This window comes from Gossypium arboreum, chromosome 5 (assembly GCF_025698485.1).
Source record: "Gossypium arboreum isolate Shixiya-1 chromosome 5, ASM2569848v2, whole genome shotgun sequence".
NCBI lineage: Eukaryota > Viridiplantae > Streptophyta > Magnoliopsida > Malvales > Malvaceae > Gossypium > Gossypium arboreum.
The window spans coordinates 82,388,086-82,454,456 of record NC_069074.1 but is presented as its reverse complement, the minus strand read 5'-3'; the positions used below and the strand labels follow the sequence as shown (position 1 = coordinate 82,454,456).

The window sequence follows — 66,371 nt, the reverse complement described above, 5'->3', positions numbered from 1 at the left end:
TATGAAGTTTTATTAAAAGAAAAAGGGGTGAAAAGAATAAAGTTTTGTCCATCTTTTTTCATCATAGCTGAAAGTTAGAGAAGAGAAAGGAGAGGAGAAAGCTCTTGAGTGTTCGGTCACTTGGGGAAGAAAATTGAAGGTAAGTTCATGGTAGTTGGCTTCTATCTTGATGTTCATGAGTTCTTCTTGATTCTACCTTAACTCTTGAAGCATATTTTGGTTTTTAGTTGTGTTGTGACCATTTAGTCATGAATTAAAATGAAGGAAATGGTTGTTGTTTCATGTTCTTTTGATGAAAAAAATGGAAGATAGGTAAAGTTGAGCCAAACAAATGAGCATGCATGTGCCTTAGATGTTAAAGGGAAAAATCAGCTAACATGTTGTGCTTTAAAATGATGAAATGGAGATTATTCTTAAGTAAAATCATAGATATGTGATGATTGATTGGTGATATACATGTTTAAATAACATGCATGCAAGTTATGTGTGAAATAGTGAATTTGGTAATAAATCTGCTTGGGACAGCAGCAGTAATGTGACTTTGGAAAATCACCATAAATTGTGGGAGATGAATTAGAAGCTGAATAAATTATGTAATTAAATCTTAATAAGTCTAGTTTCAAATGAAATAAACGAGAACATATTTTGAATTTTTTACAATGAGAAATTTGATTCGTAATGAAGAGTGGTCAGATTAGTCAAACAGTGAAACATGGGAAACTTTAAGAAAAATCTGGTATTTATTGGCCAAACCAAAAATTCTAAAAATTTTATGGATAGAAAATATATGAGTCTATTTTCAGGGAAAATTAATGGCACTTGATTTGGAGTTTCGTAGCTCCAGTTATAAATAATTTAGTGACTGTTGCTCAGGAAGACAGCTTGCAGTGAAATTATGATTATGTGGTAAACATTGACAAAAATTTGTTAATGAGTTGCTTATTGTTTTCTTATAAGCTTACTATGATCCGTAGGTGTGGTTGGCCGAATATTGTAAGGGGTTAATCGTAGTTTGTATTTGAATAGTTTGATTAACGTGTTAGTAATCCAATTGTAGGCAGTTCGTGTGTCGATCTCGTCAGCATATCGTTGCAAACAGGTGTGTAACTAACACCCTCTTTCTTAGTCTGGATCGGCAAAAGTCGAAAACCCGAAATGCCGAAAACCGGTATTTTGTAGATTTACGATGCGAGTGTGCGATTGCTCGTGAGGTAAATCGATTAATGTTTTTGGTAAGCTGCAAAATTTGGGCTGCAAAGTGCATAATTTCTGTGCCCTCGATATTTTTGGGCTTAATGGGCCAAAATTGGAATGATGGGCCAACGGGCCCAATTCGGTAAGAACCCTCGGTACGTGATTCTGTTAGTACGTGAAAAGTAGGAATATGCATGAAAAACCCTAAAATAAATAAATTACTGAAATACCTTTAAAAGTGGAAAATTTACGCTTTACCCCTAGTAGATAAATTACCAAATACCCCTAGGGTTAAATTGACCTAAATGCATGTTTGATCGTTGTTATTTACTACATGCCATGTTGTTATTATCGATGCATGGGATTGGGATATTGACGGAGGAAGTACTTGAAAGTGGCTTGTCCACGATTGGAGGCTTTGCCTCAATTTATTGATAAGCGAGCAGCAAGGTCGCAACTATGGAGTGTTAAATGGGTGGGTTGAGCTATTCCCCACATGGAGTGTATGGGTGGTACGGTGGAGTGTAGTGGTTGGTGGGTTGAGTAGTCTCCCAAATGGGCTTGCATATGTTTACTGATGTTGCATGTATTTTGAAATGGGCCTATGAGCCATACTGTTATTTGAATAAGGGGCTAAGGCCCAGTTTATTGTAATCTGAAAAGGGCTCTGGTCCAGTACCAGTGTTACCTGAATGGGCTTAGGCCCAATAGGCTTGAGCTGACTTGGGCTTTGAATGGGTTAATTTACACACTGAGTTTCCCCAAACTCACCCCTTTTATTTTCATCCACACAAGTAATCCCCAAAATAGTGGGCTTGGAGCTGTGAGGGAATTCGGAGGGGCCACCCGTTCTGAAAGTTTGATTTTCTTCTGGTGAACTGGACATCCTTTTATTTACGTTTGAAGTTGTGGGTTTTTAAATGTAATAAGGCCACTTAATTATTTTTGATGGTTTTAATATGTATTACTAAAATAGGTATTACTTATTTTAACTGTTGAAATTGGATAGCTTTAGGGCGCGTTTTCAAAAACAACAGTTGATTTCAAAATAACACGACAACAAGCAAAGCTTCCGCAATGAAAGTATTTTCCAAAATTAATCACTTTTCCTAAAAATAACTTAATCAAATCGGTTTCCTAAAAATATCCATGACGTTAAGGTGTGGCAATGGCGGTATGCATGTCTAGGATTGGATCCGAAGAGAGCTTGGTACTTAAGCAGTCCGATGGACTCACCACCTCTTTTCGGTTTCCTACGGTGTCTGACTTCCATTCACTTTAACCCTTAATGAATTAATCTTTTGAACATCAAGTACGATTTTCGGACTTAGAATGGAAATTTTTTTACGTTTTGATGTGGCATGCCGGATCCGGCCATAACTTCTGGGCCAGGTTTGGGATGCTACATTTAGTGGTATCAAAGCCTAGGTTGCAACAACTCTACTGTGGAATGGGTTTACAAAAACAAATATTTTCAAAACGAAAATTTTATAAAGAATGCGAAAACTCGATTTTCAAAATTTAGATATTTAGAAGGTGACATTCGAATCTCGGCTCAAGTCGTAAGTATTACTCGAACTTCTCGAATATTTTTTCAATTATCTGTTCGTACTAAAATCCTCGCTAGGATACTCTAGATAGGATGATCTCGAAACCATAGGAAAATCTAATAAGAGATGAAATCGTAGCTAGACTTGATTCTCTGAAAACAAACTTTGAATTACTGTTTGATTCATAAAACATCTGTAATAAACACTGGAATATTGAATTGATGCATAAAAATTCATAATCAAGATAAATCGATATGAGTACGAGAGCTACTCGGGGAAGAGGTCGTGGTCGAGGCCGAGGTAGAACTCAAGCTGGAACTTCGTCTTCTGAACACATACCCACTGGAGTAGCACAACCACCACCGATGGATGAGAATGGGCCGTATAATAAGGCCACCGAGGATGATGCCCTATCACAGGCAATGCTTCGTGTTCTGGAAAGGGTTGCCGGAGCAAGTTCGGGCAACGAAATTCAGGGATCTATTTCTAAATGACTTCAGGACTAACGGAACGGAGATCTTTAAGGGCGTGTCTGGAGTAGCCCCAAATGTGGCTGAGTACTGGCTGGAAGCCACGGAGCGGATTATAGACAACTTGGACTACTCTGAGGAGATTGTGAGTGGGGTATCTGTACTAAGTCCTTTGGGTCACTCGGTTAGGGTAGACAAACTGTATAGGAATGTACCCTTAGAAACTCAAGGCAAGGTTTTTCGTGGAGATCTGATGGAGTTACCATTCGGAGAGTTTGACCTCATTCTGGGAATGGATTGACTTGTTAAGCATAAGGCGACTCTGGATTGTGCTGCTAAACGAATGGTGTTAAGAACTACAAAGGATAAGGAGGTTATGGTGATAGGTGAGAGAAGGGATTATTTGTCCAATGTGGTGTCGGTATTAAAAGCCGAAAAGTGGATTCGGAAAGGTTGTGAGGCCTAATTGGTATTTGTAAGTTAGTCGGAAGAGGAGGGACTGACAGTGGATAAGGTTAGGATAGTAAAGGAGTTCCAAGATGTTTTTCCGGAGGAGCTTCCAAGATTGCCTCCGAATCGAGAAGTTGAGTTTGGAATAGACTTGTTGCCTGGAATAGCGCCTGTGTCTATCGCACCGTATAGGATGGCACCGAAGGAGTTAGTAGAGTTAAATGCTCAAATTCAAGAGTTATTGGATAGGGGCTTTATTAGGCCAAGCGTGTCTTCATGGGGAGCACCGGTACTATTCGTGAAAAAGAAGGATAGTACGATGCGGATGTACATTGATTATTGCCAGTTGAACAAACTGACGATTAAAAATAAGTATCCACTGCCAAGGATTGACGATCTATTCGACCAGCTTAGAGGAGCTTCTGTATTTTCCAAGATCGACCTTCGATCTGGATATCATCAGTTAAGGGTCAAGGAAGCAGATATCCATAAGACGGCATTCAAGACTCGGTACGGTCATTACGAGTTTTTGGTTATGCCATTTAGACTGACGAACGCTCCTGCAGCATTTATGAATCTGATGAATCGGGTGTTCCAACCATTCTTGGATCGATTCGTAGTCGTCTTCATTGATGATATCCTGGTATATTTTGAAACTGAAGTGAAACATGATGAGCATCTCCGTATAGTGCTGTGAGTGTTAAGGGAGAAGGAACTCTTCGTGAAGTTCAGCAAGTGTGAATTTTGGTTGAGGGAGGTAACCTTCTTAGAACATGCAGTCTCTGCTAAGGGGATTAAGGTAGACCCTCGGAAAATTGAAGGGATTTTGGAGTGGAAGCCGCCTAGGTCAGTGTCGGAAATACGGAGTTTCCTAGGACTGGCAGGATACTACAGAAGGATTGTGGAAGGTTTTTCTGTGATGCCAGCACCTCTGACAAAACACATAAGGAAGGGAGTACCGTTTTGTATGGACTAAGAAACAGCAGGAAGCTTTTGAGAAGTTGAAGAAAGTTCTGACTGAAGCACCTGTGTTAATTCAACCGGAGTCTGGGAAGGATTTTACTGTGTATAGTGACGCATCACACGTGGCTTTGGGCTGCGTGTTAATGCAAGAGGGTAAGGTGGTTGCATATGCATCACAATAGCTTAAGCCTCATGAGGGAAACTATTTAACTCATGATTTAGAGTTGGCAGCAGTGATATTTGCACTTAAGATTTGGAGACATCACTTGTACGGAGAAAGGTGTATTATATACACTGACCATAAGAGTCTTAAACAAATTAAAAAACTTAAAAAGTACGTGATTGCAGAGGCATGAAAAAGCGGAGGGGCTAAAAATGCAATTAGCCCCTCCAATGAAAAACATGCGGATCCTTGGAGCGCGTCGGGTCAACAAACGGGCTAGGCCAAAACGACGTCGTTTTGGGGTTTAGTGGCCAACCCTAAAACGACGTCGTTTTGGGGGGCTATAAAAGGCCCTTTTTCTTCAAAAAAATTCATTTTGCAAAGTGAAAGAAAAAAAAAGGGAGAGGGGAGGGGTTTCTCTATGGACCAGGTCCAGCTCCGGCCAGGAGGGTCGCCGCTGCCGTCGCTTCGGCCGCTGTCTCCGCCGGCCACCGTCCACGATGGCCGAAAAAGGTAATTTTTTTTAGTTTAATAATATAATATATATGTATATAGATATATATTAGAATATAAAAGAAGGAAGAAAAAGAAAAAAAAAAGAGAAAAAAAAACAGATTCAGTAAAAGAAAAGAAATTTAATCACCTCTTTTTTATTTCGGTCTTGATTCGAACGATCTATGGTACTGATCTATTGTTCTTTTTTTTTTAAACTAATGTATGTCTTAAAACTTGCCGACCTTTTTACATTTATTTTGATGGCTTTTATAGCCTTTACAACTTGGTTTTCTATTAGTTTCTGTCTTTTCGTGTGTTTCTCTTGCAGGAGCAGTTGAACGGTGCTGCAGAGTTGGTAGCCGGTGTAAGGGGGCTGACGTCGGTGGCGTGGTGTCAAAGGGTGGTTGCGGCGCAAGTGGGAAGGTGGCTAGGGTTTTTTTTTGTTCTGAATTGCTTTGTGTTTTTTCTTTTGGGCTAGGGTTTAGGTTTAAATTGGGTTTGGGCTTGTTTAATTAATGTTGGGTTTGGGGTTGGTTTGTAATGGGTTATTAGGCTAATTTGGGCTCCTACAGCTACCCCTCTTTGCTCATTGTCGTACAATGAGAATAGAGCAAAGACTTTCAAGAAAGACCAAATTTGCCCGGCCTTGTTGAGTCTTGACTTGCTTTGGAGCTCCTCTTTCCCAAATAGTCTCATTCTAATCCACCGCATCTCGTAGTTTTGGTTCAATCTACTGCATCTTCTGACATATGCCCTGTAGCTTCAATCTATTCAAATGTAACTTCAAGGATATGAGATCTGTGGCTTCAATCTACTTCACTGTAACTTCAGTAAGATAAGATCTATAGCTTCAATCTGCTCTTCTATCGTTTCAGTGAGATGAGGTTTGTGGTCTTCTCTTTTGTAACTTTAGAAAGGCAAGATCTAATATCCTCGATTAGCTCCACTGCAACTTCAGGGAGACAAAATCTGGTGTCTTCAATCAGCTCTAATCTTTATTCTTTACTTGGCCTGTGATCTTGAGCTGAACTCATTTCTCGCAATATGAATTGACTCTTAAAAAAATAGACATTAAAAACAGAAATTGGAAATAGCTCAGCACGTGAGCCCATGCTCAACTCACCTCTCGCAATATGAGTTGATTTTTAAAAAATGGAATTTGAAAAAAACAGAAATTGAAAACTCCTCAGCATATGAGCCGAGGCTCAACTCACTTCTCGCAATATGAGTTGATTTTTGACAAACAGTAATTGAAAATACCTCAGCGTGCCCCGAGGGTCAACTCACCTCTCACAATATGAGTTGATTTTTTGAAAAGCAGAAATTGAAAAACAGAAATTGAAATTACCTCAGTGTGTCCTGAGGCTCAACTCACTTCTCGTAATATGAGTTGATTTTTGAAACATAAACTGAAAATACCTCAACGTGTCTTGAGGCTTAACTCACCTCTCGCAATATGAGTTGATTTTTGACAAATAGAAATTGAAATTACCTCAGTGTGTCCTGAGGATCAACTCACCTTTCGCAATATGAGTTGATTTTTTTTGAAAGACAGAAATTGAAAATACCTCAACGTCTCTTGAGGCTCAACCCATTTCTCGCAATATGAGTTGAATTTTGAAAATAGAAATAAAAACATCAAAATACTAAATCCTGTTATCTGGTGGAATTCAGGTGTCTTTTCCTTTGATTCAGTACAACTATCATCACATCCTCTTGCTCTACTGGAGTACTTGTATATGTCATGCATGATGTCATCATGATATGCACATGTTTGTCTTAAATGCCTTTATGCCTACATGATTTTGCTATGCGCCTTAGGCATGTTTGTCGTATGTCCTTTTTCGTCACGATTTTTATGATCTGCATTCATTGCTTCGAATCTTGACTTTCTCTTCAGGCCCTGTACCCGTCCTCATGCTTCACGAATAATCTGCGTTTCTCAGATATCACTCTTTTGCCCCTGGTTGAACTTTGTCCTTGCTCTGAGGCTCTTGTACTTATCAAATTCTTATCCGGGTAATGCTTAACATTTCTTTGGTTCAGAGTATGTTATTCCACTATTTATCATTTAAATAAACCACGTAATGGGATGCATGAGAACGGTCAGGTAGGGACAAAAGGATACCTCACATTTATTTATTTCAAATGTAGCAAACAAAGAAGGTTAATCAATGATAGTAAAAAAGTGTCATATAGAGAAAAGAGATCGCATTCAACAAATACAAATGCTCTAGATATTCAACGCATGAACTCTTCCCCGTTCCTCAATCCAGAATCTTTTCGAGCATGGCTTCTTACGTAAAAGATTTCGAGCTTTCAGAAATACTTCGAATATCGTAGTCTTGCAATGTGACCCACCGTTCAAAAAGCCTTGCTTTTTAAGCCAATGCTTGCTTTATTAGAACGCCCTTTCGGGTTTTCATCCTAATCTTTTGTGTTAATCAAGACGCCCTTTTCGGGTTTTCACCTTGATCCCGTTTTTTTAAGATGCCCTTTTTCGGGTTTTCATCTTGATTTCCTTTTTTCAAGCATAATATTTCTTCACAGCATCTAAATTTATTAGATTCGGTAACTCCTTCCCATCCATCTCAGTAAGAATCAAAGCTCTACCCGATAATGCATTCTTTACGACGTATGGACCTTCCCAATTTGGTGCCCATTTTCCTCGCAAGTCTTTTTGTATTGGGCGAATCTTTCTTAGCACGAGTTCTCCTTCGTGGAATTCTCTTGGCTGTGCTTTCTTGTCATGGGCCGCGATCATTCTCTTTTGGTACATCTGTCCGCGACAAATTGCCTTTAGACTTTTTTCTTCGATGAGGTTTAACTGGTCATATCGAGCTCGAACCCATTCTACTTCTTCTAGTTTCGATTCCATTAAGACTCGTAGAGAGGGGATCTCAACCTCGATAAGTAGCACCGCTTCCATTCCATAGACCAGAGAGAAAGGAGTTGCTCTCGTAGATGTCCGCACAGATGTGCGATATGCGTGCAAAGCAAATGCTAGCTTCTCGTGCCAATCTTCATATGTCTCGGTCATTTTCCTAATAATCTTCTTAATATTCTTATTGGCTGCTTCAACCGCTCCATTCATTTTTGGGTGATAGGGTGATGAGTTATGATACTTTATTTAAAATTGTTCACACACCTCCTTCATCATCTTGTTGTTCAGATTCATGGCGTTATCTGAAATAATTCTTTCAGGCAAACCATATCGACAAATGATTTCCTTTTTCAAAAGCCTACAAACTACAGTCTTCATCACATTGGCAAATGAAGCGGCTTCTATCCATTTTGTGAAGTAGTCAATGACCACAAAAATGAATCGGTGTCCATTAGAAGCTTTTGGGGAAATTGGCCCTACAACATCCATGCCCTACATAGAAAAGGGCCACGGAGAAGTCAAAACATGAAGGGGCGAAGGGGCTACATGAATTTTATCACCATAAATTTGACATTTATGACATTTTCGTGCAAAACTAATGCAGTCACTTTCCATCGTCAGCCAATAATAACCGAGTCTCATAATTTTCCTGGCCATAGTGAAACCATTGGCATGTGTCAAAAAAATTCCCTCATGGACATCTTCAAGTATTTTTTTGGCTTCAACAGCATCTATGCATCTCAGGAGCACTTGATCTTTTTCTCTTTTGTATAGGATGTCCCATCGAGAACAAAACCCGTTGCCATTCTTTTGTTTGTTCTTTTCCGTTCTCATTTGCTTGTTCGGGATACTTTTGATTCTTGATATATTCTAAGATATCATGAAACCATGGCCGTCCATCTGGCTCTTTTTCAATGCTGAAACAATGTGCAGGGACTTCATATATGCTCATTTGAAGAGGCATTATTTTTGTTTCTCTGTTTGCTTTGAACATTGAAGCCAAAGTGGCCAGGGCATCAGCTAACTGGTTTTCTTCTCGTGGGAAGTAATTAAAAGTTCTTTGAATTCTTTAATCAACACTGCCACAAGATCACTGTATTTGACTAATTTTGAATCCCTCACTTCCAAATCTCTACGGATTTGGTAAATCACCAATGTTGAGTCTCCGTATACCTCTAAAGTTTGGATGTTTCTTTCAATTGCTGCACAAAGTCCCATGATACAGGCCTCATATTCCGCTATGTTATTGGTACAGAAGAAATTCAGCCTGGCAGTGAACGGGTAATGGTTCCCTTCTGGTGATACTAAGACTGCTCCAATCCTATGCCCTAATACATTCGATGCACCATCAAAGCTCATCTTCCATGACTTTTCTTTTGATAACTCACATTCTTTTTCTGTAATGCACATCAAGTCTTTATCTGGGAAATCAAATCTCAATGGCTTGTATTCCTCTGTTGTTTGAGTTGCTAAGAAGTCAGCTATTGCGCTCCCTTTTATCGACTTTTGGCTCACATAGACGATGCCGTATTCTGATAGTAAGATCTGTCATCGTGCCATTCTTCCTGAGAGTGCAGGTGATTCCATCATGTACTTTATTGGGTCCAACTTTAAAATTAGCCATGTCGTATGATACAGAATATATTGCCTGAGTCTCCAAGCTACCCAAACTAGAGCGCAACAGTATTTTTCTATGGAAAAATACTTTGCCTCATATTCAGTGAACTTTTTGCTGAGGTAGTAGATCGTCTTTTCTTTCTTTCTTGACTCGTCATGTTGCCCCAGTACGCAACCCATTGAATTTTCGAACACTGTCAGATACAAAATTAATGGTCTGCCTGGAATTGGTGGTACTAGTACCGGGGGATTAGAAAAATACTCTTTATCTTATCAAAAAGCCTCTTGGCATTCCTCGTTCCATTCTCCAGGATTATGTTTTCGGAGGAGTCGAAAAATTGGGTCGCACTGGTTAGTGAGTTGAGCAATGAACTGACCGATGTAGTTCAACCTTCCTAAAAATCCTCTGACTTCTTTTTGCGTGTGCGGAGGTGGTAACTCTTGAATGGCTTTTATTTTATCTGGATCAACCTCGATACCTCTTTCACTGACAATGAAGCCTAGCAACTTTCCTGACGTAACCCCAAACATACATTTGGCTGGATTAAGCTTTAGTTGAAACTTTCTCAGCCTTTCGAACAACTTCTTGAGGTTCACTACATGCTCTTCTTCCCCTCGGGATTTAGCAATCATATCGTCGACGTAGACCTCTATTTCTTTATGCATCATGTCATAGAATAACGTCACCATAGCCCTCTGATATGTTGCCCCAACATTCTTTAATCCGAACGGCATTACCTTGTAGTAGAATGTTCCCCATATTGTTATGAAAGTAGTTTTCTCCATATCCTCGGGGGCCATCTTGATCTGATTATACCCTGAGAATCCATCCATGAAAGAAAACAATGACTACTTTGCTGTGTTATCCACCAATGTATCAATGTGTGGCAAGGGAAAATTATCTTTAGGACTTGCTCGATTCAGGTCACGATAATCTAAGCACATTCGTACTTTACCGTCTTTCTTTGGTACCGGGACTATGTTGGCCACCCACTCTGGATATTTGGAGTCTTGTAGGAAGCCAGCATCAAATTGCTTCTTGACTTCCTCTTTTATTTTCAACAATATCTCAGGTCTCATTCGTCTTAGGTTTTGTTGAATGGGTTTGATTCTAGCTTTAATGGGAGCTTATGGACCACTACATCTTCATCCAATCCTGGCATGTCCTGATATGACCATGCGAATACATCTTTGTACTCGAGGAGCAAAGCAATCAAATTATGCCTGGTGCCCCCTGAAATGGAGGTCCCAATCTTCACCTCTTGCTTCCTTTCTTCAGTTTCGAAATTTATTGTTTCAACAGATTCTTGATGAGGCAAAATCTTTTTATGCTCTTGTTCCACCATTCTTAACAAGTCAGGAGACGAGACATAGTCTTCAGCATTTTCTTCGGCTTCGAATTCTCCTAAACAAACAGCCTTCTCAAAATCGATTTCAAGACTCGTAACAGGTTTGTTCATGCCGTTGATATTTGAGCACCTGAAAGTTGAATGGAAAAGGAAACTATAGAGGGGCATCCAAGTATTGGAACCAACAAGTGAAATGTTATAGCATGGTATGAGGAAAATATAAGGATAGGCTATGAAATGAGAAAATGATTATGAAATTAGTGATAATGCAAAAGATCATGACAAAATGCATCTTCATTGATGTTCATTTAAATGATAAAGAGCAAATCATAAGCTCTTACAAAAGAATCCCTCTATTACTTAGGGGCACACAAAAAAAATAGTGTTAATATTGGGCATTACTCTGGAGAAGATTTAGAAACTACAAGGAGCTCCACAGCAGTCCAATTGGTCAAAACAAATCCAGGAGGACAAGGGCGTATCGTTGAAACATCCTTAATTACATCACTTCCTTTATCAATGACATTTATACTGACATTCTGAAGACCCCATTCAATAATTGACAGTGTGCTTCGTGGATTGTCTTGCTCGGGGTATATCATTCATGTAGATGTAAATGTTTTTGACAAAGGAGGGTACGTTATGGGCTCACATTCTATTTCTTGGCCTAAGGTTCTTGCGATCCTTCTTTCTTGATCTTTCTTCCATTGTTTTCTTCTTTGATGTATGTCCGGCTGGAACCCCAAACCATATCGGGCCTTGTGGTGTACTGGCTTTAGAGCCTGACTATTCCTTGCAGATATCTCCCTAAACCTTTTCTCGCTCGAGCTTCCCTTCCTATAGTCAATTTGACACCCATTCTGGTATTTCTTGATAGTTTTGGCACGAGAATTCTGTTTCCCTCAGCGACGAATGTGGCATTGACAAATTCAAGGGATCGGAAGGAACATTCCACTGCATCTTTGCTTACTTCAAGGTATGGTGCATCAGCCGAGATAGATACGACAATGTCTTCTTCTCCCTCGATGGTGACCAAACAGTCCTCCATGATAAACTTCACCTTTTGATGGAGGGATGATGAGACTGCTCCAACAGAATGGATCCAAGGTCTTCCCAAGAGACAATTGTATGATGGTGTAATATCAATGACTTGAAATTCAACATCGTATATGTTGGGACCCACTTCTAGAGGGATCTCGATTTTTCCCATAACTTCTCGTCTTGTTCCATCGAATGCCCTTACTGTAAAATGGCAAGGCCTTAGATAGGACAAATCCATACCATTGGGTGGTATTTCATCATCACTAAAAGAAATGAAATTATCCGCGTTTAGGTTATTCACCTATCTGTCAAGCTTCTCAACGGATATATTGTTTGCCACGTAAACTTGATTCAACACCTTTAACAAGGCTTTCCGGTGTGGTTCTGAATTTAACAGCAGAGATAATACAGAGATTCGTGCTGGCTGCTTACTCAATTGTTCCACCACATTGTACTCACTGTGCTTGATAAATTTTAATAATTCCTGTGCTTCCTCCTCGTCCACAGGCTTTTTAGCTTCTTGCTCAGGCACAGTTTCATGCTCATCTCCAGTCACATGCATTGGTGCTTTTTCTTTCTGTTTCAAGTCACTATTCTTCTTTGCCGGCTCGATCTCTTTAGAATAACATCTTCCACTACGAGTGAAATGACCTACTTCCCCAACACTTCCAGTCATGGCTTTGGGTTTTTCATCATCAGGTGTGATGATATTGACATCGTATTTCTATGGTACTGCTTTATTGTCCTTGTAGGGGAAAAGAGATAGCACCTCGATTATCAATTTTAGTTTCACCGGCTCCTTCTTCGCATCGTAATAAATTATTAACGGTTGGTCGGCACTATACGAGAAACCTGACGATTGATGGTCAGAGGCGCATATTTCTCCTCTATCGGCCTCTTCACCTTTATAAAAGATCTCGATCTCCTTATTATCCATCATGTTTTGAAGTAACCTTTTAAATTCCTCACATGACTGAATGTCGTACCCTACAATTCCATGGAGATCATAAAAACCTTGACTTCCTTCTCTGAAATTTCCATCGGGGCGATAGAGTAATCCCTTCTTAACCAGTACCTCCCAGATTTTCTGTAGAGGCGTTCTTATTTCAGAAACCCTTCTTCTACTTTGCCGTTTGTCCTCTTCTCCCACTACACTCACATTCCCTTCGGTGTGATTTGGGAATGGTTCCCGGTCATATTGCCAGTACCATCAAATTGCAGAATGCCTGCATCGATGAGTCCTTGAACTCTCCTTTTAAAGGCAAGGCTGTTTTCCGTAGAGTGCCCCTGATTCTCAGCATGGTATACACAACTAGCGTTTGGATCATACCATTTCGGGTATGGAGGCTTAATAGGTGCCATGTAATGGGGAGATATTAGTTTTTTCTCTAAAAGTTTTGGGTATAATTCCCCATACGGCACAAGGATAGGAGTAAATTGCGGTCTCTCGGGATTGGGCCTTGCTGGTCTTGGTTTGTTTCTAGGTTGGCTTTGAGCGGGTACAGTGTTTTATGGGAATGTAGTGATGGGTCTTTGGTTATCCGTGGCATATACGGGGTAGAAAGGAGGTGGTGTTTGGCAGTAAGGGGTTTGAGGGGGATAATAGAAATTCGGAGGTGGATAATTTCGAGGTTAGGGTGGGTTTGGATATGGATTAGGAGTATAACGGCTTCCCATTCCCACCATATGGGCTTCTAGTTCTTTCTTCTTCATGAGTGCTACCCGTCTTGAACTTTCTTGACCTTCCATTCTACCGCTCTTGACGGCATTCTCTATAAGCTCACCAGATATTACAATATCCACAAAGTCCTTCGTAGCACTTCCCACTAGTTTGTCATAAAACGGCGCCTTCAAAGTGTTGATAAAGAGAACGGTTATCTTCGTTTTTGTTAGTGGGGGTTCCACTTGGGCCGAGAGTCCCTCCATCTCTGCGCATACTGTCTAAAAGCTTCCGATGGCTTTTTCTCCATCATTTGCAAGGTCATCCTGTCTGGCACCATATCCGATACATGCTTGTACTGCTCATAGAATGCTGATGCCAAGTCCTTCCAGGATCGAATCTTTTCCCTACTAAGCTGGTTGTACCACCGAAAAGCCGATCCTACTAGACTATCTTGAAAACAATGTATGAGTAGCTTATCCTCGTTCACATAACCCGTTATTTTTCGACAAAACATTACAAAATGCGCTTTTAGACATCTTGTCCCATCGTACTTTTCAAAATCAGGCACCTTGAACTTTGGAGGTAGAATTAGATCGGGCACCAAACTGAGTTCTTTAGCTCCTAGTGCGGAGAAGACTTCAGTGCCTTCTATCACTTTAAGTCTTTCCTCTAGGCTCCTATATTTCTCATTTTCATCGTGATTATCCAATTTTAACCTGGCTATCTCTGCTGGATCGTCCAAATCTGGAATGAGTGGATCAGCAGGACTAGCCCCCGGGTTTGATACAAACATTCCTTGCCCTAGATTAGCAGGTGGCGCAGGTCATTGCTCCAGGCCTGTAGGTTCCCATTGAGCGTACCCTCTTTGTTGCGTAGGTATGTGGTGGAGTAAATTCTGGCAGATGGGGCTGATCCTGATCGAGGTTAACCCTTGACTGTGGTTCCACAACGTCAGGGTTCATAGGTCCCTTTCCTTTTACTAGAGCTGACATCATTTCCATCATCTTGGCCATTTGGTCCCTTTGTTCGAGCGATTCTTCTCGAGATCTCACCATTAAGTCTCTTGTCTCTTGTTGCGACTTGGCCAACTGCTCCTGTAATTCCCTCTGAACTCTTTCCATCCTATCAATTCTTTCATTAAATTCAGCCTCCATTGCCCTAGCTTGTCGACGCGTTCTATACGAATAACGTAGTTCCAGTCTTGTGGTATTACAACTGCGAATTGTATGTTTTAACCTCAGCGAACGATTATGGGATATGCAATGAATGAATGAATGAATGCATAAATGTCAAATGAATGTTAGTCATGAAAGAAATGCAAGAAATTGGTGTTGATTTCAAGATAGCCCCTATTTAGGCATTTCATTCATCAAAATAGTTCATTACAAAACATTTTTCCATTTTCGATTCAGCTATTACACAAACTTCCTAACTATATCGCCATATTTCTTTACTCGTGCTAAGAATTCTGATATGTTCGATCTTCAACTTGGAGGGAATTGGCAAATGAGAATTTTAGCTTCTTCCGATAGTTGTACCACGTGCATGGCTACCTCGCGAATTTCATTTATCAAAAAGCTAAGTTGCATTTCTTTTTCTTGGAGGCCCTCTTCGTAAGCATGAATGTCTCTATCATATTGACTATTATTTTCTTCCAAAGCCTTCAAGAGAGTATCTAGCTGTTATTGACGATCTTGCAGCATATCTTCTAACTCTCGTATCCTCTCTTTTAGTTCTTGACGTTTAGATCGACTAGTCATTACCTCGACAGACACAGCTTCATATTCGGTATTCTTCTTCCTCAGTTCTATCATAGCCCGCGCAGCCTTTTCCTCCTCTTTCTTCGCTTTCCCTTTCCAGAATTCCATCCCTCCTTTGATGTTGCTAATTTATTCTTTCCATTCTGCCGATGACTTGCCCAGCCCACTATTCTTTATTGTGCTTCTTAACTTCTTATTTTCCAGATGAAGATCTCTTAAGTCATTTCTTACGACTTCAGCCTCTTTTTGCACTTTCTCGGTTCTGGATCTTTCAATCTGAACGTCGATCTTCAACTGGTAGTTTTCCTCTTGAAGAGCACTAAGGTCCCGAGACATCTTGGCCTTTTCTCGTTCAAATTCTTGTCTTGCCATTTCTAGCTCAGACAGCATTTCCTCCGAGAAAGGATTCTGGACGGTGTAGTTCGTTGACGAGATTTGTTGACTATTCACCCGTTGCTTCCTCCAGATGTCATAATCTTGGGTGAGGGTATCAGCATATAAAGCCAATTCCATCAGATGAATTTTCTTCCAAGACTTTGCAGTGTCTCGGACCCTCTTCATATACCCTTCTCCCGCAAAAGCAAACTCGGACTGTGCTAATCCTCTAGTGGCGGGTATGAATTGTCGCGAAGAAAATTGCCTTTGGACTAATAGCGGGGCATATCCAACTCCTCCCCATAGCCCGAGTAGTGGTACCCAATCTTGATTTCCAACCTTGTATAATAGAACCGAAGGGTGGATCCACGGTGCTATCCAGGTTACATCTTCAGCTCGAAGGTTCTGAAAAACTGAAACCCAATGTTCTTCAGTGACATCCTTTTGCCATTCTCTCTCAATATAGACTTCCAACGGGGCGAAAGTTTTTGAAAACATGTGGTACGGTGTGCGCTCTACTTTCCAAAAATGGCTCAAAATCCAGACATTTAGTAACTGAGCGCATCCGATAAAGCGTCCTTTCCCCGTTTTCCTACAACTGTTTAAGAATCTGAAGGTCTCGGCCAAGATAGTCGGGACAGGGTTGATTCCTTGTTTTAATCTTTCGAAGAAATCCACCACCGCAACTTCTATGTGTCCAAGGACTTTCGAGAAGATGATCAAACTGTAAATGGCCAAAGCAAATAGATTTACCCTTTTCAACATGTCGGGATGGTTCAGAACCAAATCTCGTAGGGAAGACCATGGAATGCAAATGGTTTCATTCTTCTTCTTTATCTGTTTTTCGGCCCACGCGTCAGTCATGTCTGTCAATCTCACTAACTTTTTCTTGAAGGTCATCGGCTTAGGCTCCTTCACATATACTTTATAGAATTGCGCATTTTCAACGCGAAGCAAAGCAACGTACTCCTCTATAGTCGGAGTCATATCTTCTTGATTGAAGGTAAAACATTGGTAAGCCGGATCCCAAAATCTGACCATGGCTTGGATCAATCGTTCGTCTATGTTGACAGCAATCAAATTGGCTATGTCTCCATATCTCTCGGTGAAGATACCCCTAGTGTCCGAGTCCCACTAATTCCAAACCCGAACCAAATCTTCAAGGTTATTCTGGTGAACATTCACAGTTACGTACTCGGGCAGATTGGCAATACATCCCTCCACTAGACTATCCCCTTTTTTTTCTGAGTTTTTAGAAACCAGTCCCGAACCACGGCATTCTTCTCGGTTGTTTGTATAATTGACTCTTCCATTAGAAACCCATTTTTTTGGCAACCGATCTCTAGTCAACACCTTCCTAATATGATGCCTATAATGCATGATGAAAAATAAAAATAAAGACAAACAACCTTAGTTAGTAATCACAACAAATATAAATTACGGAAAATCAAAATAGAAAGTGTACATGTCAAAGAAATAAAAGGTAAGAGGCGTTTCTCCCATGTACTTATTTTGGGGACCATTAACGGACGGAAGTTCGGCATGGCTCTAGTTAGGTGGCTCGTACGGTTCACTATATGCAGTTTCGGTTCTAGATAGGTACTCGAATTGTCCGTACTATCATCTACTAAGATTAGTACAAAGCCTCGGTCGTAACCCATCACAGGCTCACGAGTTCAATTCGAGGGATTACATTTACTTATGCCTATACTGAGGGACAAGTTAACTCACGGAAGCATAAGTCATATGTAACCCGAAAGTATTCACTAGCTTGTGCGGAAGGACGAGTTAACTCACGAAGGCATAGCGTTTACTTTCATTTAAACGGACGGAGGCCGGGTATAGAGCTCATGTTATGCAAGAATGCACGTGTGCGATGTGTGGGGAGAAACTCACAAACCTTTCGTTTTATTTAAAATTAAACTAGAGTCGTAAGAACCTAGAGCTTAAAAACAAAAGGATAAAATGAGTTAGCAAAATATTTACAACAGATGCAAGTGCATGATTTTTCAAAAACAAAAATTTGAGGATCACGACTAAATGTCAATTTGAACAAGGAACTTTGCAAATTTTGACAACACGAGTTTAATTCCAGACAGGACTCTCAAAAAGGGGTCCCCAGCGTAGTCGCCAGCTGTAGCGACGTAAAATTTTAGCTTTCGGTTGCTAATTGTGGCGATTGAGTGGAAACTTGACAAGTTGAAATCTGATTTTAAAATAAACAGGGAATCGCCACCGATCTTTTTTCCTAGGTGTGATCGAACACCTTATAAATCATTTTTTAGAAAAGAAGATTTATTCTTGAACAACAATGAAGCCCGGGTTTAGGTCTGCGTTAAAATTCAGAGGAAAATAGGGTTCGGGAGTCGGTTACGCACGAGGATGGTATTAGGACCCCCGTGGCGCCCAAAATTGGTATCTTTATTAAACTCGTGTTGTCTTGATTTTCAAAAATACGAATTCAATTTGACATCTAATCATGATCCGATTGAAAAGTGAGAATTTTTAGTTTTCGGTTTTTTTAGAAGGGTATTCCGTTTTTTTACACGAGTCGACGAATTTCACCCAACATAGCGATGAAATCGATGACTTAATGTTAAATCGGTAAATTGCCTTATTTATTGAAATTAATAAAAATGAATCAAATATATTTTTTAAAATAAAATAAATAAATACAAAGAAATCATAAGTGAATAAATGGTACAAATGATGATATGAGGAGTGCGAATATGAACGATAATATAAGAATGCTAAGATAAAGATAAAATAAAACAATATTTATAATAAAATATAAATAATGATATGCTAATAATATAATAAGAAAAACAAACCAATAAAGAATGGGTAAAACCGAATTAGAAATACATCAAGCAAATAATAAATACGACAATAATATTAAAAATAATGACAATATATGCGATATTAAACATGGTAATAATATTATTAAACATGAAATAGAGACTAACATATATATATAAACATATAATAATAATAAGTAAAGTGACGGAAACATAATATTAAAAACACTAATAATGTTACCTATATACATACGTATATATATTATAAATATAAACATGACAATAGTATTACAAAGTATATACATAGTATGATGTTAAAATACATACATAATATAGAGTTATTAAAATATATATATATATAAGATAATATGTAAGAAAAATATAGTTTAGTATTTAAAATATATACATGATATATATAAAATACAATACTAAAAGGTATATATATACATAATATATAAAATGCATAATGTTAAAATATTTACATAATATATACATACATAATAATAATGTTGAAAACACCTATTAATAATGTCACATAAATATGTACCTATATATATATTAAAGATATATACATATACTAATATTAATAACAATAATAAGGATAATATAAAAATACATACATGAAATAGTATAAAATATATATATAACTAATAATATACATATATATATAAATGAAATAACAATAAAATATATGAATAGTATGATACTTACAAATGTATACATAATATAATTATTTAAAATATATATATAATACAATAAAATATACTGAATAATATAATATATAAAAATACATAATATATGAAAAATATAATATTTAATATATATATATAGTGAAAGTAAATAATATAATGATAAATATAATGATAAATGCATATGTACATAATAGTAAAAAAATCGAGACATTTTAAAATAAATATACATATATATATATCTAAATATAATATAATAATAATAATATAATAATATTATTAGAATAAAGTAATTAAAATAATATCAGTATATAAAATGTATATACATACATATATAATAAAACATACACTAATATTATATATAATAATAATACTAGAAATAATAATAACTAGAAATAACAATACATTAAAATAATAATATTTAATAACCAGAATATTAATAATAACAATAATAATAATAGAAATAATAGTATTAATAATATTAGGAATGATAATAACACTATTAAAAAACGAAAATAAAATAAATAAATAAATAAAATGAAAAATGATTAAAATTGAAATAAAATCAAAGTTTTGGGGTAATTTAAAATAATAAAAAGGAAAAGGGCTTATTTGAACGTGCAAAAAACAAAGGGGGACTAAAAACACAATTAATCCTCCCCTCAAAACATAACATAGCAAGAGGGACTAAATCGCAAAGCACTACATACTTTGGGGCCAAATTAAAAAACTAAAATAGTACTTGATTGCAGAGGCATGAAAAAGCAAAGGGGCTAAAAGTGCAATTAGCCCCTCCAATGAAAAACACGCGGATCCTTGGAGCGGGTCGGGTCAACAAACAGGCTAGGCCAAAATGACGTCGTTTTGGGGTTTAGTGGCCAACCCCAAAACAACGTCGTTTTGGGGGGCTATAAAAGGCCCTTTTTCTTCAAAAAAATTCATTTTGCAAAGTGAAAGAAAAAAAAAAAGGGAGAGGGGAGGGGTTTCTCTCTGGACCAGGTCCAGCTCCGGCCAGGAGGGTCGCCGCCGCCGTTGCCGACCACAGTCCACGGTGGCCGGAAAAGGTAATTTTTTTTTTAGTTTAATAATATAATATATATGTATATAGATATATATTAGAATATAAAAGAAGGAAGAAAAAGAAAAACAAAAGAGAAAAAAAACAGATTCGCTAAAAGAAAACAAATTTAATCACCTCTTTTTTATTTCGGTCTTGATTCGAACGATCTATGGTACTGATCTATTGTTCTTTTTTTTTAAAACTAATGTATGTATTAAAACTTGCCGACCTTTTACATTTATTTTGATGGCTTTTATAGCCTTTACAACTTGATTTTCTATTAGTTTCTGTCTTTTCGCGTGTTTCTCTTGCAGGAGCAGTTGAAAGTGCTGCAGAGTTGGTGGCCGGTGCAAGGGGGCTGACTTGCTTTGTGTTTTTTCTTTTGGGCTAGGGTTTAGGTTTAGATTGGGTTTGGGCTTGTTTAATTAATGTTGGGTTTGGGGTTGGTTTGTAATGGGTTATTGGGCTAATTTGGGCTCCTACAAAAACTAAATAACATGAACATACGTTTAATAAAAAAATCATACTAGGGTAAATATATGATAATAAATAAATAAAAATATGAGTAAACTAAAAGAAAAACATAATACATGCAAAAATTATACAACAATATATATCATAAAATAGCATATAAAAGAAATAATTAAACATAGCATATAAAAAATGAAACTATGCACAAATAAGATAAATGACATACACTAAAAAATGAATAAATAGAACATTTACAAATTATAAAAACATAATGCAATAGTTCAAAATACATGAAATGATAATATAATATATATACATGCATAGAAAATATATATTTGAAAATAAACTATATAAAAAGATTAAATATTATAATATATAAAATACATAATAAAATGTATAAAAGATAGGAATAAATATACATATTTGAAAAATGAAGAAATAAAAAAAAGGGGTTGAAAAACTAAGATAGACGAAGAATAAAATAAGAACAAACCACAGAGAGTAAGAACGCAAGAGGGAGAGAAATTTGAGTGAATGCTCTCAAGAATTCTTATTGCTTCCCAAAACTCAAGTGATTTACAATGAAGGGAGAGACCTCTATTTATAGTTGAGCCTCCCCAAATCCAACGGTACAGATCAATTACATCAACGGTTAAGATTAAAGGATATCTACAAATTAAATCTTCAAGATTACAAGATCATATCTTCAAGATTGTATATCATATCTAAGATTGTATCATATCTAAGATTGCATATCATATCTAAGATTGCATATCCCTAAAGATTATATTTCCATATGAGTCAAGCTTATAGATGGACCTTAAATCTTTTCAAGTAATGGGCCATTTTGATTGGGCCAAATTATATGTTTGTAATTTTGTACTGGACTTGGACTTTGTTTTATTTTTATTTTTATTTTTATTTTTATTTTTTTGAACTTATTTCTGGGTCCAGGCAAAATTGAGTGTCTACATCAAGAAATTGTGCTCAATCGTGTTGGGTATGATTTTTTCGGTGAACTAAATATTTGGATAACCTTTTATAATTTTAGTGTACGAGTTTTCAAAAGTAAAAAATCAATCATATTTTTAAAGGTATAAAGGATCGTATCCAATCGTGTTGGGTATGATGCTACATATCTTTGAGACGAGGGAATTTTGACAGTTAACTTAAACTATTTACACATTTTGAAGAATCATGCTTTGAAAGATTTTTTTTTCCTTAAAAATCTTTGATATAAGGATAGCATTGAGTCAATATGGTACCAATTTTTTGGGGCGTAATGAGGGTGCTCACCCTTCCTCATGCGTAATCGACTCCCGAACCCATTTGATTTTTGATTTTATGTAAACCAAAATTATTTTCAATAGAACAAAACATTTTAGTAGGTAGCCCAATCACACCTAAACCAAGAGATTGGTGGCGACTCCACATTTTTGTTTTCAAAAGTCGATCCCCATTGTTTTCAACAATAAAAAAGGGTTTCGACAGACATAATGGTTCCTCTTCTTCTTCAGACCACCCAATGGTGCCTTGAGCTTAAATGGCCAAAAGAAGTTGTTGGCTTCCTTGAATTGAGGTCCCACTATCATTATCTCATGGATGAGATCTTTAACACAAATGATGCCCAACTTGCCTAGTGCCGAAAAGTAACAATTTGCTATAAAAGCATGCTTAACTAGTGTCTTCGTTTTTGTTAAAATACTCGTATATGGTGCAAATCCAGACATGGATACAAGGATATGTGAGTACCCTTTAGCATAAAATATAAGAGGAAAAGTTGTGATAATTATCATGTAAATTAAAATTATCAGTTAAAATTTTTTATGTTAATTATATTGATTTAAAATATAATGATTTTACTTGAATAGAATTCTAATCATCTTAATTATCATTTAATTAATATATTAGAGTTAATTAATTATTGTACATGAATAATATTCATTTTCATTAATTACATAAAGTTAAACTATATTGTATCTTAAATATGTTAAAACTACTTTAATTATTTTCTAAAAATTTTAAAATTAATTAAATATTAAATACGTAAAATCACATTGAACACATATGATATTAGAAGTTAGTTTATTTAAAGTAGTAAAGTTACATAGATTTATTTGATACACTTAGGTATTGTTCAAGCAAGTAAAAAGCGAAAAGACTATTAGTTGTACAAGACAATTTAACTTAAACACCCACAAACATAGTCTTGGTTAATTGTAACGCCCTAAATAATTTATTTCTGCTTCTGTAAATATCTAACACAAGATGTGTATTTGTTTTAGTGGTTAAATATTTTGGGGGTGTGTGAGAGGTCTTGGGTTCAAGTCCTAGATTGTTAATTTTTGTCATTTTTGGAATCAAGCCCTATCCTTGTTCAGTGAGCTTATATTAAATTATTTGTATATCCATATCAGAATGAGTCTGCTGGTTCAAGTGGGAAGGGAATTGGTGAGTTACTGGTCCTATGTTCAAATCTTTGCATTAGCAAGGGGGTATCTTTTGGCTCGGTTTCCTGATAGAGTCTTGATGGAGTTGGATTCTGAGAAGTTGGGTGTTAGCGGGTTAATGGGTTAGTAGAGTGTAATCTGGGGGGTTTGGTAGTTATTTGTGGTTTTTTTTCAAAAAAAAAATCGATTTTCTCCCTCTCAGGAAAATTTCTGACCTTTTTTTTGTGTGTGACTCCACTCCATCCAAAAATTATTTCTTTCCCTTTATTCTGTTAAATTTTCTCTTTCAAGCCGTGACTTTTCGTTCTTTTGACTCTTCGTGTGTTAGGGTAAGTGAAGGTAGGGAGTTTCACTCGTTCTTGAGGCAATTATTAAGAATTATATTCTTTCTTTATGTTCGATTGATATTTGGGTTTTTGGCAGCAACCAATCATGAAGAACGAGACTATCCTCTTGTGGAATCATAGTCGAAATCGTTCAGTGTTTTTGGGTAAGTGTTGAATACTCGACTTCATCGTTGTTGGTTTCTTTGTTGCAATTAAAGTAAGGTTTAGAACTGATTTTGGGAGTTTTGATATCATTTTTTAGGTATTGTGTGGCTTGGGACTATTTTCACATCAAAACTTTAACAAGTATATACCCGAATCACTAAAAGTTGGGTTTCGGCGAAAGCCGAAAACTATTCTGTCGACGCCACACGCATGTGTGAGACACGACCGTGTGGTCGACGAAGGCATGGACGTGCGCAGCACACGGCCGTGTGGTGGCTCAAGTATGGGCGTGTGGGCCACACGGGCAAAGGCCAATCTAGGCATGTGGGCCCACGCGGGCAAGCAACACAGGCATATGGGCCCATAATTCTAAAATTTTTCCTAAGGTCGTACAAGTCGCTCCAATCGACTATGGGCCTACTGTAGGGTCAGTAAAGGCTATCTAAACCCTAATTTGTATGCTAAGACATCTTGATAGACTGAGTTGAGCAGTGTAGTAAATGTATGTCTGTTTGTACTATTACCTATATATAAGCATGATGATCATGTTGAATCTATTATACTGTATCTGTTGAATCTGTATCATTGACTGGGGTGAGATTTGTATATGTAGAGGAAGTGATCTGAAAGGCGACCTTCGCCTCTATTCTGGCAGCTTGGCTTGTAACGCCCCAATTTTCGGGAATTCTGTGAATGTTGACAAAATTTCGTGCTTTGATTTTGTCATTTATGAGTGAAATTATGAAATAGGACCAATGTGAAAATGTTTGAAAATGATATAGGCTAAATTGAAGTGGCCAAATAAATAGGAGTGCAAAATAGGAGGATTTGCATGACAAACCTCCCATTTTACATGAAGTGGCCAACCATCATGTTGTTGTAGACAAAATGTACACTTGATATCCATAATTTATGGTACAAATTGATACAAATTGATAATAGGTTAGGTAAATGTTCCATGATAATGGGTTAGGTAAATGTTTCATGATGATAGGTTAGGTAAATGTTCCATGATAATGGGTTAGGTAAATGTTTCATGATAATGGGTTAGGTAAATGTTTCATGATAAGAATTTCATGTCTTTTGTATTAAAGAATTAAATGGATGAAAAATGAAGTTTTATTAAAAGAAAAAGGGGTGAAAAGAACAAAGTTTTGTTCATCTTTGTTCATCATAGCTGAAAGTTAGAGGAGAGAAAAGAGAGGAGAAAGCTCTTGAGTATTTGGTCATTAGGAGGAGGAAAATTGAAGGTAAGTTCTTGGTACCTTGCTTCTATTTTGAGGTTCATGAGTTCTTCTTGATTCTACCTTAACTCTTGAAGTATATTTTGATTTTTAGTTGTGTTGTGAGCATTTGGTCATGAATTAAAATGAAGGAAATGGTTGTTGTTTCATGTTCTTTTGATGAAAAATGGAAGATATGTGAAGTTGAGCCAAACAAATGAGCATGCATGTGCCTTAGATGTTCAAGGGAAAAATCAGCTAACATGTTGTGCTTTAAAATGATGAAATGGAGATTATACTTAAGTAAAATCATAGATATGTGATGATTGATTGGTGATATACATGTTTAAATAACAAGCATGCAAGTTAGGTGTGAAAGAGTGATTTGGTAATAAATCTGCTTGGGACAGCAGCAGTAACGTGACTTTGGAAAATCACCATAAATTGTGGGAGATGAATTAGAAGCTGAATAAATTATGTAATTAAAGCTTAATGAGTCTAGTTTCAAATGGAATAAACGAGAACATATTTTAAATTCTGTACAATGAGAAATTTGATTCGTAATGAAGAGTGGTCAGATTAGTCAAACAGTGAAACATGGGAAACTTTAAGAAAAATCTGGTATTGATTGGCCATACCAAAAATTCTGAAAATTTTATGGATAAAAGATATATGAGTATATTTTCAGGGAAAATTAACGGCACTTGATTTGGAGTTTCGTAGCTCCAGTTATAAATGATTTAGTGACTGTTGCTCAGAAAGACAGCTTGCAGTGAAATTATGATTATGTGGTAAACATTGACAAAAATTTGTTAATGAGTTGCTTATTGATTTCTTATAAGCTTACTATGATCTGTAGGTGTGGTTGACTGAATATTGTAAGGGGTTAATACGTAGTTCGTATTTGAATAGTTAGATTAACGTGTTAGTAATCCAATTGTAGGCAGTTCGTGTGTGGATCTCACAAGATATCGTCGCAAAGCAGTGTGTAACTAACACCCTCTTTCTTAGTCTAGATCGGCAAAAGCCGAAAAGCGAAATGCCAAAAGCGGTATTTTGTAGATTTATGAGTGTGCGAATGCTCGTGAGGTAAATCGATTAATGTTTTTGGTAAGCTGCAAAATTTGGACGCAAAGTGCATGATTTACGTGCCCTCGATATTTTTGGGCTTAATGGGCCAAAATTGAATGATGGGCCAACGGCCCAATTCAGTAAGAACCCTCGGTACTGATTACGTTAGTACGTGAAAAGTAGGAATATGCATGAAAAACCCTAAAAGCAGCTAAATTACTATAATACCCCTATGTATGGAAAATTATTGTTATACCCCTAGGTGCAAAATTCTGAAATACCCCTAGGGTTAAATTGACCTAAATGCATGTTTGATCGTTGTTATTTATCGCATGCCATGTTGTTATTATCGATACATGGGATTGGGATATTGACGGAGGAAGTACTGAAAGTGGCTTGTCCACGTCTTGGAGGCTTTGCCTCAATTTATTGATAATCGAGCGGCAAGGTCGCAAGCTGTGGAGTGTTGAATTTGGGTGGGTTGAGCTATTCCCCACATGGAGTGTATGGTGGTAGGGTGGAGTGTAGTGGTTGGTGGGTTGAGTAGTCTCCCCAAATGGGCTTGCATATGTTATTGATGTTGCATGTATTTTGAAATGGGCCTATGGGCCATCATTATATCTGAATAAGGGCTAAGGCCCGGTTTATTATAATCTGAAAAGGGCTCGCCCAGTACCACTATTACCCAAATGGGCTTGCATATGTTATTGATGTTGCATGTATTTTGAAATGGGCCTATGGGCCATATCATTATCTGAATAAGGGCTAAGGCCCGGTTTATTGTAATTTGAAAAGGGCTCGCCTAGTACCCTTTATTATTCGAATGGGCTTAGGCCCAATAGGCTTGAGTGACTTGGGCTTTGAATGGGTTTTCCTTACACATCGAGTTTCCCAAACTCACCCTTTTATTTTCATCCACGCAGAAATCCCCAACCATAGTGGGCTTGGAGTCGTGAGGGAATTGAGTGGCCACCGTTTCGAAAGTTTGATTTTCCTCCGTGAACTGGACATCCTTTATTTACGTTTGAAGTTTTGGGTTTTTTCAATGTAATAAGGCCGCTTAATTATTTTTTATGGTTTTAATATGTATTACTAAGATAGGTATTACTTATTTTAACTGTTGAAATTGGATAGCTTTAGTAGCGCGTTTTCAAAAACAACAATTGATTTCAAAATAACTCGACAACAAGCAAAGCTTCCGCAATGAAAGTATTTTCCAAAATTAATCACTTTTCCTAAAAATGACTTAATCCAATCGGTTTCCTAGAAATATCCATGACATTAAGGTGTGGCAATGGCGGTATGCATGTCTAGGATTGGACCCGAAGGGAGCTTGGTACTTAAGCAGTCCGATGGACTCACCACCTCTTTTCCGGTTTCCTACCTGGTGCATAGCTTCCATTCACTTTAATCCTTAATGAATTAATCTTTTGAACATCAAGTACGATTTTCTGGACTTAGAATGGAAAAAAAAATTTTTAACGTTTTTGATGTGGCATGCCGGATCCGGCCATAACTTCTGGGCCGGGTTTGGGGTGCTACATGGCTACACTTTATCTGATATATGTCATAATGGCATGATGTAGTGTGTAGGGATAGGTGGGTGTTTTTAACCCCACATGGTGTAATGGGATGGTCGGAGATGGTGTGTAGAGGATGGAGGTAGGACTCTGTATATCTAATCTGCATATTTGTTCTGATTTTTGTATCTGAAAAAGGATATAAGTCCAAATCTATATCTGATTTGTATGAGACTTCTGTATGTTTGCTTGTCTATTTCTGTTGGGTTACACACTGTGTTTTCGTAAACTCATATCCGTTTGTCTGTTCTATTAGGTAATCCACAGTTTTAGACGGATCGGCGCAGGAGAGACTCAGCGGTGACCACTCAACCGTTTAATTGTTAAACTTAGCATTTATGGTTTATTTTAATTTTGGGGATTTATTTGAGAGTTTATAATTTTTGGGACTCTCTAGATTGTTTGGTTTTTAACTATTTATTTTTGGGTTATTTGTCAATTTTATTGCTTTGGTAAAATTATTTTATTAAAACGAAGAATTTTATGCAAACCAAAATTTTCCTAAAAATATGATTGCGTTTTCAAACTATAATGATAAAGGCTTCCACTGTAATAAGTTCTGGTAAAGAAACTGACTAATTTGTGGTTTTAGTAAATTTTAAATATTGATGATTTACCAAGTCAACACGGTTTCCAAAACCCATTCCTTGTGACCTCACCAGATTCGGCATAACATCTAGGCTGGGTTTAGGGTGTTACATTAAACTTTTTCCGATGAACTATAATAATCTTATAAAAAAATGGCATGGCTTATAGGATTGAACAAATCAATTAAAGATAATAAAAGATCATTTTAATAAAATACTATCTTGTTGGACAGTTGAAATGGTGTAAATAAATCAATATGAAAAATAAACAAACGGTAAAAATCTATAAACCAATAAGGAAGATTAGCTCGATTCAAGGTTTGCAACTAACTTCGAATTACGATTTTAGGGTGGATTAGCTATCGATTAACTAATTATTACCTCTCATCCTCAAATTAACTAATTGATTGATTCATAGTCACTTATCTCCCAACCTCACATTCTCAACCAAGATAAATTACGATTTACTCGGTTCGACTTATCTCCAGACCTTGTCTAGCCTATGATAACCTCCTAGGGTTGCCAATCCTAGTGGTTTAAGTACACGTAAGTCATACTAACTACCCCTCTTGGGAAACCTTAAATCTTCTGTTAATCACATCCCTATCCACTCGTTAATCTCCTCTAAGGGATTTAGCCACTCATGTTATTCATAATTTCAATTCCAATTGAATAAATCATGTAAAGAACACAACCGATAAAATAAATTCCTGATTTGATCAGTTTTCTGGGTTGATAAAATAAATTATTTAAAAAATTGATAAAATTTTTCAAAAAATAGATAAAATTGGTTCAATTGGTTGTTTAACTTGGTTCAATTGATCTGTATCAATTGGCAAGTCAATCAGTTCAACTCTTATCTTTAGACCAATACCTTGATCGATTCTTGGTCTAGTTCTAAAGTTATTGATTTTGATAAGTGAAATAATTTTTTCACTCTCATCAAGTAGAACCAACAAGAGATAAAGTTTGAAAATAGAATTAATTGTTAGTGCACGACTTCGGGAGGACAAATTTTAAGCATTGCTAGTATTGCCAAACATTACAATGGAAGAAGAAAAAATAGGGAAAAAATAAAGAAAGATAAATAATATAAAAGAAAATAAGAAAAATAAAAGAATTCAAAAATAATTTTAAAGTTTATATGATGTGGCGGTTTAATATTGGTTCAATTTTTTCGGTGCTTTACCTAGTTACTTAGAAAAAACTTCTCACTATACAAATAAAGATTTCAACTCAATCTATCTTAGCACTCGAATAATTGTAACTTCACTCAAGTACACTTAGCATGAACTCTCTCTCACTCGCCTTACTTAAAGGTAGAAAATAAATAACACAAAAGTGAAAATACAAAGCTCTCGAATAATCCTCTCTTACAATTTGACACATGCACTTACGGACATTGTTGTCTTAATCTCTTATATTTTTGGTGTTATATTTTACTATAAACGATAACTTGTTTATAGACGGTCAATATTTATGCTTGTACTTTGAAAAAATTATAGTTTGATCCTTCTTTAGGCTCAGGACAACTTAAGAGCTTTCGTCAGCTCGACTGAGGTCTGGTTTTGATTGTATAACATATTATGCATCGAATTATGTCATAAATCAGTAATGGAATGAATTAATTGCTATGAATTGTAGGTGGTTAGCTCCAATAACTGTAGTAGCATTTCCTAATTCGTGTCTGACGATTGGACCGAGTGAAGGGTGTTACAAGCTTGGTTCCTATTTCATGCCAACTTTCCAATCTTACCATTTGGTGTAATTTTTACAACATTTTTCCTACACAAACCATGCCAAAACATTTTTTTGAGCCAAAAAGCATTTTTGAGCAAAAACTAAAATTTTTTGCTTCTGCTTTTGGCTACAAAACTGCTTTTGCAATACATTTTTTTGTCTTAAGAGCGTTTTTGAAAAGCTCAAAAACATCTTGTTTAGTAATGCTTTTATCTAAAAAGTGTTTTTTTCCCAAAATTGCTTCTTAGAAGCAATGCTAAACTGACAATTAGTATTGTGATATTGAGAATACTGCTTTCAGTGTCGTGACACCCATTTCCTAGTGTTGTGACATTGACCCTATTTACCCTATCTTGACTTGATGAACTCCAAATGATTTCTATTTGTAACCAAACTTTAAAAGAAGCTTAGCAATGAATTAATTAGCTTCAAATGAGTCCAATTATGTTTAAAACAAAGTTTTAAAATTGGTTTTCATGTTAAATAGTGTTAGTGTTCAAATGTGACATCCTTTGCTTGTAAGCTACAAGTTCATCTCAGGTGAAGGGTGTTACACACCAATCCAATTCCAAAAATATTGCATAAAAATAAAATTATTTAAATCAAATTTCCACCTGTTTGAAAGCATCATTTGATTGGATTTAAAAATAAAAATAAAACCTATCATTATATATATATATATATATATTATTTTTACTAATTTAAAAATAAAATATTAATTTTATATAAAATATATTAAAAACTAATATGAAATAATACAAACAGAAGTAGATGGGAGTTTGATTTGGGTCCTATTTCGTCTTGTATTTTTTTTCTCAAATAATATAATGTCTTTGGTTCTTCAACATTTGGTTTATATGATATTAAGTAAATTTATGGTTGAATTTTCATGTAAATGCATCAATCGGTTCAAACTTTTATTTTGTATCTACAATAATTGGTATCCATGTCGTAATCATAATCCTGTGAGACATTATTTAATAAGTATTGTACAAATAAAAATAAATATTACAAGCCACTACTTTCTTAATGTAAAAATGGGTTGGGTTTCTTTGTATGGTCGAATTTTCGTTTAAATTTATTTTTATTTTAACAATGAGATAGTGATGTTATAGTTGCTCACCTCATCTTTTAACTAAGTGATCGGAAATTCAATTCCAGTTAAAGAATTTGCTAGAGTTGTGTGACCTAAATTCTTATTAAATAAGAGATTACTTGCAAGTCAAGTTAAACAAAATATATTTTCTTTATAGAAGATTTAATATTTATTTAGCATTCATTAACATAATTTATTTCACATACGAAATTAGCATGCAAATAGTCTCTTTTACAACCTTAAAAAACACATCTATTAAAAAGATTAGAACTTATAACACTTTTGAAGAATTTTGTGCTTAAGTTTTAAGGGTTCTTTGTTTTCGGTTTCGGGATTTAGTTTTTGTTTCTATCTTTTTAATATTCGTTCTTTTGCCATTATAGTAAAATTATTTTTTCTCATAATTTTTTTATCCTTTTGGGAGGGTTTTTTCACGTTAAAATTGTGTGCTTATTCCGCTATTTTACTTGTTCGTTACTTAATCAGATTGATCCCCAACAGAATTGATCATTCGAAAGAAAAATAGTAAAATTTTATATTACTATAATCCAGAGGGAATCTAGGGGCTGGTAGGGCCTCGGCCCGCCCTAAAATGGAAAATTACTATTTATGCCCTTTAGAAATTTTTAAAATTTTAAATTAGTAAAATTAAAATTACAATTTGGCCTCCTTAAAATTATAAAAATTTGATTTAATCCTTTAAAAATTATAAAGATATATACTATTAAAAGTTAAAATTTTATTTTCTGTCCTAAAAACTTTTCTCCTTTCCTTATGGTATAATCGAGAGCTATGGCTTTGGAATGGATGTTTCTGTTTCCTGTAATAATTAAAATCCCAATTTTATGGTATTGCGGAGAAACAAGACTTGTTTAACCTTTTATTAAAAATCATGCATGAAACTGTGCTTATAACAAGAATACATGAAAAATATTATGGAAAAGATGCTGGAAACAAACCCTATACCATCCATTGCTAATTCTTTCTCCTTCCATTTTGATGGATCCTTCCTCTCTCTTGTGGGTTTCGCTTGATCATCTTCACTAGCCAATAGGGTTTCCCAGTTGTGAAAACTATGTATCCCATACTCAATCCAAGCACTAGTCCACTTCCATAACCCATTGCTGCAATTTTCCAAACAAGTGTTGTTTCAGAGTCGTCCGCAACTGTTGATGGAGATGATTCTAGTTCCTGATTGTTGCCACATTTCTTTGACAATGGAAATCCACATAACCCGGAGTTGCCATCGAAGGAATCATTTGAGAAAGTATCAAAATGATTAGCTAATGGTATCTACCCCTCAAGATTGTTATGAGAAAGATTCAATGCTCCAAGATTTGTCAAGACAGTTAACTGCACTGGGATTTTTCCTTGAAGCTTGTTTGATGAGAGATCCAATGATTCAAGTGCTGTCATTTTTCCAAGTGATGGTGGGATATTACCTGCTAATCTATTGTGCGAGAAGTTGAGCACAATGAGTGAGTTAAGTTCTCCAACTTCTTTAGGAATCGACCCCTTGAAATGGTTGCTTGAAAAATCAATAATTGTGAAAAAAGTTAAAATTCTCTCAAGTTTGAAATCTGACCCTTTCATTGTTATAATTGCAGAGTCTTGATAATAATCTCCTCCAATGTACTCTGGGCCACTTTCGTCTACCTGAATATCTTTCATTGATTTTAAATTTTCAAATAGCTCGGGTGGGATGTGACCAGTGAACTCATTTCGAGAGAGATCAATCATTTGAAGATTTCTGAAGGAAAATGTTCTATTGAAATTTTGAATGCCACCATGGAATCTATTAGATCGAAGGACAAGAACTTCAAGATTAGTAAGCGTATCTAACCAATAAGGAAATGTATCATTTATGTTGTTGTTGCCCAAATCTAAAACTTCCAAATTGAAGCAGATCTTTAATGACTGCGGAATTGATCCTTCAAGCTGGTTACCATTGAGATTAAGTGTTCTCAAAATCATTGAAAGCTTGTTCCCAAAAGTCCCAAAACAATCTGGAATAGTTCCACCCAACTTGTTCTTAGACAAGTCAAGTACGGAAAGAAAACTCAAATTGCAAATCTTGGAAGGGATTTCTCCAACCAACTCATTGTTTGAGATTAATAAAAAACTCAAATTCTGTGGTGGAGTTGGAAATGGTCCTCGAAGTGAATTGGAGCTAAGTTCCAGAAAATACAGATGCTTCCCTGGAATTTTCTCAACGCTAATCAAGAAGTTCATAAAAAGGTTCAAAGTGGTCAAGTTCTCCCATCCTTCGGCTTCCCATTTTGTAATAGAACGATGAATTTGGTTATTAGAAAGATCTAAAAGTTGCAAGTACTTGGATGCATTCAAGAAGCTTGGGAAACGTTGCATGTTGCAAGAAGAGAAATGAAACTCAATTATCATGGGTAGTGTAGAATTGGCACCATAATTGCAGCTAGTTAATGATAGTAAGTTGTTATGTGAAAGATCAAGTAAGCTTAGATTCCTAAGCTTCACAAGCATGCATGACTTGATATTGCCACTCAAGTTATTAAATGAAAGGTCAAGAAAAGGAAGGTTGAGGAGGACAAGATTAGGCTCTTGGATTGGGTCCATGGGACCATTAAGTTTGTTAGAGTGGAGATCTAGATACTCCAAAGTGTTGAGCATTGGCCTGCAATGCAACATGTGGCCAGCAACTCAGCAAACAGACCAGCATTGGAGCAGAACCGAGTGTAGCAGCATGATTTGTTCATTTTGATTATTTTGTTCCTATGTAACTAAGTTTAGTTACTTTGTAAGTTGTTGTTAAAGTTAGTAGGATTTGTCTTTGATTTGAAGTTGATGTAGTAGCTGATATGTCAGCTTGCTTGTATTTGTAATTCAAATTTGTATTAGTAAATTATTGGGAGCAGTTATATTAGTAGGTAACTGTCCAATTTGTTATGTAACTTATATATCTTTTGAATTATTAATGAAATTGATGATTTTCCTCAATTCTTGTTGTTCAAAACTCTTTCTCATTCATTTTTTCTTTGTTTTTACTTTACTTTGCAAACTCAATACTGTTTTGCTACTTTTGTTGCTGCCTTTGTTCCAACAAATGGTATTCAGAGAATAAGTCTTTGAGGGCCTCTGATTGTTAGTTGTTTCATTTGAGAAAACAAAGCACGAGAAAGTAGGAGTTTGAACCTGTTAAACTTGTTGCATCAGGATGAGCTTCACACCTCCACCACCTCCAGTATTTGCTGGTGAAAACTACCACATTTGGGTAGTCAAGCTTCAAGCTCAAGACTTGTAGAGTGTAGTTGAAAATGACATTGAACCACCTCCATTGAGGGCTAATCCCACAATTGCTCAGATTAGGCAGCATGCTGAGGAGAGCACCAAGAAGCACTAAGCCTTAGCTTGCCTGCAGAATGGAGTGTCAGATGTAATCTTCACTCGGATCATGGCCTGCAGCACACCTAAGGAAGCATGGGAGAGGCTGAAGGAGGAGTTCATGGGGTCAGATAAAACAAGACAGCAACAAGTGATCAACTTGAGGAGGAACTTTGAAAACCTGAAGATGAAAGAGTCTGAGAGTATTAAGCAATACTCAGACAGGATCATGGCCACTGTCAACAGCATAAGGCTGCTTGGTGAAGATTTCAGTGATAGCAGGGTGGTTGAGAAGGTTATCACCACACTCCTTGAAAGATTTGAGTCCAAAATTTCATCACTCGAGGACTCAAGGGACTTAACAACCATCTCCTTATCTGAGTTGGTGAACTCCCTTTATGCTTTAGAGCAAAGAAGGGCCAATAGGCAGGAGGACCATCCTGAAGGAACCTTCCAAGCAAAGGCCAAAGAGAGCTCTAGCTCAAGCCAGAAAGAAAGAAAGTCTTGGCTAGATAAGAGGGATAAGCCAAAGAGAGATTCAAGCAAAAGGAAGTTTCCACCATGTTCTCACTACAAGAAAACCACACATTCTGAAAAATTTTGCTGGTTTAGGCCAGACATTCAATGTAGAAGATGCAAGTAATTTGTCCATGTTGATAAAGTTTGAAAAAACAAACCAAAGGCACCAGCACAATAGCAGATTCAAGCTCAAGCTGCTGAGGATCTTCAAGCTCAGGAGGAGCATGTGTTCATAGCCTCCTGCTTTGCATCTTCAAGCAAAGTCAGAAGCAATTGGTTGGTGGATAGTGGCTGCTTACACCACATGGCAGGTGATGAGAGTCTGTTCAAGGATCTAGACAGAAGCTATGTCTCAAAAATCAGAATTGGCAATGGTGAGCTGATAGAAGCCAAAGGCAGAGGCAGTGTTTTTGTCAGCACTTGTTCAGGTAACAAAATCATTTCAGATGTGCTTTTTGTACCTAATATTGATCAGAATCTGCTGAGTGTTGGTCAGTTGGTTGAAAAAGGGTATTCCCTAGTTTTCAAAAATGATTCATGTGTTATAAAAGACTGTCATGGTCAAGAATTGATTACAGTAGGCATGGTAGATAAATGTTTCATGCTTGATGTTAATAAGCTTGAAAACAAAGCTTATGTAAACTTGACTGATAATGCTGGCCTATGGCACAGAAGATTAGGCCATGTTAACTTCAGATCACTTCACCTATTACAAAAACAGAATTTGGTGGAGGATATGTCTAAAGTGGAAGCAAGTGACAGTGTTTGTGATGTTTGTCAGTTTGGTAAGCAAGCCAGATTGCCATTTCCAGTGAACCAAGCTTGGAGAGCTCGAGAAAGGCTTGAATTAGTGCACTCTGATATTTGTGGACCAATGAAGTCTTCTTTGAATGACAGCAAGTATTTTGTACTGTTCATTGATGACCTTACCAGACTTTGTTGGGTTTACTTCTTGAAACAAAAGTCTGAGGTATTTGAAGCCTTTAGCAAGTTTAAAGCATTAGTTGAGAACCAGACAGGCTGTAAAATCAAGATATGGAGAACTGAAAATAGGGCTGAATACTTATCTGAAAGATTTCAAAAGCTTTGTGAGCATGCAGGGATCCATCATCAGCTAACCACAGTCTATACTCCACAGTAAAATAGAGTTTGTGAAAGGAAAAACAGGACAGTGATGAATATAGCCAGATGTCTGCTGTTTCAAAGCAAACTTCCAAGCAGATTTTGGTTAGAAGCAGTCAACACCTCAGTTTACCTGTTGAATAAGCTTCCAACAAGAGCAATAAAAGACAAAAAAAACCTTTGAGGCATGGTATGGGCTTAAACCATCAGTTTCCCATCTGAAAGTGTTTGGTTGCATGTGCTATGCACTCATTCCAGCTGAAAGAAGAACTAAACTAGAAAGAAGGTCTGCCCCTAGCATATTTGTTGGCTACAGCAGTGCCAAAAAGGGATACAGAGTGTTTGATCCCTCAACAAAGAAGATTGTAGTGACCAGGGACATCAAATTTGATGAGGAAAAGTTTTGGAATTGGGAAGGTTCAGATGCAAGTCAGATTGATCAAGAACAACTTGACATCAGTTTAGAACCAGTTGAGAATAAACCAGAAAGTGAAAACATTGATGATCCTCTTGTGAGAGGAACCAGAACCATTGCTGACATCTACCATAGGTGTAATGTAGCCATAGTTGAGCCTTCAAACTATGAAGAAGCTACAAGGGGCAGAAACCGGAAGAAGGCAATGGAAGCTGAACTTGAGATGATCAGAAAGAATGAAACTTGGAACTTGGTTGATAGGCCAGATCAGAAGAAAGTCATAGGTGTCAAGTGGGTTTTTAGAGCCAAAATCAACTCTGATGGCTCTTTAAACAAACATAAAGCAAGATTGGTGGTAAAGGGCTATAGTCAAGAGTATGGCAGTGACTTCATGGAGGCATTTGCTCCAGTAGCTAGGCTTGACACAAACAAGCTTCTTTTTGCCTTGGCTACACAAAAACAGTGGAAGATTCACCAATTGGATGTCAAGTCAGCCTTTTTGAATGGTTTTCTGAAGGAGGAAATTTACATAGAGCAACCAAAACGGTTTAAAGTTCCAGGAGAAGAAAACAAAGTCTATAGGCTGAAGAAAGCCTTGTATGGTCTGAAACAGGCACCTAGTGCCTGGTATGATCGAGTTGATGCTTACTTGTGCAGACTTGGGTTCGAGAAAAGTCTGAGTGAACCAACACTCTATGTAAAGAAGACTAAAGATGAAACTTTGTTGATTATTTCAGTTTATGTAGATGATCTGCTAGTGACTGGAAGCAAAACTGATCTGATCAATGACTTCAAGATTCAAATGAAGGAAATGTTTGATATGACTGACTTGGGAGCCATGACATACTTCCTTGGCATGAAAGTGAACCAATCTGATCGAGGAATCTTCATTAGCCAATATGCTTTTGCCCTGAAGGTCCTAGACAAGTTCTGCATGTCAAATTGCAAATCAGTAAGCACACCAATGGCTTAAGGAGAGAAGCTGACCAGCTTTGGAAACCAAGAGAGAGCTGATGAAAAGGAGTACAGAAGCTTAGTTGGCTGTTTGCTCTATTTGACAGCAACTAGACCTGACCTTATGCATGTTGTTAGCTTGTTGTCTAGATTCATGCACTGTTGTGACACATCTCAGTTCAAGGCAGCAAAAAGGATACTTAGATACATTAAGGGAACCTTGAGGCTTGGTGTCATGTTCAAGAAGGAAAATGAACTTAGACTTGTGGGATATTCAGACAGTGACTGGGCAGGTTCTGCAGATGACATGAGAAGAACCTCGGGTTACTTCTTCACACTTGGCTCAAGAGTATTTAGCTGGAGTTCGAAGAAGCAACAAACAGTTGCTCAATCTACAGCAGAAGCTGAGTACATTGTAGCAGCAGCAGCAGCAGTAAATCAAGCCATTTGGCTTAGGAAGTTGCTATATGATCTCAATGAAGAGCAACTTGAGCCTACTGAAATTAAGGTTGACAATCAATCAGCAGTGGCTATTGCTAAAAATCCAGTCTTCCATGGCAAGAATAAGCATTTTAAAATCAAATTTCATTTTGTTAGAGAGGCTGAGCAGACAAGAGAAGTTAGACTTGTTCATTGCAGCTCACAAGACCAATTGGCTGATATTTTAACTAAGCCACTTGGTACAGCAAAGTTTGAGAATTTAAGAAGCAAAGTTTGAAAATTGGTATGTGTTGCATACAGTCCAAGGAGGAGAGTTGAGCATTGGCCTGCAATGCAACATATGGCCAGCAACTCAGCAAACAGACCAGCATTGGAGCAGAACCGAGTGTAGCAACATGATTTGTTCATTTTGATTATTTTGTTCCTATGTAACTAAGTTTAGTTACTTTGTAACTTGTTGTTAAACTTAGTAGGATTTGTCTTTGATTTGAAGTTGATGTAGTAGCTGATATGTTAACTTGCTTGTATTTGTAATTCAAATTTGTATTAGTAAATTAGTGGGAGCAGTTATATTAGTAGGTAACTGTCCAATTTGTTATGTAACTTATATATCTTTTGAATTATTAATGAAATTGATGATTTTCCTCAATTCTTGTTGTTCAAAACTCTTTCTCATTCATTTTTGTTTTGTTTTTACTTTTCTTTGCAAACTCAATACTGTTTTGCTACTTTTGTTGCTGCCTTTGTTCCAACATAAAGGTGGTAGAATAAACAACCAACCTGGTACTCTACCACTAAGCAAGTTTGCATATAATTGGAGTTCTCGTAGATACGAAAGTCCACTTATGTTGTTGGGAAGGGTACCTCGAAGGAAATTGGAAGAGAAGTCCATGAAATTAAGGCTGGTGAGGTTAAATGCTGATGATGGGAAGACATCGCTAAAATTATTAGAGGAAAAACCCATGGAAATTAGATCATTTAAGTTCCCAAAACATCAGGAATTTGCCCTTGGAACATTTGCCTGAGATATCCAAGAAGGTGAGTTTTGTGAGGTTTCCAAGTGCTGAAAGGATTGACCCCATAAAAACACAACTATCAAGGTTAAGTGTTTTCAAGTGTTTAAGGTTACTAATTGAGTCGGGTAACCCTTTTGAAAAGCTTGTCCATGAAACATCCAACAACCTAAGGGGACTGCTCCAATTTGTTTCTGGTAGATAACCAATAAGATTTGGATTATGTCTTAAAATGATGTTTCGAAGATATAGAAGATGGAAAACTTGGGTTGGGAAATTTCCTTGCAAATCACAATCGGAAAGACTTAGATGCTTTAATGAGACAGTGAAGTTATGGAAAGAATAAGGTAGAACCATGGACAAATTCATATCGTCAAGGACCATAATTTCTAATTTTGTAAGGTTATGGACAAGCATGTTAAAATCATGGTTCCTAAACAAAAAAGGATAATTTTGACTGAGATCAAGTGAAATTGGTTCTGACAAAAGAGAGATTTCAGGTGGGACAAGACCAGTGAGTTCAGTGTCAGAGAGATTAAGATAAGTTAGACTCCTCAACTTACCAAACTCAGGTGGGATTTCAGAGTTGCCGAAATCATTGCCAGCAAGGTTGAGCCATCGAAGGTTTTGAAGTGAGAAGAGGGAACTGTTTGATTGGAGATAACCACTTAGTCCACTACAACTGAGATCAAGGCTGATCACATTGCCTTTCTTGTTATCACACACCACACCCTCCCATTTGCAACAGTCTGTACCTTCATCCCAAGAATCTGTCTTAAGAAAATTAGGAACGTCACAACTACTAAAGGAAACAAAATTGTAACGCCTCAATTTTCGGGAATTCTGTGAATGTTGGCAAAATTTCATGCTTTAATTTTGTCATTTGTGAGTGAAATTATGAAATAGGACCTATGTGAAAATGTTTGAAAATGCTATAGGCTAAATTGAAGTGACCAAATAAATAGGAGTGCAAAATAGGAGGATTTCCATGACAAACCTCCCATTTTACATGAAGTGGCCAGCCATCATGTTGTTGTAGACAAAATGTACACTTGATATCCATAATTTATGGTACAAATTGATACAAATTGATAATAGGTTAGGTAAATGTTCCATGATAATGGGTTAGGTAAATGTTTCATGATAATGGGTTAGGTAAATGTTTCATGATAAGAATTTCATGTCTTTTGTATTAAAGAATTAAATGGATGAAATATGAAGTTTTATTAAAAAAAAGGGTGAAAAGAACAAAGTTTTGTCCATCTTTGTTCATCATAGCTGAAAGTTAGAGAAGAGAAAGGAGAGGAGAAAGCTCTTGAGTGTTCGGTCACTTGGGAAGAAAATTGAAGGTAAGTTCATGGTAGTTGGCTTCTATCTTGATGTTCATGAGTTCTTCTTGATTCTACCTTAACTCTTGAAGCATATTTTGGTTTTAGTTGTGTTGTGAGCATTTAGTCATGAATTAAAATGAAGGAAATGGTTGTTGTTTCATGTTCTTTTGATGAAAAAAATGGAAGATAGGTGAAGTTGAGCCAAACAAATGAGCATGCATGTGCCTTAGATGTTAAAGGGAAAAATCAGCTAACATGTTGTGCTTTAAAATGATGAAATGGAGATTATTCTTAAGTAAAATCATAGATATGTGATGATTGATTGGTGATATACATGTTTCAATAACATGCATGCAAGGAATGTGTGAAAGAGTGATTTGGTAATAAATCTGCATGGGACAGCAGCAGTAACGTGACTTTGTAAAATCACCATAAATTGTGGGAGATGAATTAGAAGCTGAATAAATTATGTAATTAAAGCTTATTGAGTCTAGTTTCTAATTAAATAAACAAGAACATATTTTGAATTTTGTACAATGAGAAATTTGATTTGTAATGAAGAGTGGTCAGATTAGTCAAACAGTGAAACATGGGAAACTTTGAGAAAAATCTGGTATTGATTGGCTAAACCAAAAATTCTGAAAATTTTATGGATATAAGATATATGAGTCTATTTTCAGGGAAAATTAACGTAACTTTATTTGGAGTTTCGTAGCTCCAGTTATAAATAATTTAGTGACTGTTGCTCAGGAAGACAGCTTGCAGTGAAATTATGATTATGTGGTAAACATTGACAAAAATTTGGTAATGAGTTGCTTATTGATTTCTTATAAGCTTACTATGATCTGTAGGTGTGGTTGACTGAATATTGTAAGGGGTTAATCGTAGTTCGTATTTGAATAGTTAGATTAACGTGTTAGTAATCCAATTGTAGGCGTTCGTGTGTGGATCTCAAGATATCGTCGCAAACAGGTGTGTAACTAACACCCTCTTTCTTAGTCTGGATCGGCAAAAGTCGAAAACCCAAAATGCCGAAAACCGGTATTTTGTAGATTTGCGATGCGAGTGTGCGAATGCTCGTGAGGTAAATCGGTTAATGTTTTTGGTAAGCTGCAAAATTTGGACTGCAAAGTGCATGATTTCTGTGCCCTCGATATTTTTAGGCTTAATGGGCCAAAATTGGAATGATGGGCCAACGGGCCCAATTCGGTAAGAAGCCTCGGTAGTGATTCTGTTAGTACGTGAAAGGTAGGAATATGCATGAAAAATCCTAAAATAGATAAATTCTGAAATACCTTTAAAAGTGGAAAATTTACGTTTACCCCTAAGAGATAAATTACCAAATACCTCTAGGGTTAAATTGACCTAAATGCATGTTTGATCGTTGTTATTTATCGCATGGCATGTTGTTATTATCGATGCATGGACTGGGATATTGACAGAGGAAGTACTGAAAGTGGCTTGTCTACGTCTTGGAGGCTTTGCCTCAATTTATCGATAATCGAGCAAAGAACGCCGCTGGCTGTGGAGTGTTAAATTTGGGTGGGTTGAGCTATTCCTTACATGGAGTGTATGGCTGGTACGGTGGAGTGTAGTGGTTGGTGGGTTGAGTAGTCTCCCCAAATGGGCTTGCATATGTTATTGATGCTGCATGTATTTTGAAATGGGCCTATGGGCCATCTCATTATCTGAATAAGGGCTAAGGCCCGGTTTATTGTGTCTGAAAAGGGCTCGCCCAGACCACTCATTACTGAATGGGCTTAGGCCCAATAGGCTTGAGTGACTTAGGCTTTGAATGGGTTTTCCTTACACATGAGTTTCCCCAAACTCACCCTTTTATTTTCATCCACGCAGAAATCCCCAACCATAGTGGGCTTGAGTCGTGAGGGAATTCGGAGTGGCCACCCGCTCGAAAGTTTGATTTTCTTCTGGCGAACTGGACATCCTTTTATTTACGTTTGAAGTTTTGGGTTTTTAAATGTAATAAGACCGCTTAATTATTTTTGATGGTTTTAATATGTATTACTAAGATAGGTATTACTTATTTTAACTATTGAAATTGGATAGCTTTAGGGCGCGTTTTCAAAAACAACAATTGATTTCAAATTAACACGACAACAAATAAAGCTTCCGCAATGAAAGTATTTTCAAAAATTAATCACTTTTCCTAAAAATGACTTAATCAAATCAGTTTCCTAGAAATATCCATGACGTTAAGGTGTGGCAATGGCGGTATGCATGTCTAGGATTGGATCAGAAGGGAGCTTGGTACTTAAGCAGTCCGATGGACTCACCACCTCTTTTCCGGTTTCCTACCTGGTGCATAGCTTCCATTCACTTTAACCTATAATGAAATTATCTTTTAAAACACTAAATAAGTTTTTCTGGACCAATAATATAAAATGTTTTGAATGCTTCGATGTGGCATTTCGGATCCGACCATAACGTCTGGGCCGGGTTTAGGGTGCTACAAAAAAGGTTGCTCTTGAATTGAAGCAATGCAGAACTCTGTTCGGGACAACATAAATGTGTTGGAGGAAGAGGCAAAGAAAGGGATAGCAATGAAGAGTTGAAGAAGCCCAAAAGAAAGCATAGGATTAAATATACCATCTTTCTCTTATGAAGCGAATAGAAAAAAGATGAACAAAGAATTTGGTTGTAGAGTGTCTTATATAAGTTTGAATTGGAAACAATTCCCCTACCAATTTATGCCATTCGTCAACTCATTGAGTACCCTTTTTGTTTTGTTTCTCTTTTTCTTAGACACATCCAGCAATGGCCGGACATTATCACTCCATTTGGCATTATCACTCATAAGGTTTCCTTAAAATAAGTTAATTTAGAATAAATTTAACACGTGTCTTGATTTGATTTGCTAGTCTTTTACTTGCACGTCACAGTTACAATCCAATTTTATGTTCTGAATTAATATTTAATACACCAACACTATGTCTATGCATTAATTTATATATTATAAATGCATTAGTATTTTGCCATGACTTATATTCTAACCAAATAATTAGCCTAATGTTGAAATAGATGAAACGGTTACCATTGTTGGGATTCAAACATCTGTTGGATTTTACTTTGTTAAGTAGATTTATATCAACCAACATAATTAAATTCGAATTAAATCGTTGACAATCTTTATAATGTGCCTTGCAATATGGTTTCTAGTGTTGAACTGTTGGTACATCCCTTTCTTTTTTATTTATAATATATAAAAATACGAATTTAGAAAAAAAATTGAACTTATGAAAATTGTTGGAAATTGGCCTACATGCAGCATGTGAAGAAGCCAAAGTTTCAAGAAGCAGCCCAAGCCATGCATGTAGCTGTAAAGAAAAGAAAAGAGATCAAACTGTTGTATTATTATCGAGTGAAGTATGCATCTTGAACCAGAAAAGATGGCCATGCAGCTCATGAAAATTCATGCACACAAGAATTCATGCACATAAGTTGTCCGGGTAAAGTACGTGCAACTGAAGATGTTAATGCTACTGTTTCATCTCAGTTTCATTTTGTTATTTTTTAACAATGTTTTTGTAACTTAGTTCATTTTGAATTATGTTTGGATGACAACTTGGTGTAACTTGATGGTCAAAGAGCTGGTTACCAGCTTTGTTCAAGTGTACAAGTTATTTTATCAAGTTTCCATGTAATTAGTGGTATTAGGTAAGCATTAGGTGATGTTGTTTTTTTTTTTTTACTTTTTGATCAGTCAATGATTGATATATGTAATGGCCTTGAGTCAAAGTTTCTTTTGAATGAAATCATCAGATTTTACTTCCATATGCTCCACTTCTATTTGCCTTCAAAATTCTGTTCTCTATTCCTGCAAGAAGCTCAAAGCTTGAATTTTCCAGCATTTTTCCTTCATTCTTTATTCAGGTATAATATACTGCTGTTAAAGTCTAGATTGAAGTTCTTACTTCATTCGTTTAAAGAGTGCCAAATCTCCAATGATTGGTATCAGAGCTCATTTCTTAGTAGACCTGTCATATTTCAACATTCAGAACAATGGCTACATCAGGCTTCTCACCAACTGCATCACCAGTCTTCAATGGAGAAGGCTATCATATATGGGTGGTTAAAATGAAGACCTACCTACAGGCATTCGACCTATGGGAGGTGGTCAACTCAGATATTGAACCAGCACCACTCAGAGCCAACCCAACAGTGGCCCAAATGAGGCAGCATGCTGATGAAAGGACTAAGAGGCACAAAGTTATGTCATGCATTCAAAACTCTGTGTCAGATGTGATCTTCACAAGGATTATGGCTTGTGAGACACCAAAACATGACTGGGATAGACTGAAGGAGGAGTTCAAAGGTACAGAAAGAACAAGGTAGCAACAACTTTTGAATCTCAGAAGGGAGTTCGAGAACTTGAAGATGAAGGAAGAAGAAACTGTCAATCAGTATTCAGACAGAATTATGGCTATAGTAAACAACATAAGGCTCCTTGGTGAGCAGTTTAATGAAGCAAGGATAGTGGAAAAGGTGATCTCAACATTGCCTGAAAGGTATGAGGCAAAGATATCACCCCTTGAAGACTCAAGAGACCTGACCAGCATCTCTTTAACAGAGCTGATCAATGCTCTATATGCACAAGAGCAAAGGAGAGCTAGCAGACAGGAAGAGCACCAAGAAGGTGCCTTTCAAGCCAAAACCAAGTCTACCTTGAGCACCTCTACCTACAAAGACAAGAATACCTGGTCAAACGAGCCTAAAGCAAATGGTGCAAGAAGATATCCACCCTGCCCACACTGCAAAAGGGTAAGTCATCCGGGTAAAGTATGTTGGTTCAGGCCTGATGTGCAGTGCAGATTCTACAAGAAGATGGGTCATGTAGAAAGGGTTTGCAAAAACAAGGGCAGACCAAAATACAACCAACCCCAGTAGCCAAGAGCTGAAGCTCAAGTAGTAGAAGAAGACAATGACCAAGAAGAACAAGTTTTTGCAGTTTCTTACTCAGCTGCAAAAGGAAAAGCCACAAATGGATGGTTGATAAATAGTGGTTGCACAAACCACATGACCCCTGATGCTGACAATTTTAAGTCAATTGACAAAAGCTTCAAAACAAATGTGAAGGTCGGAAATGGACTCTTCATCAAAGTTGAAGGCAAAGGAGATGTGCTGATAAACACTCCTACAGGTACTAAACTTGTTACAAATGTCTTGTTAGTGCCTGAAATTGATAGAAATTTGCTTAGCATTGCTCAACTGCTGGAGAAGGGCTATTCAGTTGTATTCAAAGGCAAAGAATGCCTGATTAGTGATCCTAGTGGATCCAAGCTCATGACAGTAGCTATGATAGAAAAAAGTTTTATTATAAACTGGAATAAGAGTCCAGATAGTGCCTACACAGCTGCTGCAGATGAATCCAAGCTGTGTCACAAGAGGATTAGTCATACCAACTACATGTCAATGGCTTAGCTAACCAAAGAAGATTTGGTTAAAAATTTCACTAATTCAATTGAGAAAGAAAGGAAACTTTTGACACTCAAAGAGGTGCATGATATGCATGGGAACCAATCATCTACTTAGATAAAAGAATTAAAGGCACATGTAATTAGCTTGAAGCTTGAGTTGAAATCATTGCAAGCAACTAACAGAGATATGGCGGAGCAGTTAGAGAACAAAGCAAGTGAAGCAGAAAAACTGGGAGAACAAAATATAGGACTTTAATCCCGCATTTCAGAACTCAAAATAATGTTAGAAAAGACAGAAAAAGAAATTTTTATTCTCACGAAAAAAAATTGAGGATGATAACAGTGAAACATTGTCTGGTATGGAGAACTTGACTGCACAGGAAAATAATCTACTATCAGAGAAAGAGATGTCGCAAGCTGAGAAGGCTCTGGTAAAAGAAAATTTTGCATTTGAAAGTGATGAAGCATCAAATCAAGTACAAAGGTTAATGGATGAGGCAAACACATTGCAGCAGCAGCTGGAATCTCTTCATATCCAGAAGGCAAAACTAGAATTGCAGTTTGAGAGAAAGAAACAAAAGTCATCCGAAAGATTGAATGAAATGGAGAATAAAAAATCAGAGTTGAAGCAAATGGTCGAGGACCTTCAAAGAGATTTGGAAGCAAAAGGAGATGAGAAAAATGATTTAGTGAACCAAATCATCAGAGAATGCTTAAAGAACAAGAGTTTGCAGCATGAAAACGAAGAAGAAGTGTTGGAAATTGGCCTGCATGCAGCATGTGAAGAAGCCAAAGTTTCAAGAAGCAGCCCAAGCCATACATGTAGCTGTAAAGAAAAGAAAAGAGATCAAACTGTTGTATTATTACCGAGTGAAGTATGCATCTTGAACCAGAAAAGATGGCCATGCAGCTCATGAAAATTCATGCACACAAGAATTCATGCACATAATTTATTCGGGTAAAGTACGTGCAACTGAAGATGTTAATGCTACTGTTTCATCTCAGTTTCATTTTGTTATTTTTTAACAATGTTTTTGTAACTTAGTTCATTTTGAATTATGTTTGGATGACAACTTGATGTGACTTGATGGTCAAAGAGCTGGTTACCAGCTTTGTTCAAGTGTACAAGTTATTTTATCAAGTTTCCATGTAATTAGTGGTATTAGGTAAGCATTAGGTGATGTTGTTTTTTTTTTTTACTTTTTGATCAGCCAATGACTGATATATGTAATGGCCTTGAGCCAAAGTTTTTTTTGAAAGAAATCATCAGATTTTACTTCCATATGCTCCACTTCTCTTTGCCTTCAAAATTCTGTTCTCTATTCCTGCAAAAAGCTCAAAGCTTGAATTTTCCAGCATTTTTCCTTCATTCTTTATCCGGATATAATACACAGCTGTTAAAGTCCAGATTGAAGTTCTTACTTCATCCGGTTAAAGAGTGCCAAATCTTCACCAAAAATGCTTTTCATTTTTCAACATATTACTAAATTTACATTTTAAATAAAATAATTATAATAAAAACCTTAAAAACTTTTTTTTTTCAAGCCGTTTGTTTCTTCTTTTTTGTTTTGTTCAGCGGTGGTGCCAACCTCCAGGACTGGCTATCGCCCATTTTTTTTTCTTTTTCTCGTGCACTCCACATGTCTTCTCTCTTTTTCAATTTGTAGATCTATTTTGTGGGTATCTTTGTTGTCTTCACAAGTTGTGATGGATAGATGACGATGGTTGTCGTTCGCTAAAACTCCACCAGCCACCAGTAGTTTTTCTTGGAAAGTGGGTGTCTTTTAGTCAGCTTCTTAATCTGTTTTTGTTTTGAGAATATTTCAGAATAATAAATGATTTCACGAGTCGATTTGGACTTGTATTGTCTTAAATTTTATATTTTATATTTGTTTTACCATGGTTTAATAAGTCTTTAGTTTTAGAAGTTTTAGTCTGCTCTTGTAGCACGGATTTTAGTCTTTCTTATGCATGTAATATTAGTTTTACAAGCGATTTTAGGGATGGTTTTGTTGTCATCCTCTATAGTTTGGTGAATTCTCGATTCTTTTTTCAATTTTGGCTTGTCGCTTTGGACCATCGGAGGCTAATTTTCTTATCATGTTAACTTTTTGCAGTCACTCCAGATATGTCGTGCTTGAGTTGTAACAAAGTCAATTGTCAACATGTTACAATGTTTTATTAATGTTGAGGCTAAAACCTTTGTTGTGTTGGTGGAGCTTGTCCTTTCCCACCTACGACGAATGTTTGTAATTTTTTCCCCTGAATTGTATGGTTCCATTCATTGAATGAATTAATGAATTAACCTTTCAAAATAAAAAATAAAAAATTGAAAAAAATAGAAGTTGAGATAATTATACATTTAAAAATAATATAATTTAATCAAAGTTGTTATAAATATTATATATTTAAAAATATTAAAATTGTTATAAAATAAAGAGAGATGGAGAGAATAAAGAATAAAGAAAATATAAAAGTAATAGAGAATGTACTTTATTAATCAAAGGGATGATTACAATGCTTCATCAGAGTCTCTATTTATAAGCATAAGAAGTATAAAAGTAGTAGAGATCTAATTCTAATAACTATTAAAATTTAAAGTACATTAAAACTTTATCTTGATCATATGGACATCCACTTAATAGGATATTCATAATACTCCCCCTTGGATGTCCATTGGTAGATAATGTGCCTCGTTAAAACCTTATTAGGAAAAATCCCGTGGGATAAAAAACCTAATGAAGTAAAAAGAGTACAAAATCTTCTATTACAAGCCGCCTCGTTAGAAACCTTTACAAGGAAAACCCAATGGGACAAAACCTTGGTTAAAGGAAAAAAGTACAACTTGTTTTTAGATTCCCCCTAACGGCAACATTACATTACATTTTTTAGTCAACACAATCTAATCTTGTATGGTAGTCTTTCAAATGTTGAAGTTGGCAATGCCTTAGTAAAAAGATCTACTAAATTATCACTAGAACGAATTTGTTGAACATTTATATCACCTATTTTCTTAAGATTATGGGTGAAGAATAATTTTGGTGAAATATGTTTCGTTCTGTCACATTTGATATAACCACCCTTCAATTGAGCTATACATGTTGCATTATCTTCGTAAAAGATAGTTGATATCTTTTCCTATAAAGGCAAATTACATATCTTCTTGATATGTTAGGTCAATAACCTTAGCCAAACACACTCTCGATTTGCCTCACGCTTTGCAATAATTTCTGCATGATTTGAAGAAGTAGTAGGTAATGTTTGCTTTGTTGAACGCCATGATATGGTCGTACCCCCACGATATGGCAGTACCCCCACATGTAAATAAATATTGTCTTTGAGATCGACCTTTATATGGATCCGATAAGTATCCAGCATCAGCATAGTCGACTAATAGGGATTTTGAATCATTTGAATAAAATAACCCCATATTAATAGTCCCTCTAAGATATCTAAATACATGTTTAATTCCATTCTAATATCTACATGTTGAAGAAGAACTAAATATTGCTAACAAGCTTACAGTGAAAGCTATATCAGTCCTTGTGTTGTTTACAAGATACATCAATGCCCCTATGCCACTTAAATATGGTGCTTCAGGACCAAGAAACTCTTCACCATCCTCGCAAGGACGAAATTGATCTTTATCGTACAACCATCCAGGTACTTAATGTGTGTGCTTTATCCATATAAATTTTTTTAATATCTTTTCCGTATAAGTTGATTTCTTTAATTTTAATGGTTAAATAATATATTAAATATGAATGATTGTTTAATGCTAATTTTATTTCTTTAGAAATTAATGAGGAAAAATTAAGTTTTTATAAATTATTCTCTTAATATAAAAATGAATTTATTATAAAAGATAAATAAAACCCTTAATCACATTATAATATTCTTACATGTCTTTAATTACAATCCCAATTTTATATCTACTATATTAAGAGATGACAATAGGCTAATTTATACTATTACCCATCAAGAGTCTCAAGTGGTTTTTAGAAATAATAATTAAAACAATTCAATTTTATTTATAATCGAGATTCTATGGCTTTGGAATGAATATATATTTCCTGTAATAATTAAAATAATCCAATTTTATATTACTGTGGAGAAACATGGAACGTATAATTTTTTTATTGAAAATCATGCATGAAACTTTGGTTATAATTAGAATACAAGGAAAATACTGTGGAAAAGATGCTAGAAACAAACCCTACAGCATCCACTGCTAATTCTTTCTCTTTCCATTTCGATGGATCTTCCTTCTAATTCTCTTCTCTGGGTTTCGCTTTATCATTTTCACTAGCCAACGAGGTCTCCCAGTTGTGAAAACTATATACCCCATGCTCAATCCTAACACTAGTCCACTTCCATAACCCATTACTGTAATTTTCCAAATAATTGCTATTTCAGATTCATTAGCAATTATTGGTGGAGATGATTCTGGTTCCGAAAATATAGGTTAAATCCGAATTTTATTAACAAGTATTTTACACTCTCTTTCTATTCCTGTATGCCAAACTGTGTTATAAAAGTGTGCACACTTCACTTCTATTTCTTTAAAAAAAGTATATGCTTTATTTCAATCATTCGTAAATATTTAATTTGCACCATTTTCCCTAAGTTGGCATCTATTTTATTTTTGTCACTAGTGATACCTAAACTAATCTTATGTCACAATATTTACACCAAAATATTATATTCATTAAAACAATTCAACCAATAATAAACCGCCACATCATATAAACTTTAAAATTATGTTTGAATTCTTTTATTTTTCTTATTTTATTTTATATGATTTTTCTTTCTTTATTTTGTTCCTATTTCTTCTTCTTCCTTTATAATGTCTGGCAATACTAACAATGCTCAAAACTTGTCCTCCTGAGGTCGAGACACTGACAATTAATTCTATTTTCGAACTTTTTCTCTTGCTGGTTCTACCTGATGAGATTGGAAAATTTATTTCACTTATCAAAATTAGTAACTTTAGAACTAGACCGAGAATCGATCAAGGTATTGGTCCAAAGATAAGAGTTGAACCGATTGACTTGCCAATTGATACAGATCAATTGAACCAAGCTAAACAACCAATTGAACCAATTTTATCTATTTTAAAAATATTTTTTATGATTTTTTAAATAATTTATCTTACAAACTAGAAAACTGATCAAATCTAGAATTTATTTTATCGGTTATGTTCTTTACATGATTTATTCAATTGGAATTGAAATTATGAATAACATGAGTGACTAAATCCCTTAGGGGAGATTAACAAGTGGATGGGATGTGATTCACAGAAGATTTAGGGTTTCCCAAAAGGGATTAGTTAGTATGAATTACGAGTACTTAAACCACTAGGATTGGCAACCCTAGGAAGTTATCATAGGCTGGACGAGGCCGAGAGATAAGTCAAACCGAGTAAATCGTAATTTATCTTGGTTGAGAAAGTGAGGTTGGGACATAAGTGACTATCAACCAATCATTTAGTTAATTTGAGGACGAGAGGTAATAATTGGTTAATCGGTAGCTAATTCACCCTAAAACCCTAATTCGAAGTTATTTGCAAACCTTGAAGCGAATTAATCTTCCTAATTGTTTATATATTTTTACCGTTTGTTTATTTTTCATATTGATTTATTTTCATTATTTATTTTTATCTTCTTAATCTGTTTTATGGTTCATCGTAATATAGGAATTAATTAGCACTATTAATACTTGTTATTGTAAAAAAAAAATTCATAATTTATTTCATCCTCCCTTGGGTACAACCATCAGAATCCTTCCAAGGTATTTCGTTTTACTAAAATATATGACAATTTGACACGTGCACTTGCGGACACTGTTGTCTTAATCTCTTATATTTTCGGTATTATATTTTACTATAAACGATAACTCGTTTATAGGTGGTCAATATTTATGCTTGTACTTTGAAAAGTTTGTAGTTTGATCCTTTTTCAGGCTCGAGACAACTTAAGAGCTTTCCTCAACTCGATTGAGGTCCGGTTTTGATTGTATAACATATTATGCATGGAATCATGTCATAAATTAGTAATCAAATGAATTAATTGCTATGAATTGTATTTGGTTTGCTCTAGTAACTGTAGTAGCATTTCGTAATTCGGGTCTGACAATTGGACCGAGCGAAGGGTGTTACGAGCTTGGTACCTATTTCATGCCAACTTTCCAATCTTACCATTTGGTGTAATTTTTACAACATTTTTCCTACACAAAACATGCCAAAACATTTTTTTGGGCCAAAAAGCATTTTTGAGCAAAAGCTAAAATTTTTTGCTTCTGCTTTTGGCTAAAAAACTGCTTTTGTAAAACATTTTTTTGTCCTTAAAATATTTTTGAAAAGCTCAAAAACATCTTGTTTAGCAATAGTTTTATTTAAAAAATATTTTTTTGTCCCAAAAGTACTTTTTAGAAGTAATGCTAAACTGACAATTAGTGTTACGATATTGAGAATACCGCTTTCAGTATCGTGACATTGACCTTTTTTACCCTATATTGACTTGATGAAGCTCCAAATGATTTCTATTTGTAACCAAACTGTAATTCCCTAAATTTCTTATGTTTACTTGGGTAAAATCTTGACACAAAATCTATATCTACTTTGGTGGTTAAGTGTTGTGGGTGTGTGTGTAAGGTATTGGGTTCAAGCCTTTGGTAAATTTTTTGGTTTTTTTTTTACTTAAGCCCTATCCTTGCTTAGTGGGCTTATATATAATTATTTGCAAAACTATGTCAGAATGAGCCTGTTGGTTTGAGTGGTAAGGGAGTTAGGGTGTTGGAGGTTCTGCGCTCGAATCCCTACGTGAGCGTGGGTATTATTTTTTCTCTATTGCCTGCTAGTGTTTTGGTGGAGTTGGGATTTTAAGGAAGTGGTTGTTAGTGGGATTATGGGGGAGAAGTTTTGGGATTCCTGATAACTTATCAGTTTTTCTAAAATTTTCTCTTTCTTCCAGAATTCCCCAAGACTATCGTTTTCCTCTTCTTCCTGTTCTCTGCCACTTTTTCCTTTTCTTTTGTTTTGTTCTTCTCTAAATTACCGTCAGATTTCTAAATTTCGATAGTTGGGTGTTCTTTTGCGTTATTGGTAAGTTTGGTAGGTGCGTTTTGTTTTGGGTAATGAATCATTGATTAATAAGGTTCATTTGGTGTTTAAGAGAAGATCAAGGGGCTGAGGGTCTTCAATCGAAGCTGTAGTTGTGTGAAATTACAGTTGCTCATTCAAAGGTAAGAATTCTGGTGTTTTAAGTGGGTTGTATTTTTCGATATCGGTCAAGTTAGTGATGTTTTAAGCAACTAATTTTGTGACCCACTAGTCAATTGTAGGTGCTGGTGGTCTCGAGATTGTTTTCACATCGAAATCGTACCAGGTGTGTACCTGAAACATAGAAAAATGAGATTTGGCGAAAGCCAAAAAACCCCATTGTCGACGCCACACGGCCGTGTGGTAGGCCATGTGCGACGACATGGCCATGTGATCAACGACGGCCAGGCCGTGCACAAGACATGGCCGTGTGATGGCCGGGGTGTGTCCGTGTGAGCAACACAGGCTAGGCCAAATTAGGCTTATGGGCTCACACGGACGTGTAGTATCTAGGCTAGGCCGTGTGATCCACACGGGCTAGGCCAATCTGGGCGTGTGGGCCCACATAGGTAAGCTACATGGGCGTATGGGCCCGTTTATCTAAATTTTTTCCCTAAGGTTTAACAAATCGTCCCAAACGACTTTGGGCCTACTGTAAGGTCAGTGAGGGCTAATTAAACCTTAAACTGTATGAATTGTCTGTCTGTTATTCTGATCTGATTAGAATTCTGATGCATGTCTACTGGCACAATTATCTGCTATCTATATACGATCATAAGCATGTAACAATGTTAGAATATTGTTCTGTACTTGTATATTTCTATATCTGATATTGGGGTTGAGATGATGTATGTTGGAGGAAGTGTTCTTAAAGGCAATTTACGTCTATTATCTGGCAGCATGGCTGTATTATATTGGTTATGTGTCGCATCGGTACTATGTGGTGTGTAGGGATGGAAGGGTGTTTTAAACCCCACATGGTGTGTAGGGATAGTCGAAGATAGTGTGTAGAGGATGGGGGTAGGATTCTGATCCTGGTTTGTGTATCTGTAACTATAATGGGCTTAGGCCCGAATCTGTATCTAACTGATTCTAATTTTCTGATTGTGTGCATGCTTAATTCTGTGGGGTTACACACTGAGTTTACGTAAACTCACCCTTTTCTGTTTATTCTATACAGGTAATCCACAGTCCTAGGCAGATTGGTGCTGTGGAGCCCCTCGGTGACCACATGTTCGAACTAATTATGGTTACGGGTTAATTTCTATATTCTGGTTTTTATGTAGTTCGGACTTTACGAATTGTTTTCATTTTAAATTTGGGTTTGACTGTCAAATTTTTTATTTTATAACTACAAAACGTAATATAACTCGAATTTTACCAAAAGCAGGAGTTTTCTAAAATCTTGAGTAGTTTTTAAACACAACGATTTTAAAAGCTTCCGTTTCAAATACGTTTTTCCTCTAAGTGATTAAATGAACGAGAGTTTTGAAATTGATAATAGCGATAAGGGCTAATGAACTGGTATGGTTTTAACTTAACAACAAGGTTTTCAACCCCATTTCATGTGACACTTCCAGATTCGGCTATAACGTCTAGGCCCGGTTTGAGATGTTACACAAACTTTAAAAGAAGCTTAGCAATGAACTAATTAGCTTCAAATGAGTCTAATTATGTTTAAAACGATGTTTTAAAATTGATTTTCATGTTAAATAGTGTTAGTGTTCAAATATGACATCCTTTGCTCGTAAGCTACAAGTTCATCTCAGGTAAGGAGCGTTGCACACCGACCAATTCCAAAAACATTGCATAAAAATAAAATTATGTAAATCAAATTTCCACCTGTTTGGAACCATCATTTGATTGGATTTTAAAAAATTAAAATAAAACCTATCATTTTATATATATTTTTAGTTTTACTAATTTAAAAATAAAATATATTAAAACTAATATGAAATAATACAAAGAGAAGTAGATGGGAGTTTGATTTGGGTCCTATTTCGTCTTGTATTTTTTTCCTCAAATAATATAATGTTTTTGGTTCTTCAACAGTTGGTTTATATGATACTAAGTAAATTTATGGTTGAATTTTCATGTAAATGCATCATTGGATTCAAACTTTTATTTTGTGTCTACAATAATTGGTATCCATGTCGTAATCATAATCCATCCTTGTGAGATATTATTTAATACTTATTGTATAAATAAAAATAAATGTTACAAGCCACTACTTTGTTAATATAAAAATGGGTTGGGTTTGTTTGAAACTAGCAATTTTTTATTATAGGTTGTATTTATCAAGGTTATTCAGATTTTAGTTTATATGACACTGACTAAATTTATGGTCGAATTTTTGTTTAAATTTATTTTTATTCTAACCATGAGATGTGATGTTGTGGTTACTCACCTCATCTATTAATTAAGTGATCGAAAATTTAATTTCAGTTAAAGAATTTGTTAGAGTTGTGTCACCCAAATTCTTGTTAAATAATAGATTACTTGTAAGTCAAGTTAAACAAAATATATTTTCTTTTTAGAAGTTTTAGTGTTTAAGTTTTGAGGGTTTTTTATTTTCGGGTTTTGGAGTTTAATTTTTGTCTCTATTTTTTACTATTTGTTCTTTTGCCATTATAGTAAAATTATTTTTGTTCGTGATTTTTTATCCTTTTTGGAGGGGTTTTTTCATGTTAAATTTGTGTACTTATTCAGCTATTTTTACTTGTTCGTTACTTAATCGGATCGATTCCCAACAGAATTAATCCTTCGAAAGAAAAATAGTGAAATTTTATATTACTATAATCCAGAGACGAATTTAGAGGGGCTGGCAGGGGTCTCAGCACCCCTAAATTGAAAAATTGCTATTTAGGCCTTTTAAAAAATTTTAAAATTTTAAATTAATAAAAGTAAAATGACACTTTAACCCCTAAAATTTTAAAATTTAATTTACTCCTTTAAAAATTTTAAAGATATACTTGTAACACCCCCACGCCCGAGACCATCGCCGAAGTCGAGCTTGAGGGGTTACCGAACATAATTTATCAAATTAAGAACTTCAAATCATCTGTTTCTACATTCACAGCTTTCTAGCTACCCGCGTCACAGTTACAAGAAAAATCATATCTCGAGTTACGAAACTCGAAATCAAGATCCATAAATTTTCCCTGAATCTAGACTCATATATCTATTTAATAATTTATTTTTATAATTTTTGGTTGGGCCAATTAGTACAGTTTATTAATTAAAGTCTCCCCTGTTTCAGGGTTCAACTGCTCTGACCTCCGTGTATTACAAATCAGATATCTCTCTATACAGAATTTCAATGACTATGAGATTTGTTTCTCTTAAAACTAGACTCAATAAGGAATCTGTAAATATAAATAACAACTTCTAATTATTTTATTAAAATTTATTATGAATTTTTAAAGTCAGAAAAGGGGATCCAGAAATCACTCTGGCCCTGTTTCACAAAAGTTTAAATATCTCATAAAATATAATTTATATGCCTTTTTTGTTAAATCCAAATGAAAATAGACTCATTAAGCTTAAATTTCATAACTTACTCATCATTTAGTTCCATTTATACTATTTTTAGTGATTTTTCAAATTCATGTCATTGCTGCAGCAATATTCTGTTTTAAGGCAAGTTTCATCTTTCCATGAATTTTTATGAACTAGATAACCTATTAAACTTCCATGATATCAAACATGATCTAAATTAGCCATCACCATGACTTATCAATATCAAACATTTTCTCAACCAAACATGGCCATATCATAAAATTATTTACACAAAATAGGTATATTGCTATACATGCCATACTTAAGTAGTTGTACAAGCCATTTACCAAGATAAAAGTCCTTTGGATAGTGTGATCGAACTTTCGACCTGTCCCGATTCCTGAGCCGGCTTGTTCAAGACTACATTGAATGAAAAGGAAAGAGTAAGCATAAATGCTTAGTAAGTTCATATGCAAATAACAAGTAACATAACAAAACAATCATACCAAACAACCTTAACCTGGTATCACCAAAACATTTATCACATTTCTAAATATCATTCATCATCTTACGATCTTATCGTTGATGTATCTATTTCCAACCCGAGGGTTAAGAACATACCTGTCCAAAGTGTCCATTTCACAACACTTACCTAAAACGTCACTTATATCTTAAGTGCTCTTCCATTAAACTAGAAATTTCACCCGTTGAACACATCGGAATATAACTCGGATACATGGATAATTTGCACATAAGTGCCACATATGTAATCAAGAAATCATGTAACCCGCCCCTAAGTGAACTCGGACTCAACTCAACGAGCTTGGGCGTTCGTATCCATAAATGAACAAGGACTCAACTCAATGAGTTCGGATGCCTAGTTACATCTCACGAACTCGGACTCAACTCAACGAGCTCGGATGCTCAACCATCCTAGTGACATGTCACTTGTATCCTAATCTATTCCTAAGGTTAAAACGGGCTTTTTCCCTCGATCTCACATTTGCTGTCTTCCATGGAATATCGGAACCGATACTTGGTAGCAATTCATATTTATCAAGTAGTAAACATAATTTGCATATTACTCAACATTAACCACAAAGCATAATATTTCACGATTAAAAATCAACATATCATATAATTAACATCAATAACTTAAAAATAACAATTATGCTACATTATTTACACATGAACTTACCTTGGTACCAAAATATAAAGATTTTGCAATTTAGTCAACAATCTTTTCTTTTCCTCGATCGCGACTTGAATCTCGTTTCTCTTGATCTATAATACCAAATTAATCTTATTTAATACATACATTCATCAAAACAGCATTTAATACAAACTTTGAAAAAATTACACTTTTGCCCCTAAACTTTTGCATAATTACACTTTTGCCCCTAGGCTCGGGATTTAAACTTTATTCCTTATTCTTATGTTTTATAACATGCTGATCACTTTTCCCTTCTATGGCAACATCAAATTCTCACTTTAACATATACTTGTGACTATTAGGTATTTTTGCCGATTAAGCCCTTTTACTCGTTTTCACTCAAAACCGAGTAGCACAAGTTGTCTAACATAATTTAAAACCCCATATTCTATCATAAAACATCAAAATACACAAATTTTACCTATGGGTATTTTTCCAAATATAAACCCTAGGTTGAATTATTGCTAGCATAAGCTTAATCGAGCTTCCGGGATTCCAAAAACGTAAAGAACATTAAAAACGGGGCTTGGAATCACTTACTATGGAGCTTGAAAGTTGAAGAAACCCTAGCTATGGAGAGAGGGAGAATTCGGCAGCAACTAAGGAGGATGATGACCAATTTTGTGTTATTTTTCCCATTTTATTTCATTTAATATCCAAATGACCAAAATGCCCCTCCTTACTAAACTTTCAAAATTCCTTCCATGTCCTAATTTTGTCCATGAACTTAAAATTGGTTAAATTACTATTTAAGACCTCCTAATTAATATTTCAATGCAATTTCATACTAAAAACTTCTAGAATGCAAATTTTGCAACTTATTCGATTTAGTCCCTACTTTCAATTTAAGCACTTTAGGCATAGAATTTCATCACGAAATTTTCACACAATCATGCAATCATATCATAATCATTAAAATAATTATAAAATAATTATTTCTATCTCGGATTTGTGGTCACGAAACCACTATTCTGATTAAGCCCTAATTCAGGATATTACAATACTACTAAAATTTACAATTTTATTTTTGCCAGTAAAAAAATTTTCTCCCTTCCCCATGTTATAATCGAGAGCTATGGCTTTGGAAGGGATATTTATGTTTCCTATAATAATTAAAATCCAAATTTTATGGTACTGTGGAGAAACAAGAGATGTTTAAACTTTTATTGAAATTTCATTCATGAAACTTTCCTTATAATACGAATACACGGAAAGTATTATGGAAAAGATGCTTGAAACAAACCCTATATCATCCACTGCTAATTCTTTCTCCTTCCATTTGGATCCTTCTTCTCTTTTGTGGGTTTCGCTTGATCATCTTCACTAGCCAACGGGGTCTCCCAGTTGTGAAAACTATGTATCCCATACTCAATCCAAGCACTAGTCCACTTCCATAACCCATTGCTGCAATTTTCCAAACAAGTGTTGTTTCAGATTTGTCCGCAACTATTGATGGAGGTGATTCTGGTTCGTAATTGTTGCCATATTTCTTTTACAATGGAAATCCACATAATCCGAAGTTGCCATCGAAGGAATCGTTTGAGAAAGTATCGAAATGATTATCTAACAGTATCTGCCCCTCAAGATTGTTATGAGAAAGATTCAATTCTCCAAGATTTTTCAAGTCAGTTAACTGCACTAGGATTCTTCCTTGAAGCTTGTTTGACGAGAGATCCAATGATTCAAGTGCTGTCATTTTTCCAAGTGATGGTGGGATATTACTTGCTAATCTATTGTGCGAGAAGTTGAGCACAATGAGTGAGTTAAGTTCTCCAACTTCTTTAGGAATCGACCCCTTGAAATGGTTGCTTGAAAAATCAACAACTATGAAAAAAGTTAAAATTCTCTCAAGTTCGAAATCCGACCCTTTCATTGTTATAATTACAGAGTCTTGATAATAATCTAGTCTAATGTACTCTGGACCACTTTCGTCTACCTGCATATCTTTCATTGATTTTAAATTTTCAAATAGCTCGGGTGGGATATGACCAGTGAACTCATTTTGAGAGAGATCAATCATTCGAAGGCTACTGAAGGAAAATGTTCCATTAAAATTTTGTATGTCACCATGGAATCTATTAGATCGAAGGACAAGAACTTGCAGATGTGGAAGCTTACCTAACAATTAAAGGAATGTATCATTTATGTTGTTGTTGCCCAAATCTAAAACTTCCAAACTGTGGCAATTCTTTAGTGACTGCGGAATTGATCCTTCAAGTTGGTTAACATTCAGATTAACTGTTCCCAAAATAACCATTGAACGCTGGATGCTAAAATTCTTAAGACAATCTGGAATAGTTCCACCCAAATTGTTAGTAGACAAGTCAAGTACAGAAAGAAAACTCAAATTGCAAATCTTGGAAGGGATCTCTCCAACCAACTCATTGTTTGAGATTAAGAAAAAATGCATTGCCTGTGGTGGAGTTGGAAGTGGTCCTTGAAGTGAATCGAAGCGAAAGTCCAAAATAGACAGATGCTTCCTTAGAATTTGCTCAACGCTAGACAAGAAGTTCATAGAAAGGCTCAAAGTGCCCAAGTCCTCCCATCCTTCGGCTTCCCATTTTGTAATAGAACCTTGAATTTGGTTATGAAAAAGATCTAATTCTTACAACTGCTTGGATGCATTCAAAAAGCTTGGGAAATGTTCCATGTTTCAAGAAAAGAAAAAAAAACTACATTATCATGGGTAGGGTAGAATTGGCACCATTATTGCAGCTAGTTAATGATAGTAAGTTGTTATGTGAAAGATCAAGCCACCTTAGATTCCTAAGCTTCACAAGCATGCATGACTTGATATTTCCGCTCAAGTTATTAGATGAAAGGTTAAGAGAAGTAAGGCTCATAAGGTCAAAGAAAGAACTTGGAATTGTTCCCTGTATTTCATTCTTTGATAAATCGACAAGTTGGACTAGATTGGCCTCTTGTATTGTGTCAATGAGACCATTAAGTTTGTTAAAGCTAAGGTTTAGATACTCTAAAGATGGTAGACTAAACAACCTACCTAGTACTCTACCACTATGTTGTTGAGCAGGGTACCTTGAAGGAAATTGGAAGAGAAGTTGTTGAGCATTGGCCTACAATGCAACATGTGACCAGTAGCAGAAATAGCTGCAGCTCATCAGGCAGACATGCAATGGAGTTGAACCGAGTGCAGCAACTATTTAGTTCATTTTGTTCATTTTGTTCCTATGTAACTTAGTCTAGTTTCTTTGTCATATGTACTCAAAGTTAGTACGATTAGAATTCGACTTGAAATTGATGTAGTAGTTGATATGTCAGCTTGCTTTTGTGTGTAATTCAAGTTTGTATTAGTGGGAGCAGTTATGCTATTAGGTAACTGTCAAATTTGATTTGTAACTAACATATATTTTGAATTTATCAATGAAACAAATTAATTTTTTCCTTCAATGTTGTTGTTCAAACTCTACATTTTCTCTTTTGCTTCGGTTTTCATTTTAGCTTCTTAGCAAATTCAAATTTGTTTTCTTGCTTAATTGCTGCCATTGTTCCAACAAATAGTAATCAGAGCCTGTCATCTTTAAGGGCCTCTGTTGTTGGTTGTTTCATTTGAGAAAACAAAAGCACAAGAAGCAAGAACCTGAAGCTATTGAGTTTGGTTTAACAAAATGAGTTTCACACCACCTCCACCTCTAGTGTTTGCTAGTGAGAACTACCACATTTGGGTAGTCAAGATGAAGACATACCTTCAAGCACAAGATTTGTGGAGTGTAGTTAAGAATGATTTTGAACCACCTCCATTGAGGTCTAATCCCATGATTGCTCAAATGAGGCAACATGCTAAGAAGAGTACAAAGAAGTACAAAGTCTTGGCTTGCTTGCAGAATGGAGTGTCTGATGTAATCTTCACTCGAATTATGGCCTACAATACACCCAAGGAAGCATGGGAGAGGCTAAAGGATGAGTTCATGGGGTCAGATAAGACAAGGCAGCAATAGTTGATTAACTTGAGGAGAGATTTTGAGAATCTGAAGATGAAAGAGTATAAGACTATAAAGCAATACTCAGATAAAATTATGGCCACTGTTAATAACATAAGGCTCATTGGAGAAAACTTCAGTGAATGCAGAGTTGTTGAGAAGGTCATCACTACCCTTCCAGAGAAGTTCGAGTCAAAGATTTCATCACTTGAGGACTCGAGAGATTTGTCAGCCATTTTACTGTCTGAGCTGATAAACTCCTTATATGCTCTTGAACAGAAAATAGCCAACCAGCAGGAAGAGCATCCTAAAGGAGCCTTCCAAGCAAAGGCCAAAGATAGCTTTAGTTCAAGTCAGAAAGGAAAGAAGCCTTGGCTTGACAAGATGGAGAAACCAAGGAGAGATGCAGGCAAGAGGAGGTTTCCACCATGTGTCCACTGCAAGAAGACTACACATTTGGAGAAATATTACTGGTATAGGCCAAACATCCAATGTAGGAGTTGCAAACAGTTTGGCCATGTTGAGAAAGTGTGCAAGAACAAAGGAAAGGCACTAGCACAGTAGCAGATCCAAGCCCAAGCTGCTGAGGACCTTCAAGCTCAAGAGGAGCATGTCTTCACTGCCTCATGCTTTGCAACCACAAGCAAAGTCAAATGCAATTGGTTTGTGGATAGTGGCTGCACACACCACATAGTAGCTGATGAAAGCCTGTTCCAAGACATTGATAGAAGTTTTGCCTTGAAAGTCAAAACAGGCAATGGGAATCTGATTGAAGCCAAAGGCAAAGGCAATGTAGTGATCAACATTGGTTTAAGTAACAAAGTTATTTCAGATGTGCTCTTTGTACCTGACATTGATCAGAACTTATTAAGTGTTAGTCAGTTAGTTGAAAAAGGCTACTCGCTAGTTTTCAAGAATAGTTCATGTGTTATTGAAGACTTTCATGGTCAGGAAATGGTCACAGTAAGCATGGTAGCCAAATGTTTTATGCTTGATGTGAATCAGCTTGTTAAGAAGGCTTATACAAGCCTAGCTGATAATGCTGGCCTATGGCATAGAAGACTAGGCCATGCTAATTTCAGATCACTCTATCTGTTGCACAAGCTAAATTTGGCAGAGGATATGTCCAAAGTTGAGGCAACAGACATTGTTTGTGAAGTCTGTCAGCTTAGTAAACAAGTTAGATTGCCTTTTTCAGTTAACCAGGCATGAAGAGCTTGAGAAAGACTTGAGCTTGTGCACTATAATGTTTGTGGACCAATGAAGTCCCCTTCTTTGAATGACAGCAAGTACTTTGTACTGTTCATAGATGATCTGACCAGATTTTGCTGGGTTTACTTCTTAAAATAGAAGTTTGAGGTGTTTGATGCCTTGAGCGAATTTAAGGAACTAGTAAAGAACCAGTCAGGTTATAAGATCAAGGCCTTGAGAACTGACAATGGGACTGAATACTTGTCTGAGAGGTTTAAAAAATTTTGTGAGTAGGCAGGGATCCACCATCAGTTAACCACAATTTATACTCCACAACAAAATAGAGTTTGTGAAAGAAAAAAGAGGACAGTCATGGATATGGCCAGATGTTTGCTATTGAAAAGCAAACTTCCAAGTAAATATTGGGCTGAGGCTGTCAATACCTCAGTGTATCTACTCAACAAGTTTCCAACTAGAGCTGTGAAGGACAAAACATCTTTTGAAGCCTGGTATGGACTCAAACCATCTGTTTCTCATCTGAAAATGTTTGGATGTGTATGTTATGTTATCATTCCAACTGAAAGAAGAACCAAGCTTGAGAGAAAGTCAATTCTTGATATATTTTTTGGTTATAGCAGTACCAAGAAGGGCTATAGAGTTTATGATCCCTCAACAAGGAAGATTTTAGTGAATAGAGACATCAGATTTGATGAAGAAAAGGTTTGGAGTTGGGATGGTTCAGATGCAAGTTAGTTTGAAGAAGATCAGTTTGACATCAGCTTAGAACCAGCTAAAGGTGAACCTAGAAATGCAGACATTGATGATCCTTCTGTGAGAGGCACCAGAACCATTGTAGATATCTACCATAGGTGCAATATTGCAATAGTTAAGCCTTCGAGCTATGAAGAAGCTGCAAGGGACAAATGCTGGAAAAAGGCTATGGAAGATGAGCTTGATATGATTCATAAGAATGAAACATGGGATTTGGTTGATAGACCAGACAGAAGAAAGTTATTGGTGTCAAGTGGGTTTTTAGAGCCAAGTTCAATACTGATGGCTCATTGAACAAACACAAGGCAAGGCTTGTGGTGAAAGGGTATAGCCAGCAATATTGCATTGATTTCATAGAGACTTTTGCTCCAGTAGCAAGGCTTGACACAACCAAGCTCCTATTTACCTTAGCGGCACAGAAACATTGGAAGGTTCACTAGTTAGATGTTAAGTCAGCATTTCTTAATGGCTTTCTCAAGGAGGAGATTTTCATCGAGCAACCAGAAGGTTTTAAGGTTCTAGGACAAGAGAAAAAGGTTTATAGGCTGAAGAAGGCCTTGTATGGCCTGAAACAGGTGCCAAAAGCCTAGTATGATAGGATAGATACTTACCTGTCTAGGCTCGGATTTGAAAAGAGTGTTAGTAAAGCCACACTCTATGTGAAGAGATCAGAAGGTGAAACTTTATTGATTGTGTCACTCTATGTAGATGATCTACTTGTGACTGAAAGCAAAGATGAATAGATCAATGAATTCAAAGAGCAAAAGTTGGAAGTATTTGATATGACAGACTTGGGAATCATGACATGCTTCCTTGGCATGGAAGTAAATCAATCTGATCAAGGCATTTTTATCAGCCAACAAGCCTTCGCATTGAATATTCTTAATATATTCTGCATGGCTAATTGTAAATCAGTCAGTACACCGGTGGCACAAGGGGAGAAACTGACTAAAAGTGGAAATCAAGACAAGATTGATGAGAAGGAATATCGAAGCCTAGTAGGTTGCTTGCTTTACTTAACAGCAACTAGGCCTGATGTTATGTTTGGTGTTAGTCTCCTATCAAGATTCATGCACTGTTGTAATGTGGTTCACTTTAAGGCAGCTAAAAGAATCCTCAGATACATCAAGGGGACTTTGAACTATGGAGTCATGCTTAAGGAAGAGAATGAGCTTAAGCTGACAGGATACTCTGATAGTGATTGGGCTGGCTCTGTAGATGACATGAAGAGCACTTCAGGTTATTTCTTTACCCTTGGCTTAGGAGTATTTTGCTAAAGTTCAAAGAAGCAACAAACTTTTGCTCAACCCACAGCTGAAGTAGAGTACATTGCAGCTACTGCAGCAGTGAATCAAGCCATTTGGCTTAGAAAATTGCTAAGTGACCTAAATGAAGAACAACTTGATCCTACTGAAATCAAAGTTGATAATCAATCAGCTATAGCAATAGCCAAGAATCCAATTTTTCATGGCAAGACCGAGCACTTTAAAATTAAGTTTCACTTTGCTCGAGAGGCTGAGCAATCAGGAGAAATCAGCCTTATTCATTGTAACTCACAAGACCAATTGGCTGATATTTTGACTAAGCCACTAGGTGCAACAAGGCTCGAGGTCTTAAGAAGTAAGATTGGTGTATGTTGCATACAGTTTAAGGAGGAGTGTTGAGCATTGGCCTGTAATATAACATGTGACCAGTAGCAGAAACAACAGTAGCTCACCAGGCAGACATGTAATGGAGCTAAACCGAGTGCAGCAACTAGTTTAGTTCATTGTGTTCCTATGTAACTTAGTCCAGTTTCTTTGTCATATGTACTCAAAGTTAGTAGGATTAGAATTTGACTTGAAATTGATGTAATAGTTGATATGTCAGCTTGCTTTTGTGTGTAATTCAAGTTTGTATTAGTGGGAGCAGTTATGCTATTAGGTAACTGTCAAATTTGATTTGTAGCTAACATATATTTTGAATTTATCAATGAAACAAATTAATTTTTTCCTTCAATCTTGTTGTTCAAACTCTACCTTTTCTCTTTTGCTTCAGTTTTCATTTTAGCTTTTTAGCAAATTCAAATTTTTTTTCATGCTTAATTGCTGCCATTGTTCCAACAGAAGTCCATAAAAGTAAGGCTGGTAAGGTTAAATGCTGATGATGGCAAGACACTGCTGAAATTGTTAGAGGAAAAATCCATGAAACTTAGATGTTTAAATTCCCAAAAACTACTGGAATTTGCCCTTGGAACATGTTGTTTGAGATATCCAAGAAGGTGATTTTTGTGAGGTTTCTAAGTGTTGAAAGGGCTGACCCCATAAAAACACAATCCTTAAGGTTAAGTGTTTTCAAGAGCTTAATATTACCAATTGAATTGGGTAACCCTTTTGAAAACATTGTTCTTGAAACATCCAACAAACTAAGGGGACTGCTCCAATTTGTTTCTGGTACATAACCAATGAGATTAAAATTACTTCTTAAAATGATGCTTTGAATATATGGAAGATGGAAAACTTGGGTTGGGAAATTTCCTTGCAAATGATAATTATAGAGACTTAGAAGTTTCAAGGAGACAGTCAAGTTATGGAAAGAATAAGGTACAACCAGAGACAAATTCATATTGTCAAGGACCATATTTTCTAATTTTGTAAGGTTATGGACAAGCATGTTAAAATCATGGTTCCTAAACAAAATATAATTTAGACTGAGATCAAGCGAAACTAGTTCTGACAAAAGAGAGATTTCAGGTGGGACAAAACTGGTGAATCTAGTGAGAAAGATTGAGATAAGTTAGAGACCTTAACTTACCAAACTCAGATAGGATTTTAGAGTTGCCGAAGTCGTTGCCGGCAAGGTTGA

The 66,371-nt window shown here is 36.0% G+C and overlaps 2 protein-coding genes and 1 long non-coding RNA gene across 3 annotated transcripts; 1 reads left to right on the top strand and 2 right to left on the bottom strand.

Moving 5' to 3' along the window:
* The first annotated feature begins 27,417 nt into the window (after positions 1-27,417).
* On the top strand, positions 27,418-28,303 carry LOC128293101 (uncharacterized). Its single transcript, XR_008283158.1, has 2 exons — positions 27,418-27,889; positions 28,064-28,303. It is a non-coding gene; the product is annotated as an uncharacterized LOC128293101 (long non-coding RNA).
* Positions 28,304-32,205: 3,902 nt separating this feature from the next.
* LOC108464919 (receptor-like protein 9DC3) lies at positions 32,206-34,579 on the bottom strand. Its single transcript, XM_017765202.1, has 3 exons — positions 34,434-34,579; positions 32,578-33,880; positions 32,206-32,523 (listed from the first exon to the last, which is right to left on the bottom strand). Exons 1-3 carry the CDS (start codon positions 34,577-34,579, stop codon positions 32,206-32,208), a joined length of 1,767 nt encoding a protein of 588 aa, XP_017620691.1.
* Positions 34,580-58,886: 24,307 nt separating this feature from the next.
* Positions 58,887-60,142, bottom strand: LOC108464920 (receptor like protein 26-like). The gene is made up of 3 exons (XM_017765204.1): positions 59,806-60,142; positions 59,124-59,745; positions 58,887-59,031 (listed from the first exon to the last, which is right to left on the bottom strand). The coding sequence occupies exons 1-3, from the start codon at positions 60,140-60,142 to the stop codon at positions 58,887-58,889; spliced, it is 1,104 nt and encodes a 367-aa protein (XP_017620693.1).
* Positions 60,143-66,371: the final 6,229 nt, after the last annotated feature.

Coding starts and splice junctions, on each gene's coding strand:
- LOC108464919 (XM_017765202.1), bottom strand. CDS start 34,579: ATGCTGCCTAATCTGAGCAATTGTGGGATTAGCCCTCAATGGAGGTGG. Junction 33,881..34,433: donor AAATACTGGAGGTGGTGGAG/GTGTGAAGCTCA, acceptor GTTGCATTGCAG/GCCAATGCTCAACACTTTGG. Junction 32,524..32,577: donor AAATCCCAGTGCAGTTAACT/GTCTTGACAAAT, acceptor CTTGAGGGGTAG/ATACCATTAGCTAATCATTT.
- LOC108464920 (XM_017765204.1), bottom strand. CDS start 60,142: ATGAACTTCTTGTCTAGCGTTGAGCAAATTCTAAGGAAGCATCTGTCT. Junction 59,746..59,805: donor GTCACTAAAGAATTGCCACA/GTTTGGAAGTTT, acceptor TTTAATTGTTAG/GTAAGCTTCCACATCTGCAA. Junction 59,032..59,123: donor GGATTATGTGGATTTCCATT/GTAAAAGAAATA, acceptor GGAAAATTGCAG/CAATGGGTTATGGAAGTGGA.